Source organism: Schistocerca americana, chromosome 5 (genome assembly GCF_021461395.2).
Source record: "Schistocerca americana isolate TAMUIC-IGC-003095 chromosome 5, iqSchAmer2.1, whole genome shotgun sequence".
In the NCBI taxonomy this organism is placed as follows: Eukaryota; Metazoa; Arthropoda; class Insecta; order Orthoptera; family Acrididae; genus Schistocerca; species Schistocerca americana.
Genome location: NC_060123.1, coordinates 564,307,783 through 564,379,871, shown reverse-complemented (window position 1 = coordinate 564,379,871; position 72,089 = coordinate 564,307,783). Strand labels below are relative to the sequence as shown.

General features: G+C 41.0%; 2 protein-coding genes across 5 annotated transcripts; both read left to right on the top strand.

Annotated features, from left to right (window-relative positions):
* Positions 1–19,490: 19,490 nt before the first annotated feature.
* Positions 19,491–63,452, top strand: LOC124616099 (39S ribosomal protein L13, mitochondrial). 4 transcript variants are annotated; one of them, XM_047144358.1, is made up of 5 exons: positions 19,491–19,623; positions 23,972–24,163; positions 40,863–40,986; positions 55,993–56,147; positions 63,121–63,452. In XM_047144358.1, the coding sequence occupies exons 2-5, from the start codon at positions 24,140–24,142 to the stop codon at positions 63,352–63,354; spliced, it is 537 nt and encodes a 178-aa protein (XP_047000314.1). In that variant the 5' UTR covers positions 19,491–19,623; positions 23,972–24,139; the 3' UTR covers positions 63,355–63,452. The 4 variants fall into 4 exon arrangements, with proteins under 4 accessions (XP_047000314.1, XP_047000315.1, XP_047000313.1 ...); XM_047144359.1 differs by having other exon boundaries at positions 19,492–19,627; positions 23,990–24,163; XM_047144357.1 differs by having other exon boundaries at positions 19,494–19,627.
* A 2,344-nt stretch (positions 63,453–65,796) lies between these two features.
* LOC124616535 (putative nuclease HARBI1) lies at positions 65,797–67,160 on the top strand. Its single transcript, XM_047144852.1, has one exon. It carries the CDS (start codon positions 65,797–65,799, stop codon positions 66,709–66,711), a length of 915 nt encoding a protein of 304 aa, XP_047000808.1. The 3' UTR covers positions 66,712–67,160.
* Positions 67,161–72,089: the final 4,929 nt, after the last annotated feature.

Here is a 72,089-nt window from a genome sequence, read left to right as displayed (position 1 = left end):
AATACTGCATACTGGTGAACCGGACTAAAAACAACAGCAATATGACGAAAGACAGGAACATACCTCCGAAAATTAGAAACATGGAAGACAAAATGGCAAATAAAGCCAAATCCTACTAAAGCATAACAATCTTATTCAGACATAGAAACATGACAATAAAAAGAACACAGCTAAACGAAGACAAAATGGCTAATAAAGCCAAATCCTACTAAAGCATAACAATCTTATTCAGACATAGAAACATGACAATAAAAAGAACACAGCTAAACGAAGATATAACACTGTGGGACGCATCACTACGACTAAGTAGAACACCCGAATACCTAGCAGTACACCTGGACAAGTACATGAACTGGAGCACTCATTTGACTCACCTACTAAACGAATTAACAAACAGGCAAAACCTAATGAGACTAATCCAGGGACACTTCCACGAATGCGACAAAAAGACGGCAATACATAAGTACAAAACTTGCATTAGACTGTTAATTGAATATGTCACAACGACTCTAGGTGGCATCTGAAGACAAGTTGCAAACTGATTCTTCAGCACTGAAAGACGACTGCCTCGCAGTATACAAAGACTACCCCCACTAACCCCTTGCAATGGCGTATACTGCATCACAAAAATAGAGCCCCTACAGGCAAGACTTACCCGACTCACAGCAAATTTCGGCAAACACATCCTGCAAAAACGACCTGATATGAAAGAAATAATTACAACTACACCACTGACCAAAAGAATACCGCGACACAAATAAATAGTGCCAGCATGTACAGTGGCACATAATACATCGAAAATATTTTCAGCAACCGCCCCCACCATAAACCCACAACACAAGACTCAGCATAATGTCCAAACTTAGGCGAACAACCTGAACCATGAAACAGCACAGCAAGATACACACAAACATAGGCACACACATACATACACACACAATACACACAGGAACACAAGCATAAACAACCAAACTAAGCTAAATTACAACACTCATAACACACACACATGCACGCAACTAAGCCAATTGCCTGCACCTGCAAATACGCAAACATCTAACAAAGTAGTCCAGACTCACCCCACATATTGTAAACCACAACCAAAACCTATACAAAAACTGTATAAATGTACTCACATTGAGTTTCTTATATTAAGCTTTGTGAAATCAAAATAATTTCAATAAAATGTAATGTAAATATAATGACAATGCACTTTTGAAATGAACTGCAAAAATATGCAGAAGTTCATATGGCTGAAAAGGGCATATGCAAGCCTTCAAACAGCCCACTCTCCCCCACCAGGGGAGAGAATGAAAAGTGAAACAAAAAAAATTGGGCCAGACTGAGGTGTTTGTTTGTTTAGCGACACCATCTGCTCACCTCACAATTTTTCGTTTGTCCTCAAATTTTACAAGTGTGGCTTGTGCACTGACGTTTTCCTGTCAGGGGGAACGAATGTATACATTAATACTTTGTCCTCATCTTCTACTATCTCCTACCTGTCCAACATTCAATTTCCCTTCACCCTTCTCACTAGCTATGGTACAACAACAACTCCTTACCTGTCATATGGTTTAAAGTACAAAGTTCCAGATCATGCTAATCCTGTATTCCATTCTTCCACACCATCACAGGACCAGTTGCTTACAGCAAAGTCCCTGGAACGCCGACATATCACCTACCCTGCCGTGATGCCGGCTACATCAGGGATTGGCGTGCAGCAGGCTGCTATATTGATAAAAACCCACTTTAGTGCAATCATCTTACTGACTGAACCACGTTATTATGAGGGGGTTATGAAGTAACAAATAACACATGATTTGCATTGACAGACATTTTACTCACACTTGGGTAATGGTATATGAGGCATTACATCAACAACAAGCAACCACTAATTCATTTTTTACAGCATTTTTCCAATAACTCTTTATTTTTAACTCAATTAAATGTGTTTTGGAACTCCATCACCACACACCAGACACCATCTGCTACTGCTTCCATGCCAGTATTCAGGTGCTTTGATCCACTGCACAGTGCACAGGGAGCTACCTATATCTTCACATCCAAACTCTGTCCTTGCACCATCGCTGGAATGCTCCACTGTTCAATGTATGGTGCGTATGTTGGGATCCAGTACTGAACTACACCACGCTGTTTGAAACGTTGTATACACTTCTGCAAGTCAGGGAAACACGTTGTGTGTTTGCATCACCACATAAATTGATGAACAGTTAAGACAGTAACAGATCCTCGTTCTACTCCAGCATGCTGATCAGGTCTGCAGCTGCCGGAGGTTGTTGCAATCTCTGCTGGTCCCAACAGGAGGCAAGTAAAAATCGAGAATGGGGAAGAGTAGGGTTTGGAAGCCAGGTGGTTGTGGGGTCGAATCCCAGAGTGCCCCAGAATTTCCCTCCAATTATACCATTCCTAGTATGTACCAACAGGATGCAATGACAAAATCCTAGAGGGGGAGGTGTAGGGTTTGGACACAGAGCAGCTGTGTTATCAAATACAGCTCCAGAATTTCCTGGCAAATATACCAGTCGTAATATCTACCAATAGGATGCAAGGAAAAAATCTGGAAGGGGGGAAAGTAGGCTTCTGAATCAGGGCAGTTGCGGGATAGCATTCTGCACAGCCTCCACACAAAATGATAACGATTTAATTAATTAATCAATCGTTTTCATAGAGTGGGAGAGGGGCTATTCGAATAACACAAGCCTGGACCTGAAGCATATCATGTTCAGCATCAGAATACCAGAATGGCACAATAGGTTAAGAGGAGGTACATGAATCGAGCATATTTCCTGGAAATTTTTTTCGATTACTTTCATTAATTAGTGAATTAATTTGATATCAGAAGTGACACAGGCACACCCGGAGGAAGGAAGGCTGGGGATTTCCAAGAAGGGGAGGGTGATAATGAAATGTTTGCTTGTTCTGACATTCAAAAGTGCATGAAATTCAAAAAATTCGCTCATGTCGGCGTGGGGAGTGGTGGGGAGTTAGGGTGGGGTTGAGTGTGGTGCTGCATGGTGGAGTGAGGTGGGACGGGGAGGGGCAGGGCGTGGCAAGATGGGATGTGGCATGGCGGGGTGGGGCTGGGATTTCCAGAAAAGTACAGTTGTATTGACAGCCATATGCAGGGGCGAGAAACCCACATCATTGGGAGGATGGGGATAATTAATTAATTAATTAACTTGATATTATTTTATATCAAATGTGTGCTCTTGCCAACATTACCTTACCACTGACACCTGCAAATGCAGATCTGCACATGTGGGCTTACAGTAAACAAAATGGCTTATTCCACCATGGAAATCTTGACCTCTATGAGATCCTTCTGGAATTCAAGTATTAAGAATCTGGTGCAAGTACATTTAGCGGAAAATCATATTAATCATGACGTCGGCTTTCAGGGAATAAAGTGTGAGGCCCACTGATTTCTTTATCTCCTGAAAGAAAATATTTTATGGCTAATGACATGTATAATGAAAGTCGACTTTTTGCAATGATATTTCGGCTGAAAATCATTTAGGCATCTTCATGTGAGTCTCTTGCACTGGAGACTACTACTCCACATCTCTGACTTATATCAAAAATTGGTGCAGAGATGCATGCACAAAGACAACCACCACATGACAGACATTTGTTCGGTTTAACTTCCTCTTTGAATATTGTTCCATAGATGGAGTGCTATGAGTTCTCTGTTGATTGTAAATCAAACAGTTTATCGAACATACTTGGTTGATGATCCATTGAAAAGAATTGTAAGAGAAAGATTGGTAAGAAAATAAAAGATGCACATAACTGACAACACTATGTTTTTTTTGTATATTGAGAAAAAGTGCTCAAGACAGATTTTAAATTTAATGAACTTCTCAACAATCAAACAATACACTTTCTTATCTCTCAAATCTAACAACTTTCAGTACTATAACCAAGTTAATTCAATGGTGCAACAATAGCGAAAAAAAGTAACATCATTACTCTGTTTACCAGACATTCCATTAGATTTCTACCTTCACAAATCAGTTTCATAATAACGTCGATTGAACAAAATGATAAATTGCGACATTAAATTTGAATCGTAATATTGCCGTACCTTCCTCACTTTCCTAACTCTAACACAGCTGAACTTAAACAGCTCTCTCTACCAAAGCTAAACATTGTCTGCTTTACTGCACCCTCGCACAGCTCAGCGATACTCACTTAACTTCTGTGGTACAGCCTGCAACATCGCTGCTCGCTCACAATCGATTCAGATACCAAAAATTCATATACCGAAACTATACAGGACACCTATCATTACCCTGCGGCCCGGCAGACCAAACTTTCACAGGTGAGATTATGTCAGTGACATTTCTGAGACTGGGAAATTTTACTTTGCGAAAACAATATTCTGATAGAAAGATCTACAAAGGTGAATATAAACGTTTAAAGGTACAATACGAGTACACAGGTTATAATTAAACTATACATGACAGAAAATAAGTACAAATTATTGCTGGACATAAACAGTTGCATAACTGAAAATAAGTGCAAATCATTGCTGGACATAAACATATTGTTACAAGCATAGTATTTGCGAAATACTGGGGTACCCTCACTGTAGTGCGAACTGGATTACATGTGTAGGCTGTTAGTACAGAGAGACGACAGAATATATATATGCACTGCACACAGTAGTGTTCTAAGTGTGAAAATCTTTATCACCATCCTAGGTTGCGACAAAAAAAGTGTCTTCACAGCAGTAAAATTTATAAATAACTGGCAACCATTCATGCATAGGCAAACTATATGACACATTTAGGAAAAATCTTGCAGTCCCACAGCCAATGACAATATAAATATTATTTGAAAAACTCAGTGAGACAATCTTGCAGACCACTGGCACGTCATGAGTACTGCTCGGTAGAACCAACCAGTGCAGGACAATATTGCAGTCCTGCTGGCACCAACACCAGAAGTATTTGATGTTGGTCATAATGAAGTGGTAGCAAGCTCAGAATGTGCTAAAAAAAGATAGTCCATCCATTCTGTAGCAAGAACATAACAACTCATTACAAACATGTCTCCAGAAGACATCCGCAGTATGTATAGTCTTAAGTGCAGTACAGGCTAATCACAAACCAGTGTATAATCAAATAAAATATGAGAGCTAACGGTGACTCCCAATGAAAATATTTCGATATATGTGCAGAGTGCAAATAAAGTGCAAATGCTTCATATAACACAAGAGGGTATATTCAGGCAATGGTGAACTAGTATACATATTGTATAAAGAAACAAAATGAGAAAGATATTTCCTCAAAGGGAAAAAAATACCAAAATACAGTACATCTTAACACTGGCGAAATGTCTTGAAACTAAGGAAATAATCAGTTTTTTAAAGGTATTTACAAAGTCCACATGTCAGAATAATGTGCAAACTTAGTTGCTGTGTTAACAAGAATTGTTGACCTTAAAGAGCAAAAATATCAGCATACAGTAAAGAAGTGGCTTAAAACAAAGCAAATAATTGAGGTAGCAATATCAGCAAGAAAAGAGTATATATAAAGTCCAATTTATCTTAATAATGACAAATTGCATGGGAACACCCCATTATACAGGGTGGTCCCGAATTCATGGTACAAACTTTAATGGTAGGTGCAGGACATTGTAACAAGGATATATTGTATAGGAATGTATAGTCCCAGGTGACGCGGTGAGGCGTAAACAGGGGAAATAACGGCCGAAAGGAAAACGAAAGATTTTATTGAAATCGTTGTTGACAAGTGTCATGTTTACAGTAAGTGTTCAAAATTGCGTCCACCATGAGCGATACATGCTTGACAGCGTCGGTGCAGCGATTGGCGTACACGTTCAAAGATGCCTGGTATTTCACGCACACCTGCAGCAGCTACAGATATGCGAGCAACGAGATCCTCATCTGAGTCAACTGGAGTCTCATAAACAAGACTCTTAAGATGTCCCCATAAAAAGTAATCGAGGCAAGAGAAATCAGGAGATCGGGGTGGCCAAGGGACTGGTCCACCACGCCCAATCCATCTAGCACCAAACGTGGCATTCAGGTAATTCCGTACAGCAGTGCTGAAGTGTGCTGGCGCTCCATCGTGCTGAAACCACATGCGGTTACGAATGGCGAGCGGAACATCTTGCAGCAGTTCTGGTAACACTTCTTGCAGAAAAATAAGATAGCTTTCGCCACAGAGTCGCGTGGGTAGTAAGTATGGCCCAATCAAAAAGTCGTTCACAATACCAGCCCACACATTAATACCGAAACGTTGTTGATACGCATGTGGACGCGTTGCATGTGGATTATCTGTTGCCCACACATGGGAATTGTGCGCATTAAAGACACCCTCGCGTGAAAATGTCGCTTCATCTGTAAATAGCACATGACCTACGAAATCCGGCTGCAACGCACATTGCTGCAACAACCACTGGCAGAAGTTCACGCGAAGAGGATAATCTGCCGGATTCAATGCTTGTACTTTTTGAAAATGGAAGGGGTGTAAGCGATTTTCATTTAACACTCTGCATACAGTCTGATGACTCACATGTACGTCACGCGCAACAGTTCTTGTGCTTGACTCGGGTCTATCAGCCACTATGTTCAAGATGCGTTCTTCCAGTCTTGGAGTGCGTACAGCTCTTAATCGACCAGCGTCATGTCTGTTGACGTCGAACGTACCTGTTTCACAAAGTTGACGATGTAACCGTTGAAAAATTCTATGATCCGGCATTCGTCGATTAGGATACTCCGCGCGATACATTCGTAACGCAGCTCTGGCGTTACCATTTGCACGGCCGTACATGTAATGCATGTCTGCTTTTTCTGCATACGTAAAGTCACCCATCGTCTACGGCAGCACAATTGTGAATGGCGCTTGTCCCTACTGCGATACATCATGTTCATCTACTGCCCTCTACCGGCAGTGACACCAACCGATCACTCCATTTCTCTTTCCCCTGTTTACGCCTCACCGCGTCACCTGCGACTATACATTCCTATACAATAAATCCTTGTTACAATGTCCTGTACCTACCATTAAAGTTTGTACCATGAATTCGGGACCACCCTGTATTCACTTTAATGTGCAGACTTAGTTGCAGCATGACCAAAATCATTGGATACAAAGCTATAGTGGTGGCATGTGAAAAGAAGTTATCAAGAGCAAAGTATGTCACATTCGGTAACATGAGTAACACAGTTTTATAAAATAGTTGTATACATTCTGAGAAGTGTACAAACATAGTTGCTTTATGATAAGGCACTTTCCATGTGATTGCAACAACATCTCTATGTTAACATAAAAAATATTTATACTAATATCTAGGGTAGCTATCGCTGCAGAGTAAACACACACAAGGGAAAAATAGGATCTCTACTAACTACAGGAAGAAATAGAACATGAGGAGAAAAAGGAAGGTTTGCACAGTGCACTAGGCCTATTGTATCTGTGGAAAGAAGTAATTTAAAGTCATTCGTCATGTGTCAGTCAACATAGCAACAAGAAGAATTTGGCTAAAATAATGAATATATGTCAGATAAATATTATCACATAGCATAAAAAGAGTCAGGCAACATGTATTTAGTTATCCAACCACAAATCACGATAGAGAAAAAGGAATCAAGTCTAGCGAAGCAGTAAATCACTTAAAAGTAACCCCAATCTCACACCTTTTATACAAGGAAAAAAATATCATCATGAAATCTGATGAAAATATCATTATCTACACAAAGTCTCTCCGTAATATATTGTCTTCAAAAGAAATAGATCATAAAGACTCTTTGTCATACTAGAAATACGTACAGAATATCATAAAAATCATACAATTTGGTGACAAAGACAAAGGTTGACGTATTCTCAATCCAGTAAGACCTGTTACAAAAATAGATTAGTACAAACTCCGAAAATTCATCAGGTGTAAAACCATGATACATGGCCTGCCAAGGTGTCTGCCACATGGCCATTACATCAACGCTTACATTTAGTTTTGTATATACAAAGCTGACTGTGCTATCCTGCTGAAGTATATAGATCTCACTTCCTAACAAAATTATGGTAAGATGATGGCAAAAAATGGAAATATTTACAAGCACAAGATGGGTCTGTAACAGTTGCACAAGATTAAAATTTGTTAATGGTAAAAAAAATTGCAAGAATAAGGTTCACCATAAACATCAAAGAAAATCTATGCCATAGTCCATAATGTAACAACCTATAGGTAATAAACCAATTGGCAAAGCACTTAACAATCTATCCAAAATATAAGACAAATAAAGCATAGTATGACCTGCATACAACATTCTTGAAGCCGGCTGGAGTGGCCGAGCGGTTAAAGGCGCTACAGTCTGGAACCGCACGACCGCTACGGTCGCAGGTTCGAATCCTGCCTCGGGCATGGATGTGTGTGATGTCCTTAGGTTAGTTAGGTTTAAGTAGTTCTAAGTTCTATGGGACTTATGACCACAGCAGTTGAGTCCCATAGTGCTCAGAGCCATTTGAACCAACATTCTTGAAAACTCGAAGCATGAGTATGGAAAATAATGAGACACAAGTTATGTATAGTAGTATCAATGGTGTGAGTATGTTGTCTGTCAAGCTGTGTAAGTGTTAACTAATCATTCAGTACATATGAGAAAATCATAAGTCCCACAAGAACAAATAGTCAAGATAATGCAGTAGGTTATTATTAGGCAAGGAAAAAATCTCATAGTCTATCGTTTTAATTAGACCAGAAATGTATAGTGCTGTAAGGTGTTGTTGTGACTCGCCGTTCTTTCAAAGTGCCGCCGCGCAGTTACGCGCGTCCTCTACATGTGGCGCTGTCTGCCAGCCATGCAGCAGCAACGCCACCTAAGCGGCCAGCCAGCCAGCGGCCGCTAGTCTTGGACTCAGTTATGATTTGACTGTTAAAGTGTACACACGTCTTACTCTATTTACTTGATCTGTGACTTCGAAGTTATTACAATTGGCGACGATGTAGTGATTTTTCTTTTCCATAGTTGACCCACATGTTTCCATGGCTACTTTAGTGCAACTATTGCAAGGTCTCATAGAACAGCAAACGCTTCTCACAAATGCAATTCGTGATTTCGTCGTGGCATCAAATGCCTCTCGTCGTTGTCTCTACCTACTTTTCCTCCTTACGACGAGACGGCGGATGACTGGTCTGATTACGAAAAACGTCTTCTACAGCACTTCTTGGCATTTCATGTTGCGGACGAACAAACATGTAAGTCTCTGTTCCTTTCATGGATTTCACCTCAAATGTATCGGTTGTTGTCGCAATTGGCTACTTTGAAAGATCCTGCGTCTTTGTCCAGTGCTGAAATGTGCTCACTTCTGTCCGGTCCATCTATTTTCAAAAGCAAACGGATGTGGTAGCCTCTCGTGTTGCCTTTTATCGCTGTCAAAAACAACCGAATCAGTCCTATCGCGCTTGGGCTGCTGAACTTCACGGCTTCAGTAGAAAGTGTCAATTTGTTACTGTAGTTCACAAAGAATCCTACGCCGATTCCATGGTACGGGATGCTTTTATCCGATCGGCGCCCGACAAAGAAGTTAGGCAACGTGCCCTTCAGTTCGCAAATCCGACTCTAGATGAAGTCCTGTCCATCGCTCAGTCTTTTGAAATTTCTCGCGCCGCTGGAGCGCAAATAGAGGCATGGGGCGACGTCGGGGAAATACAACCTCTGTGCGATGTTGACGAAGCGTGTGGCGTGTCCCCGCCGGTCGACGTGGCCGCAGTACACTCCCAAGCGCAGCATCGGCCTAACCGTAAACAAACCTCTAAGAAACTGCAGCAAAACCCACGGCAACTTCCTTCGTGTCCGCCGTGTTTTACTAAACATTCACGAGAAGATTGTCTACAACGTTGGGTCGTGTGTCACAAATGCAAAAAAAAAGGGTCATGTGTCATCCGTTTGCAAATCCGACCGCATACATGATGTTCATGAACATGACGCTGATTCTGATTCTGTGTTGTCTGTCAATTGTACTTCTTCCCTTTCAGGGAAGTTATTCCTCACTGTCCAAATACTTGGTCGAGATGTTCGCATGCAGGTGGATACTGGTTCTACTGCCACTATCATCAAATCTCAGACGTATCTTCAGTTGGGTTCTCCAGTCCTGTCACCTGTCTCTAGGCAATTACGGACTTACAATAAACAGAAGATTTCTCTCTTGAGACAATTTGATGCTGAGGTATCTTACAAATCTGTCGTTCACACTGTTCCCATATTTGTGGTCGACCATAGTAATGCGGAGAATCTTTCTGGTTTCGATGCCTTTCGCGTTTTTGGGTTCTCCACAGATTACTCTGTCAATATCGTCTCTGATGCTATTCCTTATGCTCAATTGGATTCCTTGTCGACGACATTTTAGTCCTTTTTTTCTCCTGGGTTAGGCTGTGCCAACGACTTTGAAGCTCGTATCACGCTCAAACCCAGTGCTCGGCCTAAGTTTTTTCGGGCTCGGCCCATTCCTGTGGCCCTTCGTGATCGGGTCAAACGGGAGCTGGATCGTCTCACTGCTTCAGGGGTCTTGCTTCCTGTCACTACCAGTGAGTGATCCTCTCCTGTCGTTGTCGTTGCTAAACCAAATGGTGATATTCGTCTCTGTGGCGATTTCAAAGCCACTGTAAATGCTCAATGCCTTATCGACGCTTACCCTATGCCTCGACATGAAGAATTGTTCACTAAACTTGCTGGAGGCCAGTATTTTTCTAAACTTGACCTGTCAGAAGCCTATCATCAACTTCCTCTCGACGCTGCTTCCTGGCAGTTTCTGGCCCTTAACACGCCTTTCGGCCTCTATCAATACCAACGATTGCCATTCACGGTTGCCAGCGCCCCTGCTCTCTTTCGGCGATTCTTGGAACAATTATTGCTCACTGTCCCTGGGTGTATCAATTAACAGGACGACATTGTTGTCACTGGCTCCAGCACTGACAAAAGTCTTCAAAATCTCTGCACACTTTTTCATGTCTTACAGACTGCCGGTCTTAAGTGTAATTTTCAGAAATGAAAATTTTTCAGGCATCTTACAGAGTACCTGACGGCTCAACACAAAAGTTTTGTCTCAGGTACAGATAGTGTTGAGGATCAGTGGACAAAGTTCAAAACCATCGTACAATATGCGTTACATGAGTATGTGCCAAGCAAGATCGTAAGAGATGGAAAAGAGCCACCGTGGTACAACAACCGAGTTAGAAAAAATGGTTCAAATGGCTCTGAGCACTATGGGACTTAACAGCTATGGTCATCAGTCCCCTAGAACTTAGAACTACTTAAACCTAACTAACCTAAGGACAGCACACAACACCCAGTCACCACGAGGCAGAGAAAATCCCTGACCCCGCCGGGAATCGAACCCGGGAACCCGGGCGCGGGAATCGAGAACGCTACCGCACGACCACGAGCTGCGGACCCCGAGTTAGAAAACTGCTGCGGAAGCAAAGGGAACTTCACAGCAAACATAAACATAGCCAAAGCCTTGCAGACAAACAAAAATTACGCGAAGCGAAATGTAGTGTGAGGAGGGCTATGCGAGAGGCGTTCAATGAATTCGAAAGTAAAGTTCTATGTACTGACTTGGCAGAAAATTCTATAAATTTTGGTCTTATGTCAAAGCGGTAGGTGGATCAAAACAAAATGTCCAGACACTCTGTGACCAAAATGGTACTGAAACAGAGGATGACAGACTAAAGACCGAAATACTAAATGTCTTTTTCCAAAGCTGTTTCACAGAGGAAGACTGCACTGTAGTTCCTTCTCTAGATTGTCGCCCAGATGACAAAATGGTAGATATCGAAATAGACGACAGAGGGATAGAGAAACAATTAAAATCGGTCAAAAGAGGAAAGGCCGCTGGACCTGATGGGATACCAGTTCGATTTTACACAGAGTATGCGAAGGAACTTGCCTGCCTTCTCGCAGCGGTGTACTGTAGGTCTCTAGAAGAGCGTAGCGTTCCGAAGGATTGGAAAAGGGCACATGTCATCCCCGTTCTCAAGAAGGGACGTCGAACAGATGTGCGGAACTATAGACCTATATCTCTAACGTCGATCAGTTGTAGGATTTTGGAACACGTATTATGTTCGAGTATAATGACTTTTCTGGAGGCTAGAAATGTACTCTGTAGGAATCAGCATGGGTTTCGAAAAAGACGGTCGTGTGAAACCCAGGTCGCGCTATTCGTCCACGAGACTCAGAGGCCCATAGACACGGGTTCACAGGTAGATGCCATGTTTCTTGACTTCTGCAAGGTGTTCGATACAGTTCCCCACAGTCGTTTAATGAACAAAGTAAGAGCATATGGACTATCAGACCAATTGTGTGATTGGATTGAAGAGTTCCTAGACAACAGAACGCAGCATGTCATTCCCAATGGAGAGAAGTCTTCCGAAGTAAGAGTGATTTCAGGTGTGCCGCAGGGGAGTGTCGTAGGACCGTTGCTATTCGCAATATACATAAATGACCTTGTGGATGACATCGGAAGTTCACTGAGGCTTTTTGCAGATGATGCTGTGGTGTATCGAGAGGTTGTGACAATGGAAAATTGTACTGAAATGCAGGAGGATCTGCAGCGAATTGACGCATGGTGCAGGGAACGGCAATTCAATCTCAATGTAGACAAGTGTAATGTGCTGCGAATACGTAGAAAGATAGATCCCTTAACATTTAGCTACAAAATAGCAGGTTAGCAACTGGAAGCAGTTAATTCCATAAATTATCTGGGAGTACACATTAGGAGTGATTTAAAATGGAATGATCATATAAAGCTGATCGTCGGTAAAGCAGATGCCAGACTGAGATTCATTGGAAGAATCCTAAGGAAATGCAATCCGAAAACAAAGGAAGTAGGTTACAGTACGCTTGTTCGCCCAATGCTTGAACACTGTTCAGCAGTGTGGGATCCGTACCAGATACGGTTGATAGAAGAGATAGAGAAGATCCAACGGAGAGCAGCGCGCTTCGTTACAGGATCATTTAGTAATCGTGAAAGCGTTACGGAGGTGACAGATATACTCCAGTGGAAGACTCTGCAGGAGAGACGCTCAGTAGCTCGGTACGGGCTTTTATTAAAGTTTCGAGAACATACCTTCACCGAAGAGTCAAGCAGTATATTGCTCCCTCCTACGTATATCTCGCGAAGAGACCATGAGAATAAAATCAGAGAGATTAGAGCCCACACAGAAGCATACCGACAATCCTTCTTTCCACGAACAATACGAGACTAGAATAGAAGGGAGAACCGATAGAGGTACTCAGGGTACCCTCCGCCACACACCGTCAGGTGGCTTGCGGAGTATGGATGTAGATGTAGATGTAGATGTAGATCTATCACGTACTTGGTGTTTCAACTCTTCGGGATGGTATTCGTCCGCTTCAGCAAACTGTTGCTGCGATCGATGCCCTTCCTCGCCCTACATCTGTTAAGGAACTGCAGGCCTTCTTGAAGAAAATAGCATACTATCAGAAGTTTTTACCGTCTGCTGCTTTGGTGGCTCAACCATTGCATCGCCTGTTGTATAAAAACGTGCCTTTTAACTGGTCCGCATCATGCGATGCGGCTTTCCACAAATTGAAGACTATGCTGAAACAGGCCCCATGCCTGGCTACTTATCTACCTGACCAACATCTTGTTTTTGCCACGGGCGCCTCTCATTACGGGGTCGGTGCAGTCCTTGCACACAGTTTTTCTGATGGTTCTGAACAACCCATTGCTTATGCCTTCAAAACGCTCACGGGTGCCCAACAAAAGTATTCTCAAATTGAAAAAGAAGCTTTGGCCATTATTTATGCTCTTCATAAGTTTGGTGTTTTTCTCTATTAATCCAAATTTCATCTTGTTACGGATCACAAACCCCTTGTTTCCTTGTTTCATCCATCAACATCACTTCCCGACAATGCTGCCCACCGCCTCCAGCGTTGGGCTCTTTACTTGTCTCGTTTCACTTATGAGATTTATTTCCGGCCGACGGCTCAACATGCGAGTGCTGATGCACTGTCTCGCCTTCCCGTGGGTCCTGATCTGGCGATCGATAGGGACGAACTTTTGAGTTTATACCTGGATGTTGCCGAGCAGTGGGTTGTGGACGGGTTCCCCATCACCCGGGACTGGTTGGCGGCTGCTACAGGTTCTGACCATACCCTCTCCCGGGTTTTGTGCTGTATTTAGAAGGGTTGGCCAGATCGTCCATCTGCTAAGACTTCTGATCCGTTGCGGAACTACTACACTTTGCGTTACTGCCTCACGGCTAGGGATGGTGTTATCCTCCTTTCTACCGAAAATGCTTCGCCGCGTGTTGTGGTACCTGCGTCTTTGCGTGCTTCGGTCTTGCGCCTCCTTCAACAAGGGCACTGGGTTGTCTCTCGCACAAAATCTCTGGCGCGCTGTCATGTGTACTGGCCCGGCATCGACTCTGAAATCGCACACATGGTCGCTGCCTGCGGCCCTTGTGCGTCACAGGCTGCTGCCCTGAAGTCATCTTTGTCACCGTGGCCTTCGCCTGAGAAGCCCTGGGAGCATATGTTTACGTTATATTTTGGAGACTGCAGTTCTTCAATCTTAGAATCAGCACTGATAATTGTATCCAGCTTTTTATTCATTGATAGGTTATCTTCCGATATTTTATCACTGCCAACCACTCTGTACTATCGCAGTTCTTGGAGATACAACCAGAAGTACATCTTATGCCACAGCCGAGACAATATAGAGATATAGGAATCTAAAAGGAATGATAGCCATCGATTCATCTTACTTAAAGAACTAAATTACCTGTTTTCATACAAACAAATGGTTTCCTGGCAATTGTATCTACTACTCTAGCTGAAAACGAGTCACAGTTATACTCTGAAGAGGCATTTACAAATGTATCTCCTACGAAGTGTCTGACCAAGGTTAGATGTTACATTGCTATATTTGTCATTTATTTTTAAATTTTGATGTCTGAATAGTATCCCCTGCAAAGAGAAAGAGAGAGAGAGAGACGTCGGACTGGCTAGGGTACAGCTGTCAGTCGAACAGAGTTGGTTGATTTCGTTGACGGATTGCTCTGTAATGTAGCCTGAGTTATGGGTAAGTTTGAAAGGTTGTGAGTTGGTGAAGCCAGCGAATGTAAATGCCAAATAAAAGTTGTGGTAACAGATTGACCTGTATAGTAGCCTAAAGATGGGTTTGCGCACATAACACAAGAGTCTACACAGTTAGTGGCATACTGAAGTTGCATGTGTGAACTCTCAGTTTTCAGTGGCGCAACGTAAGAGATGCAAGAGACGCCACAGGAAGTTCAATTTGATTGTACTTTTTTACGCCACTTCCCTCCTTCCACTGCTCCCTGGTGGCTGTATTTCGAAGCATGAGCATTCTGAAGCAGTTATTGTGGAGTAACAGTTGCTGCATTCAATTCGATTTCTGTATGACAGGTATGTGTGTGTGTGTGTGTGTGTGTGTGTGTGTGTGTGTGTGTGTGCGTGTGTGTGTTTGTGTGTGTGTGTGTGTGTGTGTGTGTGTGTGTGTGGCACAACAGAACACAAAATATTTTCAAACCAACGATGTGGGACTATGCCACAATGTTGATGGGTTTTTGGATGAATAAATAAACAAATTTATTATGTTGCCCAAAAGCGAGTCGTACAATATAAACTTCATGATTTGTGGGACTAAGCACTGTATAAATTGTGGATTACTAACAGGAAATAGCCCCAAATGTTATGTGGCAGCTGTTGAACTAAATTTAATTACTCTAAATATCTAGATCGATGAATAAAATAAGATTCTAAAATCTTGGAAGAGTGGTGTGTCTGCCGATGACTTTTACGTGGCTGCTGTTGAAAGATTGCCATAACAGACAGCTATTGCATCTTCGAGTGTTATTTGTTTCCCATGTAGGGTTTACTAGTCCCCCATCGGGCGCCTCCCCAGGTGGGAGCCAGGGGAATGCCCTCTAGATATAGAGGGTACTGGGAAAAAATGGCTCTGAGCACTATGCGACTGAACTTCTGAGGTCATCAGTCGCCTAGAACTTAGAACTAATTAAACCTAACTAACCTAAGGACATCACACACATCCATGCCCGAGGCAGGATTCGAACCTGCGACCATAGCGGTCGCCCGGTGGTACCGGGAAAATAAAATAACCATGGTGAACCAAAACTAGCATGGGCATGGGAGGCTCGGTCAGCTGCAGTGAAGCCAACCCTCCTAGGCCCAAGTACCCGAAAATCAAGACTCCTGGTCCTCCAGGTTGGGGGTTGGTGTGTGGGGCTAAAAACCCCACCACCACCACAAAACAGCATATTGTTTAGCAACCAGTTCACAGAGACAACTGAACTGTTTCAAACTTACGACAACCAAGGCACATCAAACAGCAACGATTTTGGTATATCGGAATAGGGAATGTGAGAAGTATCTTCCAGGTGGGAGCCAGCAGGAAGCTCAAGAAGGAATTACTGAAGTACCGAAATGACGTTGTAGCATTGTAAGAGATAAGATGGAAACAAACAGAGATGGTCGATCTTCAGCATTATACCTTGATCAATAGTGGGAAGAAGAAAATAGATAAGGAACAGGTTTTATGGTAAAGAAGTAAATCAGTCACGCCATAATGGGATATGAAACAATAAATCCCAGATTATGTCGATTGAGGTTGAAGGGAAAATTCTCCAACTTGTCGCTGTTTAGTGTGCATGCACCAAAGGAGGATGCAGCAGAAGAGAGGAAAGAAGAATTTTATGAAAAATTGCAGCAAGTATATGATAAGCTGCCAATGTACGATGTCAAAATTATCCTGCGGGATTGTAATGGTAAGGTATGTAAAGAGAAAGGGAACCAACTGGTGGAAGGACTTCATAGTAAATAGCTGGAATCAAATAACAATGGTTGGAAAGTGACTGAATTTGCTTTTAGCAAAGGACTGGTAATTAAAAGTATGTGCTTCCCACACAAAGACATTCATGAGGAGACTTGGATATCATCAGATGGGCTGACAAGAAAACAATTAGATCATGTACTGATAGATGGACGGCATGCCTGAGATATTTTGGATGTGGTCAGCTCCGGAGGAGCGATTATTGACTCAGACCATGTTTTGGTAAGAATCAAAACTTTACACAGGATTGCTGTAAGAGCCATAAGGGTTGGTTGGAGAAGAGTAAAGTTTACAATATGGAGATGGTTAAAGACCAGAGGAAAGAGGAAGAGTATAGGAACAAAGTGCAAGACAAGCTGCAAAAGATCAGCGCGATGGAGGGACAGGATATCAACGTACTGTGGGAGGAAACTAAATTAGCATTAAATACAACAGCCCAGGAGGTACTCGGAGAAACAGGAAAACAGAAAAGAAACGGATGGTTTGATGAGGAGATGTCAAAGGCGCTGGTTGATAGAAATCAAGCTCGACAAAGAATCTTACAGAGACCACATGAACTAATTTGGCTATGTTTAAAGAGAAGAGAAGGATAGCTAGGAATTCAGCATGGACTGAAAAGAGAGTAGAGGAAAGGGAAAGGATGGATGAAATACAGAAGAACTTTGAAAATAAGCAGGGGCAGAAATTATTTTATGGTGTGGGACAAACAAAGAGAGGATACTAGCCAAGGGTGGACATGCTGGAAGATGAGACAGACAGTTTGGTAGTTGGAAAAGAGAAATTAATAGAAACATGAGCACAACATTTTGAAGTGTTACTGTCAAACAGACACATCGTAAGTGAAGAGAAAAATGAAATGTCTAGAAAAGAAACTGAAGGAGAACAAGATGTGGATGGAGATGATGATGTAGTAGACACAGAACCACCCTCGATAGAAGAGTTAAGAGAAATTATAAAGTAACTTAGGAATAACACAGTTCCTGGATCCAACCCCATAACAGCGGAAACGATAAAACACAGAGGTGAAATATTAGTAATGAGGATACATAAAATAATTACAATGGCCTAGGAAACAGAGAAAATGCCAGAGGACTGGACGTTAGTGACCATCTGCCCTATACATAAGAAAGGATCACGCATGCAGTGTAAGAACTACCGAGTAATATCTCTGCTGAGCATCGTCTACAAAATCCTTTCTACTGCTATAACAAAGATAGTAAGTAGAAGAGCAGAATGAATTCTAGGCGAGTACGAGGCAGGCTTCAGATCTAGGAGGTCTACAGCTGAGCATATCTTTACAGTACGTATGGTGCTGGAGAAGACCTACGAATATATTAGTGTATGATTAGAACATCTCTTTACAGATTTTAAGTAGGCCTAAGACAGAGTTAAAAGACCAGCACTGTGGGAAACAAGGCAGACATTCAAATTTCCTAAGAAGTTAATAAAATTAACTAAGATGACCCTGGAAAGCAGTAGAACCCAAGTTAAAGTTCAGCCATGTCTGTCGAGATCGTTTCTACTTTCTAATGAAAGAAGGCCTAAGACAGGGAAACCCATTATCCCCAGTACTATTCAATCTGGTATTAGAGAATGCAGTGAGATCAATAACCACAAACCCAGGAGGCAATATTTACAATAGGCTTCTTCAAATATTAGCCTATGCAGATGTGTCTTAATAAGTGCTAGAAGTAAGGACGCGCTTACATCAGCTTTCAAAGAGACTGAAGCTGCTGGCAAGAACCTTCGTCTAGAAATTACTGAGACAAAATCTAAGTATATTGTAACTGAGAGAGTTAGAAGAAACATAGACGATCTCCAGTGAGAAGGGTACAGTTTCGAAAGAGTAGAAAGTTTTATATACCTTGAGCATGGGTACTGACGGAGACTTTGGAGAAGAAATTAAATATCTGGGAAAGGAAAGTGCTGAGGAAGATTTTTGGTCCTGCAAAAGGAGACGTATGAAGAATTAGGACTAATGAAGAAATAAGGTCTCTGTACAAAGAAACTGATTTGGTAACTTCAGTAAAAATGGGAAGGCTGAGGTGGTTAGGATATGTCCAGCAGATGACAGAAGAATAGCTCCCGAAGAAGCTGATGATGGAACTTCCTGATGGTAGAAGAAAGAGGGAACGACCACGTGTGAGATGGCTGGAAGATGTGGAAGCCGAGAGCAGTACCAGCACGTGTGCTGAAGACCGAGACGACTGGAAATCTGTGATTGAGGAGGCCAAGGTCATCAGAGGACCGTAGTGCCATGGAGTAAGTAAGTGTTACTTCTCTTGTAAATGCGTTTGTGACCCCTGATTTATCCCTGTACGAAATATATTTTCGGTTCGAACATTTAGGTTTCATCTTCCTTATATTTAACTCTTGTCACACGTCTAGTGTCATAACCTGCACTAATACGTAAATGCAACCCATACGATATCAGTTCAAGCTATGTTGAAAGCTGTACTACTGCGCAGCAATTGTAGCGTCATGTGTGAACTCTAGGTCTCGGTACCAAAGCCACATGCTTTGACGTCTCAGTAAATGTGTGCATATGTTGCGTGTGTGAATCCGGCGTCAAGTTCGGCGCCATATTTAATCTGTCGATTTCAATCGAACGCCAGTTGTACCATACTCATTTTAGTTACGTCTCTCACTTGATCCATAGATAGTAAATTTAAAACAATCGAATAAATCGATGTTTGCAACTTGGAACTTGAGTTCGTGGGAAGCGTCTACCTGTGGCGTTGTTTGTAGGAGGATGCTAAGTTCACCCAACCTGGATATGATGTGATGTCATTATGACGTAACACGCTTTAGTCGATTAACACACCTATCGACTTTTACGAACGTTCGAGATTCTAAACTGTCGTCAGCTAGTGGTTTGTTTTGACACGTGCGATTCTGATAACAGCTCAGTGTGGCAGCGTATATGTATTTCGCAAAAATAAAACTAAAAGAGCTGGATATTAATAGAAATATTCCTGACCGTGGCCTTGAAAACACCACGGACAACACGTTTCGTAAAAAAGTGAAGTCTTCTTGTGTCCTGACCAGATTAGATTGTGTGATTGTTGTATTGAACGCTTACACCGAAAATAATATTTATTTATTATCAATATTTTAATATGGTTTCATACAATTGGTCTTGTCAGTACATATTAGATTGTAGCAGCATACTCTTGCTGACTTTTTTTCTTAATTTATATAGCTGAAAGAGAACTCGTGCAAGTTTGTTAGCTAAGTAATTTATATGTACAACCCAAGATAGTCTTTTATCAACCATAATTCCAAGTAATTTTACACTCGGACCGCAGAGACAGGTACCTTAGTGTCCAGTAATGACTGGTGTGTAGAATGATTGAATTTCGAACTTGAAAAGAAAAATATGAGGCATTGTTGAAGAAAAATCGTCGACCGGAGATGAAATACGAGGGGAAGTGGATTTCTCAATGTAATCTTGACGAAAGGTTAGTGTCTTGACGCATCTAAAGATTTTGGCTGCTGAGTGCTTCTTCTCTCCGAGTACAAATAACCGACGCACTTCAGCTGGGTCAGAAGTACATCAATTTCTGCTTGAGATTCACAATAACCACGCAATTGCCTGTCGTCATCGATGCTGAACTCTTTCATATTTTCTCTCGTTAGTCTCTCGAATGCTGAACACATAATTAGAGACGAGCAAACGAAAAACAACGCACAGGACATAAACACAGTACAATACACGATTTAAACGCAAGGAACGCAAAACACATGTCAACGAATGGTGCAGAGCACAGCACTACCCTAGGTTCGTATGAGCAGTTGCCAGCGGGCTCGTGCGCATGCGCAGAGCTGAATTCGCGTATGAGCAGTAGAGATGGGCAAAACTGTTCTTTTCAGAGATCGGATCAGAACTGTTCACTCCCTGAAATGAATTAGCTCTTTTTCATGACTCACCACTCATTTACAATAGAAAATAAATGGAAGGCACGTTGCCCTTTAAACTTGGATTATTCCACTACTATACCTGTATTTTGATCTTATTTGATCATATTTTGAAGTAACGCAGATAATGAGTAAGAATTTTGTATTGTTTATTGAAATTTCCACGATATGACAAAGTTTTTGATTATTGATTTATTTTGCACTATCGTTTTTTTTTGGGTGATCGGAAAATGTTGTAACTTCAGATTTACATTAACAATATATTTGGTTACAATGTATTAAAATTTCATTAACCTCATACAAATACATCGCAAGCCATATATTTTTAAAGTGAACGTACCAGAATAAGAAAAAAACTATAAATTTGACTGTAAAACGAAAGTGCTGCATATAGCCTTACGCAGAATAAAACAAGGAAAATATTGGTGTATCACATTTTGCGATACGTTTATCGGTTCGCTCGTAATTAAAGCGTTAATTCGAGTGTCCATAATAAAAATCCTATAGTAAGAGGAGTCGTCAGGAACCTAATCTAATCAGTTTAAACAAATAAAAATGAAATAAAAACAAATGATGTATACATAACATAATAATGTAATATACGTAGCGGTATTACTACGAAGAACAATATCCAGTAGAGACGAACTCCGATGCAGAGCCGCTGAGTCGAGCAGGTCGAGCCGCGAGCTGTATTACTGCGTGAGCCGAGACCGCAGAGACCAGAGTGACACCTGAGTCGCTTTGCTCAACGCTCTGGCTAGAGTCGAGACGGTGGAGTGAGCGTTGAGCGGGCGAGTTCCGAGGGTGGGGGGAGCGGTGAACTCACCCGCTCCGAGACAAATCGTCTGTTCTCTTGCGAGCAGGTTGTTGCAAGTAGTTCCTATGTTATCCGCTAGGTGGCTCTCTGTCCTGTTGCTCTCATCAACTGCCCAGAGGGCAGGACGTGCGACTGAAACGATCGCCGACAGAGTGCGATGCGAAGTCAAGCTGCGCCAGACACTGCGCGGGGCAGACGACGCACAGAGACGGCACGGCATATGTGAAACACAAAATCCAATGGGGCACTGCACAATGCAGGCAGCCAAGGTAGAAGCAGGGCAGAGGCCGGCGCTGGCTGTGTTGTGTGGCGTGCACTGTGCCGTGACCAGCAGAGGCGCCGCTGATATGCTCCGTCTCTCTCTCTCTCTCTCTCTCTCTCTCTCTCTCTGCCGTCGGAAACGTTTAGAGCTACCGTTCTTTTTTTCTGAATCACTGATTGTTCACTCCTTTGAAAGATTCAACTCTATGAATTAGTTCAAGAGTGCATCCCCCATCTCTAATGAGCAGTGCCTTCCTCCCGCTTCTGGCTACTTGGAGCGTGGCTGTTTGGTGTACGAGCAGTAGCAGCAAGTAGCCAGAAGCTACCCGGAAAAATTTTCCTGGCGCGCCCAAGCTGCCAGATTCGCGCATGCGCAGAGCAAGCTGAGTTATAGTGTGGGGTCCCTCCTCACGTGACCCGTGGCCGTGTCTTCGTTTACAGCTCCCACGTCAAATGAAAACAAAACATATTTCTGTGGCCGGGAGCCATCAAGTGAATTAATATACATTCTCATAACCATGAAAGACCAAAATAAGCTAGTAGTTTCAATTTTCTGATTTTATATTATTTCCAGGTTATTAGTAATCAACCATTAATGTCTTAATTAAGCTATTTCTGTCTGTTTTATAGAGAAATTTGCTTGAGTTAATTTTTTTTTTTCCGCTGAGGCAGTTAGTTTATTTGAAACGAAACGAAGTGTTCCATTCCGCGCTATTGGCTACTTTCAACCTCGTTCAATTTAAAGTGCAAATTTTCATTTTCTGGGATGAATGACGTTATACCATAATAAAGAACCAAATATGAGAATACAGTACTGGACCTCCAAGAAAATTTGTATCACGAGAACCACATGAAAAGCTGAATATCAGGAACTTCAGAGTCCATCTGGACATAGAAATGTGGAATTAGCGCGGAATGAAGCATTTAGTATGGTTTATGGAATTCCGATGCTGCTGGAGTAGTCTCTGATGTCCTGTTCCTTGTATGACACTGTAAGATCTCTTAATGCTATATACGTACGAACATACGTAATCATTGACTTGAAGCTAAGTAGGCAAATTTGGTCAGTGGTTTTCAACTAAATATTTTGTTTCAAATATAATGACAGCTGTAGCAGAATTTTATAGATCTGCCTTCTGTGAAAGTGTTTTTCGATCACAAGGCACTTGTCTCGTACTTCCTCTGGGCCTGAAGTTATTTCTTTATTTGTGTTTACGTCTTAAATTTATAGAATGCCATTCTATGCTAAATTTTAGACTGGCAGCATACCATGTTTTATCGTTTTAACTCCCCACATGGCTTCATATTTATTCCTAGAGTAGAATATAAACTGTCAGTTGTACAGTTTCTTTGCCTCATAGACAACCATGTTAATTTTTTCACATTTTGAAATAGTTATGAAATTTATTGTCCTTTATTCCGGTGTAAGCTACACAAGAAACTCTCTCCTTTTTTTGTTGCAAGTAATTTGTATTCCATCCTAGTAGCTTTTTGCAGTGCAGTGATGTGTAGATGTAAAAGTGTTGGAAATGCTACATAATAAAATTGCAGAGCACGAATTAAAAGAAAAAATCTGTCAAAAATTTTATGGTACTTCGAGCTGTGGAGTCTAATTTTGAAATGACTCAAAAGCCAAGAACTGCTTCCTTATTTGCATCCTTTATCTGTGTGGGATTTGATAAAACAATTGCTCTAAGTACAATTCAGTATATTCTCTCAACAACATGCCGCACGGGCGGCGCGGCTACACATGGTCACGTGATGCCCCACCAGAAATACGACGAAAAGCGTATGAGCAGAGCAAGCACCAAGCACGGGCTGCCTACGTCATCGTAGCTGCGCATGCGCAGTACAGCCTGTTGTCTGGCGCATTCCGGTCACAACCTCTCGAAAGTTCACAAAAGTCGAATAGTCGATATACGGTTTCTATCGTTTTCGATGTAGCGTGTATACGTCATAATGACGTCACATCGTATCCAAGTCCGGTGAACTTAGCATCCTCCTTGTTTGTAATGTTCAGTTTAAGTGAAAAATGATTTGTTTCTCATAGGGATTCTTGTGTTTTCAGCTTGTATTGTGTTTGTATTTTCAGCTACTATTGTGTCAATAGGTTGCCGACGTCGTGCTACGTATGAAGGTTATATTAAAAATATAGCATGTTTATGAATTTTCGTTTTGAACGTTTGTAGCTGCCAACTAGTGTACATCACTATTACAGTGGAGATTAGATGACTCTGCCTTTAAAATACAATTTGTAGATATGAGCGTGTATAAGAGAGTGCAGGTTAGTTGTTGTTTAACTGTTATTTCTATTGATATACTAAAAGATATTGTAGCACTAGTAGCCTTTCTATGTCAACTTCTCCGAAAACAAAATCTATATGTAGGTATGACAGATAGTTCCGGTGGAATTCATGGTTACCTCTTGCAACAAAAGCCGATATACAATGAGCCCTGAACCAAAACTATACGACAGATACACTACGTTACAGTAGTTTATAGTCAGTTGCTCTTATCTACACCAGTCATTTAATTTCTTCGCCCTATCCTCTGTTAAAAAGTTATCTGAGAATTCCACCGCTATATAGTTTACCTTATCGTCTGTAAATAACGTGTGTGTGCCATCTATGAAGTTGTCTGTCAACCTTTGTGAACAAGGGTGGTCTTGTTACAAGGCTCCAATGCTTAGTTGATGCTGAATCCCTTTCTGATGAGTTGACATTCTTCTCTTCACATACACGGTTGAATAATCTAACTCGAGCATGTAGTTCGCTAAATAAAAATTGAGAATGTGTTAAGCAGGCTTCCTTCGGTTCAGAAATTTGGGGACCAGCACGATTTTCCTTCCTTTTTTTTAATTAGCGTTTTGGACTTCGTGAATCAATAGAGATTTCCAGTTTTTTAAGTTGCCGCAAGTATTAGGTCTACTATTGACACCCAGGTGGATTAATCATGAGCAGGTGTTATCATTTGTGCATTGCAGTTTTCAACTGTACACTTCAGCATTGTTTTACCCTGTTTCCAGTTGCAATCATTTCGTTTCCTTGTAATGCCCAACAAGGATTGCATCATCCATGGACTACTTACTAGTGGCTGCAAGGCACATACATCTCTATTTCACTTTTATTGCTGTCAGGAACAAGTATTCCACTGCAGTCTGTTCATTGATCATGTCTGTATCGATAGATTCACTCCACCTACATAGCTGAAATTATGAAATGGCAATATTCACAGGTGTGAAAAAAACACAGACGTTGATATTTATACAGTCACTTAACTTAAATAGCTAAAATAAACACAACAAAGTTGTTAATATGAACATAGATATGTTAACTTCAATTTGCTTATGAAGCTTAAATGAAATCCACAATGCCCAGCAACACATATCGATTCACACGTTCAAAAATTAAAAAAAAAACTGATCTCATCTTAGGAATTCTGCTGTCACGTGTGTGACAGTTACACAGTATTTATTTGTTCATAAAACATTGTTATGTGTTACTGACTGTTAGAAGTATCAAAACAGTACTGCATATACAAAGTACAGAACATTTTCCCCCCCTGCGGGTTCGGGGGTTAGAATAGGCCCGCGGTATTCCTGCCTGTCGTAAGAGGCGACTAAAAGGAGTCTCAAACGTTTCGGCCGTATGTGATGGTCCCCTCTCGGGTTTGACCTCCATATCTCAAAATTTTTCCGAAGAGCGAGCCGATTGGGGAAGGGCGCCTTACTTGGTGCATTGTGTCCATGTTGTGTTGAGAACTTTCGCCATCTTATTCGTCGTTCAATGCAGTCCTGCCCGCTCTCCATCGCTTGGGCATGGATACGCTCCCGCGTACCCTTTCTGCCAAACACTGTGCAGGGCCATTTTCTGCACTGACGGCGACCATGGATCACATGTCACCTAACATCCAGCACGGTAGCCAGTCCGTTGTGGTGGGGCCGCCATGTACCCTCTTGGTTGTAGCCCCCTGACAACACAGAGATCGCTCTACTGATGCCTGCGCCGTTCACTCCCCACGTATGCCAAGGAGTCGATGCCCATCTCCCTGGGGCATCAGGACTCCCGGCAATGGCCATCCTGCCAGGTGGCTATTGCTGTGGCTGGGTGGCGCCCGTGGGGAGGGCCCTTGGTCGGAGTAGGTGGCATCAGGGCGGATGACCCGCAATGAAGCGTGGTACATCATCTATCGCTGGTGGGCCTCCACCAGCAGTCTCTAAGCGATCGAGGTCTAACCTCAACGGGAAGAAATTTGATCTGAGATCGTTTCCCTCCCTAGCTACTCCATGGGAGGAACGTCTTGCTAAAGAAGGCAGTGGAGAATATTCACCCCGGTACCTTGTGTGTATGCGGGTTGATGTAGAATCGTTCGTGTCGACCAAGCCCCAGTTTTTTGTGGAGCATTTAGAGGACAAGTTCGGGGAGGTGGAGGGCTTGTCCAAGATGCGCTCTGGTTCTGTGCTGATCAAAACGGCATCCTCTGCCCAGTCACGGAGGTTGCTCAATTGTGACAAGTTGGGGGATGTTTCAGTTACCATCACGCCGCATAAGAGTCTCAACAAGGTCCAGGGTATTATATTCCACAGGGATCTTCTTCTGCAGTCCGACGATGAATTACGCGCCAACCTCGAACGACGAGGTGTTCACTTCGTCCGGCGCGTCCATCGGGGTCCGAGGGATAATCAGGTGGCCACCGGTGCCTTCATCATGGCCTTTGAGGGTGATGTCTTACCCGAAAAGGTTAAGGTGATGGTTTACCGTTGTGATGTGAAACCGTATATCCCTCCTCCGATGCGGTGTTTTAAATGCTGGAAGTTCGGGCACATGTCATCTCGCTGTACTTCCAGCATCACGTGTCGGGATTGTGGACGTCCTTCGCATCCTGATACTCCATGTGCCCTGCCTCCTATCTGTGTTAACTGCGGAGAACACCATTCCCCCTGCTCGCCGGACTGTAGGATCTTCCTGAAAGAAAGGAAGATAATGGAATATAAGACTCTGGAATGCCTGACCTACACCGAGGCAAGGCGAAAATATGAGCGGCTACATCCCGTGCCCATGACGTCTACCTATGCCGCTGCTGCAACACCAGTTCGCTCTCAGCTCTGCCAGAATTCACCGGCCCCCTTGGTTGCGGGGGGCACTTCACTCCCTGTTGCTCCTGCTCCATCTACTTCAGGAGCAACACCACCCCAACCACCGGGGACATCTGTTCCCCCTTCACAGCCGGAGAAGCGTGTGCCTTCTTCGGCTCCTCTCGCCCGGAAGGGGTCCCTTGGGGCCCTCCCATCCCAGGCTTTGCCCACTGCCAAAGTGGACACCCGCAAGTTTGTAAAACAACCACCGGTCGCTGGTCGTAGGGCGTCACGGTCGTCTTCAGTCCCTGAGACTGACCCAGTGAGGCCCTCCCAGCCAGACCCACCTAAGGCACAGCGCGCAAAGCGTCGAAGAAAAAGGCTCCCAAGCATCCTGAAATTGCGGTGGCACCTGTCCTACCGCAACCTTCTCCCTCTGCATCCGAAGATGAGGTGGAGATTCTGGCGTCCGCTGAGGACATGGATCACGCCAGTCCCTCGGGTGCAATAGATAGCTGTTGTCCAGGTGGTGACTCAGTAGCAGCAGGGGCCCCGGAGGCGTAATCTGCCTCCCCAGTCCCTTCACGCCTTTCCCATCCATGGCTAATACCATCCTCCAGTGGAACTGCAGCGGTTTCTTCCACCATCTAGCTGAGCTCCGCCACCTTATCAGCCGTCATCCTTTCCTTTGCATTGCTCTGCAGGAAACTTGGTTTCCAGCAATGCGAACCCCCGCCCTCCGTGGCTATCGGGGTTATTTTAAGAACCGGGCGGCTTATGCAAGGGTGTCTGGTGGCGTCTGCATATATGTCCTGAACTCTCTTCACAGCGAGTTTGTACCTCTACAAACAGCTTTAGAGGCTGTCGCTGTTCGGGTGTGGACGCAACAGGCTATTACCGTCTGCAGTATTTACCTTCCACCTGATGGTGCTGTCACGCAGCATGTCCTGGCTGCTCTGATAGCCCAACTGCCGCCACCTTTTTTGCTGCTGGGCGATTTCAATGCCCACAACCCTCTATGGGGTGGGACTGTTTCCGATGAGCGCGGTCGGGCCGTGGAGCATGTGTTGGCTCAGCTCGACCTTAGCCTCTTGAACGCCGGTGCTCCCACACATTTCAGTGTGGCCCATGGCTCGTTCTCGGCCATCGATCTCTCTATTTGCAGCCCTGGACTTGTCCCATCCCTCCACTGGAGAGTGCATCCTGACCTGTGTGGTAGTGACCATTTTCCCATCTATTTGTCACTGCCCCAGTGTCATTCTTCTGGGCGCCTGCCCCGCTGGGCTCTCCACAGGGCTGACTGGCCGGGTTTTACTTCCGCGGCAACCATTGAGTCTCGCCCACAGGGTGACATTGACGAGGTGGTCCGTGTTTTAACCACGTCCATCATTTCAGCGGCCGAGGCTTCCATCCCCCGTTCTGGCCTCCCTCGGAGGAAGGCTGTCCCCTGGTGGTCGCCGGAGATTGCTGAGGCGGGCTCTCCAGCGTCATAGGCGGCACCCGTCTCTGGAGACCCTCATCGCCTTTAAGAGGCTCCGTGCCTGCGCCCGTCGTCTTATTGCACGGCGTAAGCAGGAGTGCTGGGAGCGGTATGTTTCCTCCTTGGGCTCCTGTGTCTCCCCCTCGCTCGTGTGGTCCCGGATACGGCGGATTTATGGACACCAGACCCCTACGGGTGTCCCTGGGATCTCTTTGGACGGCGCTGTGTGCACGGACGCTGCCGCCATTGCTGAACACCTTGCTGCGCACTTCGCTACGAGCTCTGCGACTGCAACTTATCCCCCCGCCTTTCGCTCTCTCAAGGAGCGGGCCGAGCAGACGCCATTATCGTTCCACATGCGTCGTTCTGCAACATACAATGCTCCTTTCAGCGAGAGGGAATTCCTCGCTGCCCTTGCCGATTGCCCTGATACAGCACCAGGACCGGACTGCATCCACGCGCAGATGCTGAAGCATCTCTCCCGGGACTGCCAGAGACACATTCTCGCGGTATTTAACCGCATTTGGAGCGAAGGCGTGTTCCCGGCGCAATGGCGAGAGGGTGTTATTGTCCCCATCTTGAAGCCCGGTGCGGACCCACTGGCGGTGGACAGCTATCGTCCCATTACCCTCACCAACGTTTTGTGCAAATTGCTCGAACGTATGGTGGGGCGGCTTTTGTGTTGGGTCCTTGAGTCGCGCGGTCTCCTCGCTCCATCCCAGGGTGGCTTCCGTCGGGGCCGGTCTGCCACGGACAATTTGGTGCGGCTGGAATCTGCTATTCGTACGGCCTTTAACCGACGTCAGCATCTCGTTGCTGTATTTTTTGATCTGCGGAAGGCGTATGACACCACATGGAGGCATCACATCCTCGCCACGTTGTATGAGTGGGGTCTTCGTGGTCGGCTCCCGGCTTTTCTTCAAACCTTTCTATTGCACCGCTCTTTCCGGCTGCAAGTCGGTGCCGCCTCTAGTTCTTCTTATACACAGGAAAATGGGGTCCCGCAGGGCTCGGTGTTGAGTGTGTCCTTATTTCTAGTGGCCATTAATGGTCTGGCTGCAGCCGTGGGGTCGTCGGTGTCTCCTTCTTTGTATGCCGACGACTTCTGCATCTCATTTAGCTCCACGACTACGGGAGTCGCCGAACGCAGGCTGCAGGTAGCCGTTCGGAAGGCAGCATCATGGGCTCTGACTCACGGTTTTCAGTTCTCTGCAGCCAAGACTCGAGTTATGCACTTCTGCAGGCGTCGGACGGTCCAACCTCATCCTGAACTTTACCTCGACGGCCACCTGCTTGAAGTGGTGGACACTTGCCGCTTCTTGGGACTCGTGTTTGATGCCCGGCTCACATGGGTTCCTCATATTACTCAGCTGAAGCAAAAATGCTGGCGGCACCTCAACGCCCTCCGCTGCCTTAGCCACACGTCTTGGGGTGCGGATCGCTGCACGCTGCTGCGATTCTACAGAGTCCTTGTGCAGTCTCGGCTTGATTATGTGAGCCTGGCCTATGGGTCTGCATCACCCTCAGTGTTGAAGTTGTTAGACCCCATACACCACTGTGGGGTCCGGCTTGCAACTGGCGCTTTTCGTACGAGCCCCGTGGATAGTCTGGTGGAGGCCGGGGTTCCCCCGCTGTGGATTCGCCGCCATCGACTGCTCGCCGACTATGCTGTCCACGTGCATTGCTCGCCAGGCCTGCCATGGTCCTCCATCTGCCCGAACGGCGACCTAGGTCTGGGCTTTCCGTCGCTGTCCGCGTTCAGTCCCTGCTGTCGGAATTGGGTTCATTCCCTCTTCCGCCTCCCTTCCGGGTCCGTGCACCTACGCCTCCCTGGTGTTTGTCCCGGCCGTCCGTCCGTCTGGACTTGGCACAGGGACCCAAGGACTCGGTTCCGCCTGTGGCCCTCCGTCGCCGTTTTCTTGCGCTCCTCGCCTCATTTTCGGACTGTGAGACTGTCTACACTGATGGTTCCCTGGTTGATGGTCGCACTGCCTACTCTTTTGCTCATGCTGCCCATGTTGAGCAGCGCTCCTTGCCGGCTGGCTGCAGTATTTTTACTGCAGAGCTGGTGGCCATATTGCGCGCTCTTGAGCATATGCGTTTCTGCTCAGGTAGGTCCATCGTGATCTGCAGTGACTCCCTGAGCAGCCTTCAGGCCATCGACCGCTGCTATCCCTCCTCTCCTCTGGTGTCCTCCATTCAGGAGTCTGTTTCCGCCATTGCCCGTTCTGGTCGTTCGGTGGTCTTGGTTTGGACGCCCGGTCATGTTGGCATCCCAGGGAACGAACGTGTAGACAGGCTGGCCAAAGGGGCGATCGACGCCCCGGCTTTGGAGATCGGCCTTACGGCTCGCGACCAGCAGCTGGTGTTGCGCCGTAAGCTGATTGGGATGTGGGCTGCTGAGTGGCGTGGCATGACAGCCCCGAATAAACTGCGGGCTGTCAAGGGGACGACCGATGTGTGGCGTTCCTCCCTGCGGGCTTCTCGCAGGGACTCAGTAGTCCTGTGTCGGCTGCGCATCAGCCAACATACCTGACGCACGGCCATCTGTTGTGTCAGGAGGATCCCCCCTTGTGTCGGTGTGGGTCCCGGCTGACGGTCGGCCACATTTTGCTGGAGTGTCCTCGACTGCGCACACTCCGGCAATCTTTTAATCTCCCGGGCACTTTGGCTTTGGTTTTATCCGACGATGCCTCCATGGCTGACAATGTTTTACATTTTATCCGTAGTAGTCCTTTTTATGGTTTGATTTAGGGAGGTCCTGCGCCTTTCCCTTTCTGTGTCTTTTGTCCTTGTGTCTGTTGCTGTTCTGGTGTGCCGTCAGATGGTTGACTCTTTCCCTTTTTTTTGTTCTCGTGGTCAGTCAACCCGTCTCCGGCCATCCTCCTTTCTTCTGTTTCTTTCTGTCTGGTGTTCCTCTGTCCTGTTCTTGTCTGTAGTGTTTGTTGCTGCATTTGTGTTCTTTTAGCGCCTGGGGGGACGTCTCCTCCCCCTTTGGTTTTTACCTGCTCCGTAGATTTTCCGCTCGCCTGATTTTGGAATGGGGGACTGATGACCTTCGCTGTTTAGTCCCCCTTAAACGTCCCAACAACCACCACCACCAGAACATTTTCCATTTTTCTTGCAATAAATTGCCAGCTTGTACTTTTACATAGTTTGAATAAATGCTCTGTATAGATGTCACATGCGGGACATTGCATGAAATACAAATTGCACATGTCAGGATTTAGTCAAAAATTCTGCTAATCCTGTAATACGACATGTTTTGCTGAGAATGTGGAGTGTTTCACATATAGACAAAGCACTGCTAAAATTTGTGAGTCCTGGAAATTAAAAAAAAAAAACAACTCTCACTTATGAGACAGAGGTCTCACATGCAGGACTGTGTGACAGGATCAGTTTAATGAAATTAATATTAATGACAAGCTCAGACAGGCAGGTACTGGAGATACTAAATAATGGTACTTTTTAAATTGTAGCCATGTATGGGTACCCATTGGGAAATTTTCATGTATTTTTGGAAAACTTTGATTCTTTGTTTGGTATCTGTCAGACAGAGGGAAGCAAATTATTGTTTATGGGGATTTCAGTGTAGACTGAAAGAGTCCCATAGAAAGTTTGACCTTGAAGTATTGTTTGGTTCTTTCAGTTTGATGGCAGTTATTGATTTTCCTACCTGGGTGGTACAGGAAAGCAGCACACTGATAGATAATGTTTGTACAGATCAAGATAAATTTAATCAAATAAATTATTTTCCTGTTATGAATGGTCTGTCTGATCGTGATCCACAGCTAGTTGCAGTATATGACATAGCTCCATACAATAATGCACAAAACAGTCCCCAAAAATAGTGAATTCAACTAACAATTGCAAATTTTAGGGAAAGGTTGCAACAGTTAGACTGGGATGAGGTGTATAGGGAACCTCATGCTAATTTAAAATTTAACCTATTTAATGATACCTTTGTGAGTATATCTGAAAACAGCTTTCCTAAGAAAACAGTGAAATATATTTGTGTGTGTGTGTGTGTGGGGGAAAAAAAAAAAAAAAAAAAAAAAAAAAAAAAAAAAAAAAAAAAAAAAAAAAACGTAAAAAGTCATGACATACTAAAGGCATAAAAATATCTTGTAGACAGAAAAGGGAAATGTCTCATAGCTAGGAGGAGTAATATCCAGAAACAGTGTAACATTATAAAAGTTACTGCACTGTATTAAGAAAAGTTGTTGAAAAGTCCAGAAGTATGTGCATTATGTTTGAGATTAGCACCTATGATGATAAAATGAAAACAATTTGGAATATTGCTAAAAGGGAAACAGGGTGGCTGAGAGCGCGGGAAGATTGAATTTCTATCAAACTCAGTGAAAGGTTTGTTAACAAGGAGTCAGAAGCAGAAAACATTTTTAATAGGCCTAGTCATTTTTTAAGTGTTGCAGAGAAAATAAGACCCAGAAATTTATTAGAAAATGTAAGGCAGTATATAGAAGAGGCAATACCTATGCAATTTGATAAAATTGAATTTCAACCCACCACTGCTACTGAATTTAGGAAAACAATCAATTCACTCAAAAGTAAAAGCTTGCATGGAATTGATGGCATTTCCAGCAGAGTACTAAAAACTTGTTCTCAACAAATAAGTCAGACTCTGCCACATATGTAGTAGCTCATTGAAACAGGGCATTTTCCCAGATAGACTGAAATATGTTATTGTTAACCTATTCCATAAAAAAAGGGAATAGGTCGATACTAACAACTACTGCCCAATTTCAATTCTGACAGCTTTATCCAAAATTCTTGAAAAAGCAATGTATTCAAGATTAGCTACACATATTTGTAAAAATGAAGTATTAAAAAAATATCAGTTTGGCTTTCAGAAAGGCTTAGGGACATCAAATATTAAATGCTCTGAATAACCTAACATCACCCATTGTGATATTTTGTGATCTGTCAAAGGCTTTTGACTGTGTGAATCACAAAATTCTTGTAGATAAGCTTAAGTATTGTGGTGTAATTGGGGCAGTGCACAAATGTTTTAATTCATATTTAACTAGAGGAATGTACAAGGGTGAAATTAATAGTAAAGATAATCTGCTAAAATCAGCAGTCCTCTAACTGGGAGGTATCAAGAATGGTGTCCCACAGGATTCACTCTTGGGTCCCTTTTTGTTCTTAATATATATTAATGATTTGCCACTCTGTATTCATGAAGATGCAAAGTGAGTTTCTTTTTGCTGGCAATATAAGTATAGTAATCACACCCAACGAACAAAAATCAGTGGAGGAAATTGTCAATGATGTATGTAGGAATATTAAGTGGTTCTCTGCAAATGGACTCTCACTAAATTTTGAGAAAACACAGTACATGCAATTCTGTACAGTAAATGGCATAACACTATTGATAAGTACAGACTCAGAGCAAAAGCCTGTTGCTAAGGCAGAATATTCAAAATTTCTGGGTGTGTGCATTGATGAAAAATTGAAGTGGAAAAAACACATTGATGATCTGCTGAAATGGCTAAGTTCAGCTACGTATGCAATTAGGATTATTGCTAATTTTGGTGATAAACGTATCAGTAAATTAGTTTAATATGCTTGTTGTCATTCACTGCTTTCTTATGGCATCATATTTTGGGGTAATTCATCATTAAGAGAAAAAGTATTCATTGCCTAAAAGTGTGTAGTCAGAATAAATGCTGTAGCCCACCCAAGATCACTTTGCAGACATTTATTTAAGGAACTTGGGATGTTCACAGTACCTTTGCAACACACAAATCCAATTATGAAATTTATTATTAATAACCCAACCTAATTCAAAAATAATAGTAAAGTGCTTAGTATAACACCAGAAGAAAGGATTGATGATGATGATGATGATGATGATGAAGTCCCATACTCCTTGACAGAGTGTAGGTGAACGATGCGGGAGACCCGCACGACCGTACTAGGCAAGGTCGTAGTGGAGGTGGTTTGCCATTGCCTTCCTCCGACCGTAATGGGGATGAATGATGATGATGAAGATGACACAACAACACCCAGTCATCTCGAGGCAGGTGAAAATCCCTGACCCCGCCGGGAAGCGAGAACGCTACCGCGAGCTTAAAGGATTATATTCACTATTATGGGTTACATCTGACTTCGGCACAGAAAGAGGCGAATTATGCTGCCACAAAAATCTTTGGTCATTTGCCAAATACCATTAAAAGTCTGAGTGATAGCCAACCAACATTTAAAAACAAATTAAAAGAATTTATGACTGACAACTCCTACTCGAAGGATGAATTTTTAGAGGTGAAGAAGTAACTGAAGAAAGGTATTTTGTAAAGAAAACTTACGTTAAACTGACACACACCACATCATTGCGAAATATCATATTCATGATCTAAGGAACAAGTATTAATGTTATGAAATGTTAACTGTATTTCAAGACTACATATGTATTGCTTATGCAACTTGTGTGTGATCTAGTGAGGAAGGAAGTTGTAGAATACAGTTTTGAAAACAATGTTGCCCGCATCTCGTGGTCGTGCGGTAGCGTTCTCGCTTCCCATGCCCAGGTTCCCGGGTTCGATTCCCGGCGGGGTCAGGGATTTTCTCTGCCTCGTGATGGCTGGGTGTTGTGTGCTGTCCTTAGGTTCGTTAGGTTTTATTAGTTCTAAGTTCTAGGGGACTGATGACCATAGATGTTAAGTCCCATAGTGCTCAGAGCCATTTTGAAAACAATGTCACTTGTCTTAACAGATTTATTTAATAAAGATTCCAACATAAACAGAAAGCTACATTTAAAAGTAAATTTTTTTAAGGATGTTAGGTTCAGTTTAATATGAAATGAAAGCAGATAATATAAAACAGTGGCAATTAAATGTATTCTGTAAAACAGTAATGTCCATGCTTGTTTACAATTTGTAGCATTGTAATCTTCTTCAGAATTTCAATATCATTGTAATAAATGCTGTCAGGGAGAACTGGCCATTTGAAGGTACCTGGGCCAGCTTTGTGCATAACTGTTATGTTGATCCCTCGGAGTCAGTTTTATGGATCTGTCCAGGATATTTTTGTCCATTTTATGACTCAGTTACCCAATCTCCAACAGACCAATTGTCATATTGATTGTGCATGGAAGGGAAACTTGCATCATCATCTAAGGTACTATTTGTACAAATTGTTACTACTTCATCTATTTCAGTCACATGAGACTGTGATATTCCTGGAATTTCAGGAATGTTTTTCCAAGGTTTCTCTTGTTCAGTGTTTAGCTTAACATATCCTGATCCATACAGAGTATGGTAGTATTTTTGAAAACTTCAGGTGCAAGTTTGTAGAAATTCTTGGCAGACTGAACAATGGTTGCTTACATTCCTTGGGCCATGCTCTTCTGGCGTACAAGATGCTTTGCATTTCCACCCACTCTATCTGCAACACCTTCGTACAAGATGCTTTCCATTGCTACCCACTCTATCTGCAACACCTTTTCCATGTGAAGTGGCAAAATATTTCCACGTAAATTTCTTGGAATGCTTTGCAAACAAAAAATCAAGAAGTGTAACTGTGAATCATTTTTTTTTAATTCTGAGGATGGGCCCCTCACTACCACCTCTTAAGAATCAGCTTCAAATTTATTTTGGCAAATTGTATCATACAGTTTATTCATAGAGACAAATATTGTTTCTTTGTCCTTCTGAGGAGTATTTGAAAATATGGTATCAAATAAGTTTTACATTTTCCCTTGTAGAATGTAACTGCAGTAATAAAAGAACATTTCTTCTAGATTACCGTGCACCTTGAATCTCATTTTGATACTCGCAAGAGTATGACATAGCAGAACCTACCTTCTCACTTTGTATTCTTTTATCCCTGTCAGAGTCTGTATGCTGAATGCCTTTAATGTTCACGTGATGCAGCATTTTAGAGAATTGTTCTATGAGCCATTCAGACAATTCTCCCAGATACCCTTCCTTACAGAGGACCTGAGACCTCTCAGTATCTTCTTTTCCCCGTTTTATTGCATTTCAGGCTCACTCGGCGCCACAAGTTTACTCCAGGAACTGCATGTGGAACATTTATTTTGCCAACAATTAGAACTTAAAGCAGTATCACTCAAGTGAAAATTCCAGGAGTCGTCACTGAAGTGATATTGCCAACTCTTCAACTTCAAAATGAAATTCTCAGGAATCTCACACTTGCATTGGCCTGGATGAATACACTTCAAAAGTTGAACATTTCTATGATACTAAGAAGCAAAACTTGAAAAGCCTATATGTAAATCTGTGCTATAGTCTGTCAGTAAACTGAAGAGCGAGAGAGCGAGTCCCCACTCTGCCTACCCTGCTACGTCACAGGACGCTTCTACAGGCTGTTTCACAACGTAGTACAGTCCCCGCCACGGCGCGCGCTTTAAATCTGTTGCGATGCCGTGTACAGATACATCCTGGCTGCGTTTATTTTTGGACAAATGCGTTAAGAGTATAAGGGAAACAAAAGACGATAGCTTCTTCAAAACAAAACATTATAGAGTAAGTAATTAACATAAGAATGGAAGTCAGGATTTTACTGCAAACATAGAACCGAATGCTTATTCATGTGAATGTATGTTCCTCTATTCGTAAGACGAACCAAATATAGTGCAATTAATCTGTAGAATTTAAGGCTTGTTCTTACTTTGTGTTTCTACTAAAAGGCAGAAGTTTTCTTTGAAGCGCTGCATTAAAACTTAAAAATTCTTGTAACACGAAGAGTGTTTAGAAAGTAACCAGAAATCTATAATTTCGTGTGTTGTATTAGTTCCATTCGCACTGTCTTTGTAAACATGTCTAAAAAGTATTTCCAGTTAAATCCCATTTCACGCAATGTCTTGTGTAAAACATCTTTCTGCCAATGTTTAATAGCGGGAAGTAATTTCCGTACTATGGGCACTATTTTTTGGTTTCCATCGTTTGTCAAATGACTGATTTTGTGAAACTGTCTATAACGATGGGTTTCCTCCCTAAATTATTAGTTTTTATTTGCGGCGATTCCAGTAAACCATGCATCTTGTTTTCGCGTTCCTCCCTTATGTGCCCTATTGTGGCGAGGCTGACGTTTGCATTAACTGCAGTCCTTTGATTGGGACTGGTAATATTAGCCAACAGTTCTTTGTGGGTCGCCTCTTTAACACACGCTGTAATAACGTTAGAGACGATCGAACGCTTGTTACTCTGCAAATACTTCCTCTTCTTCGTATTCTGCACATTTTCTTGCAATGCATGGCAATTGTCCATCACTTTCGGGTACTGAAATATATCAGTGAGTACACAAAGCCAACTGACTGACACTGGCAACTAAGATCCCATGAACAGAAATGACGTATGTCACTGCACGCCGAACTACACCACGAGACAGGTAATGGGCAACTGATTTTGGGTGGCCCTGTAGGCCAGTGGCAGGATTCTTCCGGGAAAGGACACTTCCCCCACCAGAAGCACTGCTCGCTCTTGAGTTTACAGACAGACTATACATTCTTCCATACAGATCTGGAGGGCCTCTCGTAAAAACATTCTCAGATAATATTCCTGCAAAATTTGTTTCTTTCCAATCACACATACAGTCTATCATCGCTGAACACGTGTATACAATATCATGCAGAAGAAGAACTTGGCAATTTGGAAATAATCTTTATTTTAATAAGTGGACATTTTCTTGTGCATTACATGTGCAAGAGCCTGGCCAGTTTTCTTTGCCAGTCCTTCAAGTAGAGCTATCTTTTTCTAAGGGCTGTGGAAAGTGCCCGGGTAGGTTTTGGTAAAGCCTTGGTGAATGTCTGAGGACATCGGTATTCTTTTTAATGTTTTTTAATTTAATGTATGCTTTTATTTTCTTTTTTCTAAATCTGTGGATTTTTTATTTGTTATGACTTCTCATTTTTCTCATCCTGGCTGCACTTGTGGACATTTGTTTTGGTTGATATGCTGTTTCTGTCAAAATATAAACCAAATTAGACCTATGAACATCTTAAATTAAATTATTTGCCTGTGGCTCAAGCTAAATATGGATAGAAAGTAGTAAATTCATACTCTTATAGCATTATTTAAGTAAAATTAGTATCCTTTCCATATGTTGATATGAATATGGTGTCACGTGTGGGACAAAAGTGAAATTAAGACGTATATAACTATAGTGAACACACAATTGAACCATAGCAGTCATATGTCAATAGTTCCACTCCTATCTTACGAAAGAGAGCAACCCTCATTTTGAACATTTTTCCCGGGGTGAAGTTTGAATCATAACATTATTTTTGTCAGTTGCAGGACAGCTGATTTTGTGTAATTGAACTCAAAATTATATGGTTATAAGCTATAAATGTGTTAATAAAATATGCATGCTGAGTATATTTATACTTGCTATTTTCAGAAACTAGAACCACTTTCTGTGTATCACACCACAGGTATGAAGTTGTACCACTTGAAGATTTACTAATTCAGCATACACAAATTAGCTGATGGGTAGCCATCTTTAACCTATTGCTGCCAACTGGTAAAATGGAAATTTCTGTGTAGGACACTGCTATTATATATTTCATTATGCTTTAACACAGTTTATAGCACGCAAATATTTTGTATAAAATAAACGTATGGTTACTGCTTTTCATGGAATCACCCATCTTAATAGTACTTAAAAAACTCGGTCATCAAAAAAAAAAAAAAAAAAAAAAAAAAAAAAAAAAAAAAAAAAAAAAAAAAAAACCCCTTGACTAGTGAAAAACAAAAAACAAAACAGGCAGTAGACAGACAGCAACATAAAAATTGAATTTCAGGCAGTGCCCAATATTCATTTTCCTACACCAAATACCAGGGGAAAAAAAAAAAAAAAAAAAAAAAAAAAAAAAAAAAAAAAAAAAATTAGAAACACTCCTTTCCAAATAAACCACACCCATTGGGAAATACTTAGAAATATAAAATGTCCCACTCTTCCATAGCCAACCAATCAAGATGACATTTGTTTCATGGGCACAAAACAACTCAGATGTGCAATAAGAAAGAGAATAGTCAAATAAACAACATTGCTAGTACACCTGCCCTTATTTTTTCGAAGCAGATTCCCTACCGAAATGATCTTTCCAAGTTGTCCTCTTAACAGCACCACATAAAACCATCACTGCTACGAGAAGGAGCCACTGTAGTTTTCGCATTTTTTACATTTAATATGTGCTGTCAATATACCACACTTTTCTTTGAAAGTTACTGTGCTTAGTGTATCACGCATCTAGCCTGTCAAAATAAGGCTCTTAAACTGTAGTACTGGATCCATCATACAACTAACACAAGCAGCAACTTTTTACAAATAACAACAAGCCCAGTAACTTTCCTGATCTTGATATTTACTGCAAGAGTGTGCAACCTCAAGTGACACATCCTTCAGAGTGCTCTATACTTGCATGTCAATTTTCAAACACATCTCCAATTTATGACGTCACACACCACATTGTTGTTATGTCACGGATTGAAGCATTGGTTGACCCCAAATGAAACAGTTTCTCAATACAGATCTCTTTGTGGAAGTGCAAGTCTAGCAACAGCTGTTTTTCATCAGCGTATATTTATTTGAAACAGTAACTCTTAAAAATGGGGGGAGTGGGGGGGGGGGGGGGGCAATTACCCAGATGATGAATACTGTGTATTGTGCTGATTAATTTGAGTTGGTTCAAAGAACGTTGTGTTATAGAAATATGACATGGCCTAACAAGTCAGAAGACTTTTACTTTCAGTAGTTATGTGATGTTGGTTATAGTACAGATGTTTTAATCTCCTTCTCAGCTCATAAATAAAAAGGCTTCAGAAATTTTTCCATTGACATGTGTATTCGCAGTAGTTGACATGGGTTATTCCTTTTCAGCCATGATGGGTTTTTTATGTACTTCACTGGTGTTCTAAGAATACTAATATTTGATTCTCTCCCTATAAATATTTGAGAAAGATGATGTGTACAGTTTTCTTCTAATTAGAAGCTGTATAACATAGTGTAATAGTAATGATAAAAGGTATTTGTATAATGCAAGCTTTCATGGACAATGTTCACTTCTTTGTTAACTTCTAGTTTTTCGGATTTTTAACCACAGTCATAGGTGTTAACTTCTAAATTTCCTTTCCTGCTCCAGTACACATAATAAAAAGCCAATTATTAATTACCATTAACAGATCTTTATAATACTAACTGTAAAATGTTCAAAGTACTTATATTTTTCCAAACAGTAAATGTGGAAAATTTTAAACACCTTTAAATGAGCACACTATATAAATATCTGCCACTCCAGAACACAGAACATTAGGCATAACATTATTTCTTGATAATACAACCTAAATTTTAAAAAGTCACCTAGGTAATGAAAACAGTACTTTTAAATACAGTCCAAATAGAAAATTAAAGGTGAATAAACTGGTTTTTTTCTTACATTTACAGCAGTGGGCCACATTTGCACGTGTGTGGCATGTTTTTGATGCTACATGGCAGAACCCATTTGAATCTGCCCAGATGATCAAAAAATATCTTTGTGGTCTGAATAAGCCAATATATCATCCTATGAGTAAGTAATTTTAGTGTTGTTTTGTAATGACAAGTCGTTATGTGGTACAGATATGTATACCAGAATGAAAGACCAAACTATGGGAATTTTGAACTACTGTTTTTGGTTTAATCTTTTATTTCATTGCTTGGACACTACTCTGGATTAACGTATTCATTCAGTCACACATCATGTTCTGTAAATATCATCATGAAAGAGTGCCTTCACAAGTGTGGAACAAGTGAAGTTATACATTAATCAGTTGAGGTAAAAGCTGCTGCTGAATCTCAGTCAAAATGTTTGTAAATGATATTGGGCTGTAATAGAGTTAAGTGTAAGTGATAGATATAAAAATAACCAGAAGAAGGAAGCTTCCAGTTTTGCCTACTTGCTGTTGGTGTGTTGGAATGTTTGATTCTTGTGGAAAGGAACACAATGAAGGCAGAGTACAACAGTGATTAAAAAAAGTTATGGTCAGAGCTTGAAGAGCCTGGAGAGACTTGAGGGAGAATGTAATCATAACGTATCAACAGTGTCTAACAAAGCAGTTAGTTCTGCTGGCTTCACATGGTTTAGGATCATGCAGATGTCAAGAACCACACAAATGTTATGTATTTTTGATGCACTATCAACTTATAACAAATTTGACTACGTCAAAACTGCTAAGAAATTTTGGTCCTCAGAGTCTGTCAGTGGATCAAAATAATGTACCAGTGAAGCAGAATATGACAGATAGAAGGCCAAAATAATGAATTTGATCTTCTGAAAGTTTCTCCAGGGAAGATGGTAGTAGGCTGCCTCCTTTCAATCATCTCACGAATGCCACAATGAAAGATATTGAGATTCAAATAAAAAAGCAACTAAAATCGCTTGATAGTCGAAAGACATGTGGAGCAGATATGTGCAGGATTCTACAGAGATCATGCAAAAGAACTTGGTTCCCTTCTAGCAGCAGTCTGTCATAGTTTCTGGAGCAACAGAGGGTGCCAAGTGGTTGGAGAGAAGTGTATGTCATTAACCATTTTGGAAAAGGCCATTGGACAGATGCACTTAATTATGCAGGGTGTTTCTGAAAGAGCATGCAAAAATTTAACAGAACATAGAAGATGTTCTACTGAACAGTTTGAGGTAGGAACCTGGGGTTAGAGAAGCCAGCTTAAGAAGATAATTGGAATAAAATCATATTACTGCGTACTTTTTTCTTTATATTAGTTACAGTTAAGTTCAAATAGCATCATTGACACAATGCACATACCATGTGTACTGTATCTTACAAAATGTGCTGAAATTGATGGCCATCAGCCTCAATGCAAGCATGACATCAGCAAACAAGATTCTGACGCACCCTGACAAATATCCCTGGTGTGTTTAAAATTGCTTCACAGGCAGCGACAATTCTGGCAACTAATTCCATCTCCGTATCCTCTGGGATCTTGTACACAAATGACTTAAGATATCCCTATAGGAAATAATTAAAAGGATTCAGGTCAGGTGACCCTGCAGGCCATGGAATAGGGCCTCCCCTTCCAATCTAATGACCAAGAAATACAGTATTGAGATGGGTGCGAACATCCACACTGAAGTGAGGCATTGCACTATCGTGTTGTATCCACATCGTCGCATGTACAGTGAAGGATACATTGTCCAACAACTCAGGTAGAACTCTTTTGCACAAACTTCAAGTACAGGTGGCCATTCAGATGGCCCAGTAGAAGATAAGGCCCAGTGAGATTGTTAACTACAATGCCAGCCCAGACGTTCACATCAAAATGTACTTGATGGTGTGGCTCTACTGCAGCATGAGGGTTTTCCTCATGCCAAACATAGCTATTCCTGCTGTTCGAAATACCACCACGATCAAATAAGACCTGATCAGTAAAGAGCACAATTTGGAGGAAATGTGGTCGATCAGTCCATTGTTGGAGCAACCACTGCCACAATGTGACCCATGGTGCGAAGTCAGTCACATTGCATCGACTCGTTGTGGGTGATATGGCTATAATTATTGTTCTTAGAATACTTGCCACAGGCTAGTATGTGCAGTGCCCATTTCACGTGCAATACAACGAGTACTGCACGTTCCAGCACCTCCTCTTCAAAGTCGAGTGTGGGTCAATCCATTTCAGATCACCCAATATAAATAAAATTTGTTGCTAACATTTTTTATTTTCCTGATTTTTTAGAAATCATGTGTACCGTATATGTAGACAATCACAAAACACTGCTTGAAAAACTTTATAAGCCGTAGTTTTTTCTGGCAGACATTTTAAGATGGAAAATGAGGTTTGCGGAAAGTTTAATTGCGAAGTTAATTTTGAAAGATATCAGAATAATTCAAAAACCAGTGTGTTGAGCATGAAATGAACTTCAGGCATACATTTTTCTAATTTTTCTATCATGTAAGAGAGTCAGGCAAACTCTTTCTGTAAAGAGTCGGAAAAAATTTATCAGTTCTTACTTTTCAAGACCATAAATTTTTTTACGAAGGAAGGGAGACTCACTAATAATACAATGTTTCTTTGTTGATTACTTACATAATACCTGCAGTACAAGTTTTAGTCCTGAGAATGCACTTCTGTTTTTTCTAGAGCTTTTCAGAAATGTCCAAAAACCTTTTAACGTCAATTTTCACAGCTCAGTTTCTAAAAAGGGACTGAATGAAAACAAGTGGAAATTTTACAGAATGTTCTTTAGACTAATAGGAAAATCTTGCAAAAACTTCTGTTCGAAGCACAATCAACTGGTTTTTAGCAGTTAAGGTGCAGTAAACATTAATGATAGGTTGTGTTAACCTGTCGATATGTTGTTGCTTGGTGATTAAACAGTTGTGGGAGAGGATAAGAAGAGGCAGAACAGTTTACGATATGTTTTTACAAAATTGTGTTGTGGAACAATGGCCACATCACCGAATACATCTGTCAACTTCCATTGTACACAAATGTCTTGCAATGGCGTGCTGAAAGTTTTAGATTTATATCATTATGGTCTACTTATGCAGTGTGTGAAATTTGGCTTGGATACTACTTGTCCCTATTGTGCTACCACCCTTCGAAAATCCATGTTTTTCAGGTAATTTTTGAATTTTTTTTATTTTTGTGTGCATGTAACTCTTGTTTGTGTAACTGATATGGGCATGATGAGTTCTGTGTGTGTTTAGGCCACATTAAGCTTACCACAAAAAAATTTATACCCTTTTTGAGTGAATTATATTTGGCGTAGAGGGCGCCTACGATATGTACCTTTTAACGTATTACATTTTTTAAATCACATTTTGGAATTTTTTATTTTCCCTCAGAATTATGTTGTTGGTGTTTTGATTCATGGAGTGTGTTCTCTAAATGGATGTTACTGGGTTGTAAAAATTTCACTGGACTGTGCAGAAAAGTTCCAAAGTTATTAAGACCTGAAGTTGGGTCTGAAGATAGATTGCCAGATGCGGGTTGCAATTTCCGGGTCACACCACCTTCTTTCACAAGTCATAATTCTGGAACTAATTGGCAGGGGAAACTAATACTGTGTACACGAGTGTTCCACACATGGTAGAATTAGTGTACTGAATTTCAGTCAAATCTGAGACTATGAGCTGGAGCCCCTGGTTGAACTGACATGGAATGACCCAACTGACCTGTGAAAATTCAAGTTAAAAGGTTTTCGGCCATTTTTGAAAAGACCTAGAAAAACAGGAGTGCATTCTTACGACTAAAACTTATACTGCAGCTAATTAAGTAAGTAATATACACAGAAATAACATATTATTAGTGATTCTCTCTTCCTTCATAAAAATTTATGGTCTTAAAAAGTAACAATTAATCATTTTTTGCGAATCTTTGCTGAAAGTGTTTGACTGATTCTCGTACAAGATAGAAATTTTTTTTAAAATGTGTACCTGAAATTCATTTCGTACCAAACCCACTGGTTTTTCAATTATTCTGATATCTTTTAAAATAACTTGGCAATTAAACTTTCTGCAAACTTCGTTTTCCATTAAAATTTGCCCAACTGCCAATTTAAAAATGTCTGACAGAAAAAAGTATCGCTTATGATTTTTTTTCCAGCAGTGTTTTGTGACAATCTATAGGAAACACATGATAAAAAATTTCAGAAAAATACAAAGTGTTGAGCCACATTGTCTGGGTGATTTGAAATGGATTGACCCAAGTGTAAACGGTCCTCATGTTGCCAGGTCCCTCTTTTCTTCTTTCCAATGAACCAGTCTCCCCATCGATCAAGAGAAATAAGCACTTATCAAGATGGATAATGCCTGTTAGGAAATCATATCCTGTATGGCCTTTCAGCGGCAAGAGCATTGCAACATAATTCCCCATGCGCAAGGTGCATGTCAGTGAGTTCTGTGAAACTGTACCGGTACTCCTCCATCGTATTGTATTGTAAGTTTTCTGTGAGTAGCAAAGAGTAATGAATGGGTCTGTCATTGAGTCATAGTTGTTCTGCATGGAACAACGTAAACACGATACAACGGAGATGGACAAGTAAAGTAAACAAAACATGGTTCATGATTTCCTAGTAATTAGGCTCATTCTCATTGTCTCCTTGTAGGAACTAAAGAATGTACATGCAAATAAACAGCACAGTAGATGTAAACTTGTATGCATGTTAGTTGTAAATAAGCTGGAAAACAGTAATGCTAGACAAAATGGTAGACAAGTTTCCTTCCATATCTCCCTAACATGGCTTCTCCAGTCCCACATTCCCTACCTTAAATTATTCAGCAGACCATTCTCTATATCCTGTTACATTATTGCATGCTCTTACCGAAATACCCTGTGTAGCTCTATGTGTCATAGCATTATGGAATATATTATGTGCTCTCACATTATGACATTTTTGACCAATGAGAAAATCTTCTCTTTAAAAATAAACATTAATCCAACAAACACAGGTCCTGGGAAACTCAGCTCAACAGATGTAAAGAATTTAGGGAATACCCAAAACAAGCATGATAGAGTTCTTTTGGTTTACAATATACAGGTTCTTTTACAGTTAATGTTACACACTTCTAAGAGGTTGCAGAGGGGACTTAATAAATCAAGTTTCACTTAGGAAACCATGTCTGGAAACAGTTAGTTTCCATGTTACAAGGAAAAAAAGATGTGTAGATTTCACTCCTATTCACTGTGATTCTACACCAGCTGTTCGATAGGACAACCGCCAGGTTCAGAGCGCACAGTGTATCTGCGCAATAAGTTCTCATAAACTCTGCCCAACATGCATAGTGTATGGTTAATCACTTCTGCCACAGCCATAATCTGTGCAACCAGTTCTTCCCCAGATTAGACAGGGGTCGCATAAACAAGACTCTTCATGTGACCTCACAAGAAAAAGTACCAAGGGATTAAATCTGGGAGTCCTGGTGGCCAAAGATGTGGTCCACCTCAGTCATTTCACCTGTCCCTGTAGACAATGTTCAGGTGGTTTTGGATGTGAACCGAAAAATGTACTGCCATGCCATCATGCTGGAACTACAGTTCATGCTGAAATGTCCAATAGAACATCTTCCAAAAATTCTGCGAGCACTTGTTGCAGGAATATCAAGTACATCACACTTGTTAAGTGGGGAGGAAGGATGTATGGCCCAGTCACATGACCATTGCAGATACCTGCCCAGACATTGATGCTGAAGGTGTGCCGAAATCTTCATATACATGTTGGTTTGGGTTTTTCTTAATCCCAAATGTGGCTATTTCGAGTGTTCTGAACACTTTCCCTGTTGAAATGTGCTTTATTGGTGTACAAACTTTGCCTTGGAAACTGAGGAAAATCCACACAGTGGTGTGAAAACCAAGTACAGAAATTGACATGTGGCACAAAATCCACTGGGAGCACGGCATGTACCTTGTGGAGATGATATGTGTGGAGTTGCTGTTCTTGCAAAACATGCCAGCAGATGATGAGACACATGCAAGTCACAAACAGTGGCTTAAGCGCTTGTTGATGGGTTCTCTTCCACTTGATGAAGCACTTCCTCTTCCATTACTACAATGCACCGCTTTCTTGGAGCACCACAGCTCTTCTGTCGCTTGTTAAATTTCCACTTTCCTGCAGCCATTGTTCTACTTTGGCTAACATGGGATGAGATGGAGTCATACAATTTGGATTGTACTCATGGTACAGATGAGCTTATATTCCATTGCAGCAAGCTTCACCATAAATTAACAACATATCAGAGTACTCTGCGAACATTTACTCAGGCATCCTGTTACTGCAGTGCAAGTCACCTAATGTCAGCTGAAACATCACCAGGAAGCATGAAAACAAGGCAGATGGAAAAAGTGGACATTGTGTCTTAATGCCATTTGTGAATGTGGGTATCCTATGATAACAGGCGAACTATGTAACAAACATCTAGTGTTTGATTCAGTAGCTCTTGTTTTTCTTGTATCATGGAAACGAACTGTCTCTGGACATGGGATTCTGTGTAAAATGAGCTACTAAGTCCCATCTCGAACATCTAGAAGTGTGTAACATGAATTGTGAAACACCCTGTATATACAGGGTGTTACAAAAAGGTACGGCCAAACTTTCAGGAAACATTCCTCACACACAAAGAAAGAAAAGATGTTATGTGGGCATGTGTCTGAAAACGCTTAATTTCCATGTTAGAGCTCATTTTAGTTTGTTCTTACATCTATGCTCAATGGAGCACGTTATCATGATTTCATACGGGATACTCTACCTGTGCTGCTAGAACATGTGCCTTTACAAGTACGACACAACATGTGGTTCATGCACAATGGAGCTCCTGCACATTTCAGTCGAAGTGTTCGTACGCTTCTCAACAACAGATTCGGTGACCGATGGATTGGTAGAGGCGGACCAATTCCATGGCCTCCACGCTCTCCTGACGTCAACCCTCTTGACTTTCATTTATGGGGGCATTTGAAAGCTCTTGTCTACGCAACCCCGGTACCAAATGTAGAGACTCTTCGTGCTCGTATTGTGGACGGCTGTGATACAATACGCCATTCTCCAGGGCTGCATCAGCGCATCAGGGATTCCATGCGACGGAGGGTGGATGCATGTATCCTTGCTAACGGAGGACATTTTGAACATTTCCTGTAACAAAGTGTTTGAAGTCACACTGGTACGTTCTCTTGCTGTGTGTTTCCATTCCATGATTAATGTGATTTGAAGAGAAGTAATAAAATGAGCTCTAACATGGAAAGTAAGCATTTCCGGACACATGTCCACATAACATATTTTCTTTCTTTGTGTGTGAGGAATGTTTCCTGAAAGTTTGGCTGTACCTTTTTGTAACACCCTTTATATGAATGAGTAAATAGATAACATTAGAAACTCCGTGACGCTAATCACAGACAGTGCAGGTGTCTGCAGGAAGGAAAAAATGCCAGTAGACTATAGTAAGTTACAGGAATACCTGCAGATGGTTGATGATTTTTACAGGGTGGCAGTTGACCCTGAACGTAAATGAAAATAACATGTTCAGCCTAAATAAGCAAAGAAATACAACTGTTGGTGACAAATCACTGAAAATAGTAACTGCTGTAAAGTATCTAGGAGTAACCTAAAATGGAATGACCACATCAGATTAATTTTAGGAAAAGCATACGCTTGGCTGAGATTGTTTGGAAGAATCTTGAGGAAATGTAATCCATCCAAAAAAGTGGTGGTTTACGACACACTTCTCTAATTGATTACTGAGTATAGCTCACCAGTCTGGGACCCTTACCAAGTTTTATTAATAGGAAGTGGGGAGAGAGAGAGAGAGAGAGAGAGAGAGAGAGAGAGAGAGAGAGAGAGAGAGAGAGAGAGCGCATATATCCACGAAGAGTGGTGTCTTTTGTCACAGTATTGTATAGTTTGGATGAGAATGTTATAGAAGCGCTCAATGACCTCTATTGATAGATGTTACGGGAGAAACTTAATGCACCATAAAGTCATTTACTGTTGAAATTTCAAGACCATATGTTCTGGGAAAAGTTGTGTTACACATTACTTTCTCCAACTTGCAGCTTGCAAAACGACCACAGTGATAAAATCAGAGATGGAGGTTTACTGACAATCATTCATTGGATTGCAGAGTATTGTATTCTTCCCTCTTGGAGATGCTAATAGCGTGACATGCTCTACAAGCACCTACTTTCTCGCTGAATTGTAATAAACCTTTTTCTTAAAGAAGACAGTTAACTTTCGAACCCCTCCTGCCTCGAATGTCTTGTTGACGTCCGGCTAAATGTGCAACCTGTGGTAGGGATGCGCACTAGGGTGATTGTCCGCTTCCTTCTCTGCACTGTATCAACTGCAATGCCGATGATGCTGCCACCTCTCGAGATTGTCCCGTGTATCTAGATGAGCAAACTGTCCAGGAGATCGGGGTAAAGGAAAAAGTTCCTTACATGGTCACTCACTAGTTATTGGCTAGTCACAAACCTTGCATTCTTCCATTTGCGCTTACAGTACTGTTCTTGCTATGTATTGCTCCATGAAGGGCACAGCCAAGCAGACGTGTGACCTCAAATTCAGCTCCAAGGTTGCGAAATTGTTCAGTGTCACAGTAGCATTGCCATCCCCTCGTCCAGCTGTGCAACAAGCCATCAAACTCTCGTCTCACGGTGTGAAGTCACCAGCTACACAACTGGCAGGCCAGAAAGGACAGAAGGAATACTCCCGTGAAGACTTCCTGCCTCCTTCCAGCCAACCAACACGTGAGTTTTCCTCTGCTAACCAGAAAGGCTCAGTGTCCAACAAAGGCAAACGGTCTCCTTCATAGACTCAAAGCTCCTCTTCGGTGGTGTTGCCATGTGATACCTTTGCCTGGCTGGCCTCCACGTCACCAGTGCGCACCACCGACCATTTTTCTCCGTTGGACTCTGCAGGCCAACTGCACAAGAAAGCCGATGCTTTTGTGGACCTCATGGAGCAGGATCCTCCTGCCTCTGTGCCCTGTAGCAGTGAGTCTTTGCCAGCTGGCTCTTGTCAGCTGCCGAGGTGACACCCCTTCATTTTTTCCTCATCATGACTCTCCTCCAATATAACGTTTGTGGCCTTCGATCCAACAAATAGGATTTATGGTTGGTTTTAGAATCACAGTGTCCGTTTGTACTGTACCTTCAGGAAACAAAATTGTGTCCTCATGAACAAAGTGGGCTTTTCCATTTCTTCCCGAACCATTTTGACCTTCCCCCCCAAGGTCGGCATTCCATCTCATGGGGGAGTCATGCTGCTCATACGGAATTACGTTCATAGTCAACCCACCTTCCTGACTACCCGTCTTGAAGCTGTTGCAGTTTGCATTTTCCTTCCCCACTTGACCTTTTCCCAATGTACCATTTGTATCTCCCCGTCATTTGATGTCACCAGGGTAGACTTCCTCCAGCTTACTAGGCAGCTACCTCCCCCATTTCTGCTGCTCATTGACTTTAATGTGCACCATACCCTTTGGGGTTCTACCAGAACCTGTCAGAACCTCTTGGTTGACTTCTTAATCAACTTAACCTGCTCTGCCTTAACATAGGAGCACTCACTTTCCTTTCCGACTCTTTGTACACCAATTTCCATTTGGACGTATCCTGCACTGCCCACCTTGCCCATCGTCTTGAGTGTTCCGTTCTTTCTGACACCTTCTCAAGTGACCATTTCCCGTGTGCTATCCTTTTGTTGACTCCTACCCCACCTGTGTCCACACCCAAATGTCAGCTTACTAAGGCCGACTGGCAGTTTCGCTCCTCTCCAGTTGTGATGACCAGGTGCAATATCAAACAAACGTTATCCTTACCGCTGCAGGACATTCTGTTCCTTGCACTTCCTCTTTACCACTCTGTATCCCATCGCTCGGCGGACTGAGGCATGCCGTGACGCAATTCGTGCACGGAGATGTGCTCTCTACATTTTTAACCGTCATCCTACAATGACAAACTGCTTTCATTATAAAAAGGTGCGTGCACCATGTCATCGTGTTCTTCGGGATAGCAAAAAAGTTAGCTGGATTTCATTCACTAGTTCTTTTAACAGTTCCACCCCCTCCTCTGTCATGTGGGCCAAGCTGTGACGGCTCACTGGGACCAAGCTCAATTTCCCGATTTCTGGCCTGACAGTAGCAAACGATGTCATTGTGGACCCTATTGCTATCCCCAACACCTTGGGCTGCCATGAAACATCCTGGCAGATTAAAACTGTGTGCCGGACCGAGACTCGAACTCGGGACTTTTGCCTTTCGCGGGCAAGTGCTCTACCAACTGAGCTACCGAAGCACGACTCACGCCCCGTCCTCACAGCTTTACTTCTGCCAGTAGGTAGGAGGCGAGGTACTGGCAGAAGTAAAGCTGTGAGGACGGGGCGTGAGTCGTGCTTGGGTAGCTCAGTTGGTAGAGCACTTGCCCGCGAACGGCAAAAGTCCCGAGTTCGAGTCTCGGTCCAGCACACAGTTTTAATCTGCCAGGAAGTTTCATATCAGCGCATACTCCGCTGCAGAGTGAAAATCTCATTCTGGACCTTGGACTGCCATTTTGCGGAAATTTTAAGCTCTTCCCTTTATCACCCTGTGTTTTACTTTTTATCCATTGTAGCAATATGGTGAAGGCCATTTAATTTTTATTTCTGGACCTCTGTTTCTCTATGGTGTATTTTATAGACCTTTCTGGACGTCCCTGTTTTTAGCTGTCTTCTCCTTCATCGATTGGCATTGACGTGTGGTCATTTTTAACTCCTCTCTGTCTTCATGCTCTATAGTTTTGATGTGGGTGCATATGACCCTAGTAGTTTTTGCACCCGAAAAAAAATCACTTTCATTGGTTGATGCTCAACAAGAAGTTGTTAATGTCTACATTACTTTTTTGTATGGATTTGTCATTTGCAAATAGAAATGGCCTTAAGAGGGTTTCTTGGATAGATACATGTTTCATAAATTCTGTTACTCAATTCAAGTGGAAGCCAGAATAATTCTTTCAAAATGGTATGGCCAAAATTGTACTCGTATTGAGCAAATTGAGCTTATTCTCTGTTTTTAAAGACCTTGTTGTTAACACTTAATGTTCTTGGACAAGATTTTCTGATTTGTTTTAAAGAAATTTAGTCATGATTAAGCCCCCCCATCCAGGCAGTTAAAGTTTCTCTGTCCAAAATGAGGTGTGTCCATGACAGAAGTTCTGCAGTCTGCAAATCTCATGTGAAATCCAAAAACAAACAATTTTCTTAATCTATAGGGTATTGTGCGCATAATAATAGCACACTTTTTAGAAATTTGACAAAATAAAATGTCAGAATTTGGAACAAAGATGTAGTTTTGTTGTGTTTTTTGTCTCTTTTGCAATAACTAAAAAATAAATTAAAATAAAAAATAGCTCATCACTGCTTGTGGATATGCCTGAGGAATAATTCAGCCAAAGTTCAGAAAGCTATCTTATTAGTGTGTCTGCAATCCATTCTATCAGCTTGAGATACAGCTTTTTTCAAGCTGACAGAATGGACTGCAGACACACTAATGAAGACAGCGTTGTGAAATTTGGCTGAATTACTCCTTAGGCATGTCCACAAGTAGTAATAGGCTATTTTATTAAAATTTTAATTTATTCATTAGTTATTACAAGAAAATGCCCAAAAAACACAACGAAACATCTTTATTTCAACATCCATTGTTTTAGTATTTTGTCAAATTACAAAGAACTGTGCAATACCCTATAGATTAAGAAAATTGATTGTTTTTTTTTATTTTTTTATTTCAGAATGGATTTGCAGATCACAGGACTTCCATCACGGACATGCGTCGCTCTGGATAGAGCAACTGTAACTCCTCAGATAGGGAGCTTAATGATGGAGGGAAACATTCCACGCGGGAAAAATATATTTGAATATCCATCGCCATTTGTTAAGTGGTGCTCCCCCACCACTTTGTGCACATTGCACCCAACTTTTAACCGTCCCCATTTCCTGAAGGAATGCCCATTCCACATCAAACGGTCCCTTCCCTACAGCCTAGGTCTTCGTGGCAAACGAATCTGCTCCAGTCCAGAATCCCTGAACCATTACACCAACAACCTGACAACAGCTTTCGCATCCCGCAACCACCCTCCCAACCTGGTACAGAAGCAAATAACCAGAGCCACTTCCGCATCCCCTCAAACCCAGAATCCCCCACAGAAGAACCACAAAAGTGCCCCACTTGTGACAGGATACTTTCCGGGACTGGACCAGACTCTGAATGTGGCTCTCCAGCAGGGATACGACTTCCTCAAATCCTGCCCTGAAATGAGATCCATCCTTCATGAAATCCTCCCCACTCCACCAAGAGTGTCTTTCCGCCGTCCACCTAACCTTCGTAACCTGTTAGTTCATCCCTATGAAATCCCCAAACCACCCTCCCTACCCTCTGGCTCCTATCCTTGTAACCGCCCCCGGTGTAAAACCTGTCCCATGCACCCTCCTACCACCACCTACTCCAGTCCTGTAACCCGGAAGGTGTACACGATCAAAGGCAGAGCCACATGTGAAAGCACCCACGTGATTTACCAACTGACCTGCCTACACTGTGATGCATTCTATGTGGGAATGACCAGCAACAAACTGTCCATTCGCATGAATGGACACAGGCAGACAGTGTTTGTTGGTAATGAGGATCACCCTGTGGCTAAACATGCCTTGGTGCACGGCCAGCACATCTTGGCACAGTGTTACACCGTCCGGGTTATCTGGATACTTCCCACCAACACCAACCTATCCGAACTCCGGAGATGGGAACTTGCTCTTCAATATATCCTCTCTTCCTGTTACCCACCAGGCCTCAATCTCCGCTAATTTCAAGTTGCCGCCACTCATACCTGTCATACAACAACATCTTTGCCTCTGCTCTTCCGCCTTGACTGACATCTCTGTCCAAACTCTTTGTCTTTAAATATGTCTGCTTGTGTCTGTATATGTGTGGATGGATATGTGTGTGTGTGCGAGTGCATACCTGTCCTCTTTTCCCCCTAAGGTAAGTCTTTCCGCTCCCGGGATTGGAATGACTCCTTACCCTCTCCCTTAAAACCCACTTCCTTTCGTCTTTCCCTCTCCTTCCCTCTTTCCTGATGAGGCAACAGTTTGTTGCGAAAGCTTGAATTTTGTGTGTTTGTTTGTGTGTCTTTCGACCTACCAGCGCTTTCGTTTGGTAAGTCACATCATCTTTGTTTTTTGATAAATTTTTCCCACGTGGAATGTTTCCCTTGATTGCTTCATTAGTTTTTTCCAAAAAAGATCACTTATATTATAGGCTGACTGAGGAGAACAGTCACATTTACACTTGAAACTTCCTGGCATGCAGAGTAAAAATTTAGTTCTGGATATTTACTCTTGATTGGGAAGTTATTGATTTTACCTAAATATTAGGAACAATTCAGAATTTTTAGGGATTCTTGTGTACCGCAAAGTTTGAATGTAGTAAAGTTTCCAGCAAATCTACATCACAAATTGGCTTCTGTTAATACTTACATGTGTGTGCTTATTGCTGTTCCATGGCCAAGAGAGCCACACTAATTAATGCACCCCAGGTAGCAAGAATACATTAGCTTCATTTATACTCAAAAACCAAATACAATAAAACAAGTCATTTGGACTTGCATGTGCACCACTAAGTTCTGATGCATCGATAGTCACTGATATTGTATTGTGAGAGGTCTTACAAAGGCGGTGTTGGTGTGACCGTATTTGTGGATAGTAGTATGGCTTGAGGATGGTCATGGAGAAGGTCCTAGTGAGGCGGAAGCTTGTAGCCGATCGGAGGCAGCACGGCTGCTGCGGACAGTCTGCAGGGGTGGCTCCCTCGGGCAGGCCGTGGACATGTTTGGCATAATCCGAGAGTGATGTGATTTGCACGCTTATGGGCCACAGGTGCGACTGGCTTTGGGTCCAGTGTGGAAAACTCAGATGAAAAATGGAGAGTGAAGACTTGGACATTTCGTGGAGTGACCCCAGATGCGAATCGGTTCTGATCGGCCGGGTGGCATCCTTTATAGCCACCCAGCGGAAGAGTTCTGCCACAATGATCAGTGGGCATATGACCTTTGGATGGATGATTGGTGTCCACAGTGGCAACACTAATTGCAGCAACTATCACACTGTTAGTAGTGAAGCTGGCACCCTGTGTTACCATGGTGGCTGCAGGAGGTGCGGTTGACAACATTGTGGTGTGCTTATGTTGTTATTGAATTGTTTGCCTGCATCTCCCGCATGATGTCACCGGTGGCCTGAAGAGGCAGCAGGCCACAATGAAACACCTGTCTTGCTTAACATAGGATCCCAGGCAGACATCAATGAACTGCAATGATTAGGTTAGCAATTTATTATGAAACTGTTTTGGAACCAAAACCTGCCACCTTATGACGAATGAAATGAGGTGGAAAAAGTTATGTAAATTGAAGAGATGATTTTTTTACCAGAAGCGGACAATTTACCTGAACTCTATAGAACCAAAAGCTGCTTTGGTGCAAGAACTTAATTAATGTAAAAATTTTAAGTTACGAAATAAAATTTTAATTAAATCCATTTCTGATCATGACAGAAACATTGAGTCAAATGAGAGCTTTAAAGCAATAGAATGTATCCACAAGCTGCAGTTGTATTCTAAATGTGGAATGGATTGAAGCTCTAGTTACCATGATCTCACGTTTCATGATTCTCATTTTTTAAAAGAAATTTAGTGTGACAATAATATGTCAGTATAGGAATTGAAGAGGGAGGATGGAAGAGGAAAAGAGGGCTTATGTAGACTATGTACATAAGAATAAGTCCTCAGTTTGCTTCACATAAATAATTATATCAGGGATACTATGCTATTATAATTTACAGTAACAAACTCTATATTTGTATCTTCCTTCCTGCGAAAAGAGGGAAAAGGAGTGGGCAGGTTGTGATGTTTACCCACTACACCCTCATTTGGTCAGTTTTATTATTAATAATTGTTCTGTATATAATTACAATTTTGTTGGAACTTTTAAAGTTGATATGTACATAAATTAGATTGCACCTTCCACAAACTTTTCATTGGAACAGAATTTATGCTTATGTCTTCCCTTTCAGATGACTGTGGTGATCATGTTGTTGTTATAAACAGCAAAGATATTGCACTGCCAGGAAATGAGTGGCAGAAGAGAGCTTATTTTCATCATACAGGGTATCCAGGTGGAGCTTCATGGACATTGGCATGGGAACTTCATAACAAGGATCCAACGATGGTAATTAATTATGTGCTTTGTTTTTAGTTGATACATAATTGAAATTATGGGACTGGAAGAATGTGGCCTATAGCTCTTCACGGTCCCTTTTGTTACTTTCTTGAATACGGAAAGAAGGTTTCCGGGTTTTTCATCAGCATTTACAAACATAAAGTACAGAAGTTTACAAGTGTAAGACTGTCATCTGTGCACTAGTTTCGAATGTTTTGACATTAAAGTTGTCTACTTATGTGTTATTATCCAGAAGTATGACACTTTGCATTATGTACCAGTTTTTGTGATGTGAAAAGTTACTTAGTTTTAGAATCCAAAGGTTGATGCCTGGGTCAGTGGTGCTTTTAGGATAGTTTCTGTCTCTTATTGTGGCTTGCACTTTAGCCTTTGGCAGTGCTTCAGGGACTGAGAAAATTAGAGGTGTGTTGTGATTTGGATTGTAGGTTGCATTGGTTGTCATCTTACAATTAGCTGGCTGAACTGCTTCTCAGATCAGAGGGAGGCAGTGACATACCAGCTATTATAGGACAAAAGAACAAATTGCTTGATCGTTAATGAAGAGGCATACATTTTTTAAAAAATTTTTTTTAACACCCAGGGTAGAAAATGGAATTATGCTTCAATGAAGAGGCAGTAGGTACATACAAAAATGAAAGGTAACAAATGTTGGCTTTCAAAATCATGCTCTCCTTTATCCAGCAAAAGAGATGGGAAGATACAAGTAAGTGTGACTACTGAGGGATTAAGGAGTGAAGCTCCCTAGGATCAAGAACATGGGGTCATTGTTAAGATGAGAGAAAGTAAACAGAATATTGTAAACAGTGTTTTGAAAAGAGTAACATTTTTATTATTTTTATTATTAGATTGCAAAGCCAGACTAAAAAAAAAAAGTTAAGTTTATAAAACCGAACTGATCTTTAAAATCCCTGAAAATCACAATCCAAACTTTCTTCTTCTTCCTCTTCCTTTTCCTCGCCACTGTTGTCCTCTTCATATATGAGATGGTCTTCAGTGCCACCTAGAGCATTGCTTGTGCTGCACTTCTTGAAAGATTTAACAACAATGTCTTCTCTCACTCTAGACCATGACTGTTTTATCCACTGACACACTTGATTGATTGTAGGTCGTTTTAAAGCTCCCTTCAGAGTGAATTCATCACCCATTTGTTCCATTCCTCTCTCATATACACTTTAAATGATTTATTTATCGAGACATCAAGAGGTTGCAGTTGTGAAGTAAGTCCTCCCGGAATAACAGCAAGATCTATATTTCTCTGTTTCAGTTTCTCTTTTACAGGTTTTTTCAAATGACTACTAAACTGATCTAGCAGAAGAAGAGAACTCTTCTTCAGTGAAGCACCTTCCCTTCTTTCCCACACTCTATTAATCCATACCTTCATAAGTCTCGTCCATCCAACCCTTGTCATGTATGTGAACGACGACACTTGGCAGTATTTCAGAAGGTTTTGTCATTGTTTTGCGCTTGAAAATGAACATTGGATTAAGTTTAGTGCCATCAGCACAACATGAAATGACAACAGTGTAGTGCATTTTTTCATGTCCACTTGTTTTTATAGGTACAGTTTTAGCATCTTTCATGAGAACAGTTATGTTACTCAACACATCAAATGTCAAATGAGTTGCATCCATATTAGCGATTCGGTTTAGTTCCACACTGATTTTGTTTCGATGTTGAATAATAAAGCGATGGAAAGATAATATTTTCTCTTCATACTCTTGTGGCATTTTCTGAGATATTTTAATTTTGGTTTGCATTCTCCGTCCATGGCAATAAAAAAAACTATAGCACCAACCAATCTCACCCTTAAAGTCTGTTATGTTCCACTGTAGTGCTGTTTTGAATAATTTTGAATCCATTTCAGTACTTCATCTTCTAGTTTTAGCCATTTTGCATTCAGTCCTCTATTAGTTAGTTATGTGTCCCCTTGATCAATCTCACGGTAACCATTATGATGTGGAACGTGGTGAGTACAGAAGAAATGCACAAATGAAAGAAGGGTTCTTCTTCTTCTTCTTCTTCTTATTCTCCTCCTCCTCCTCATTCGTTTTTTTTAAAACGGAGCCCTTAAATGGCACAAAATACATGTATTATACCTATAGATTTATTTAGTCCTATTCAAGAATTCATCTATGGTACAGAAGGAGTTGTCAAGGAAGTATGTGATTTCAATTTATTTTTAAAACTGTTACTGCTGGCTACCAGACATTTTATTTCATCTGGTAATTTATCGAAAAGTTTTACAGCAGCATATTTTACTCTTTTCTGTGCCAAAGATAGGTTAAGTAGAGGATAGTGTAAGTCTTTCTTTCTTCTGGTGCTATAATCATGAATGTCGCTGTTGTTTTTAAACTGATCCATGTTGTTGAGAACAAAATTTCGTTATTGAGTAAATGTACTTTGAGGCTGTTGTAAGAATTCCTAACCTTTTAAAGAGATGCCTACAAGACGTGCGACTATGAGCCCCACACATTATTCTAACCACTTTCTTTTGAGCAGTGAATACTTTTTGCCCAAATGTTGAGTTACCCCAAAATATTATTCCGTATGACTTCAGAGAATGAAAGTATGCAAAGTAAGTTTGCTTGCTAATTTCTATACCCTCAAAATTAGCAGTTATTCTGATGGCAAAATTTGCTGAACAAAGTCACTTCAGGAGGCCCAAAATATGAATTTTCCATTTAAGATTATCATCTATATGTACACCCAAAAACTCGGTATTGTCTATCCTGGCTACTGACTTCTGTTGATATATTTATTGAAGGAACTGTACTCCTTGCAGTAGAAAATTGGATGTACTGAGTATTTTCAAAGTTCAGAGCAAGCCCATTCGCCCCTATTTGCACATTTAGTCTTCCTCATTTTATTCAGTTCTTTTTTACTAGCCAATTGTTAACATTTTTTTCCCCCTGTTGGTGGAGGGTTGAAATGCCAAGCAACTGCTTTGTTTCCATGTTCTTCTGCATATGCTGTTACTTCCAATTTATAGCCCGCATCGTATGAATATCGTTTATTTTTTTTTGTATTACAAAACTAGCTACTAACAAGAATATTGTACGGTTACCAATAACATAAATCACTTTCAAATCAAGTTCACTGGCACCGTAGAATGCAATGATGAAACATAGGCTAGACAGTGTTCCGGGTTTTGGTGGCTGGGTGGGAGGGAGACATGTTAGCAAGCTTGTGAATCCCTGCAAGTTATGTTAGTCGCATCGATGCACTGCTGCTGCCAGTTGAAGCCATTGTTGCCAGTTAGGTTTGCCACGGCATTGAAAATATGACTATTTTTTAAGACTGGCAGGAATTTTAAATCAAACACAGGACTTTTTATATTAATTTCGAATACAAGATGCACTTGAATTTTGAAGACAATTTTTCGAAGAAAAAAGTACATCTTAATAGTCCATAAAATAGGGTAATTATGGTTCTCAGAATTATTCTGTATATGGATTTGCACCTTTGCACGTGTAGGAGACATGCATTTGTAAAATAAGATAGGGTATGTGATTTAAGTGAAGTTAGTGCTTCATAAATTAATATGTAATGTCTTGCAAGGGAGTGTGTATTATAGGATTTCTTGAAAACATGATTAAGCCATTGAACCATTTGGTTGTGGTTATGGTGGCAGGTGCCAACTTTAGGATTGTCTCACAGCTGCACCACTGGGCTGCCATTATGGCATGATGGAAGCATTCACTTTAAGGTAATAAAGCGCGTATAATTCAACAATGCTGAAGCTAGGATTATGTGGATACATTTTAGAGCACGTGACGAAATACACTAGATGTCATAACATGTTGGAGCACCTTGTCACGGGCCAGTGGGGCACTAGTGTGGCAGCCTGACCAGAATCGTTGCTATTGGGTCCAAAACTGTTGTATTTTGTGGTTTTGAAAGCTAACATTTGCCTTATCTCATGTTTGTGCCTGTATTCATTGCTGCCAGGTAACTCTTCCTGTTATTTCATTGCAGTTGTAGGAAACTTAATTATTAAGTGAGCAGTATTACCACAGATCTGATTAAATTACTTGTATCTTCCAATAAATTTCTTAAACATTGGATATTTGGTTATGATTTTTGGTATTTGTTGAAGGGTCTGCTTTTGTTTGACTTATTCAACAATTATAACTTCCTTTTAATTTAAAGAAAGTTCAAATGAGAACTATAAATGTTATGTTCACATAATTCACTGATGGTGATGGTGATTTTGAAATATGCAATACTGAAGGAGAAAGAGTGAGTTAGAACAAAATTCAATGGCCAAAGAGTTCATAACTGCCCAAAAATTAAGCTGTTTTGTTGTGCATTGCAACAGCACTTCAACAGGAGGATTGAGTAACACCAATAGTTTCTATTACATTTAATGTATTAAACACCAGTGTTGCATACAGTGAGCTTCATATTTCCTGGTCTCGTTTCTTTCTTTTGACTGTCTGGAGGAAGATGTTTCGTGTATCACACTGGAATGGAGATTAAATATGAGGAAGATATTATAAAAATAATTTGGGACTGCAGTGTTTGCAAAGGATATGGGAATAAAACTTCAAATAGTAGTAATGCGGTGTATGAAATAGTAATAAAATACTAAATATAGCTTGATGTTTATTTTTCCTTTGTAGATTCACACAAAATATATGTATATGCAGGGCGTAAAGCCTTTATACTATTAATTCTTGGGTATGTTTGTAAGGATTTCTTCTTCAATAAATTGCTATAATGGTGTCCTTCGACCTTTTGCTTAAGATTGGAACAGAACTCACATTATATGCTCGCTGTCAACTGACTGTGGCTAATTCATACATCTTCCCCTACAGGGAGGTGAGAAACATGAGAAAGTAGGCAGAGATGTACAGTCTACCTTATCTATAATTTACTATTATCACAGGCCATTATTTGCTGAATTACTACATTGACCATTTATTAAATACTTTACAAATGTACAAGAATGTGCTGAAAGTAATGCCTCCATTTTCTTTTTAAACTCTTAAACCTTTTTAAATAATACAAATTTTATTAATGTTGTAAATCTTTATTCTTCCTGTCTGTGTATTTGCAACTGTCTGTCACTAGAGGGCTCCAAATCATAGCATGTAACATGGTGGTGTGTAATGTAACTATGTTGATGTGTGAGAAACAGCATGCTGTAATTGAGTTTCGAATGTAGAAAGTTCCTCCACACATAGAGCGTCATATCCTTCAGCATGAGAACATGAAACACTCCTGATTAAATTTCATTGATTGTTAATAACTGAATAGTGGCCTAACTTTTAATTTTGATGTGACAGTGACTTAATAGATAAATGTTACCATTTATCTATTAAGTCACTGTCACATCAAAATTAATCATTTATCTATTAAGTCACTGTCACATCAAAATTAAAAGTTAGGCCACTATTCAGTTATTAACAATCAATGAAATTTAATGAGGAGTGTTTCATGTTCTCATGCTGAAGGATACGACGCTCTGTGTGTGGAGGAACTTTCTACATTCGAAACATTGAGAGTCATTTCTAATCAGAATACGGGTGCTCAATGATGTTAAATTCATTGTAGAGGGGTTTTTGCAAGAATCAGTGTCAACTTTGCTCTGTTTGATCAATGTATTCTGTTAGACACAATTTGAGGCAGACACTAGTTTTGTCCTACAGTAGCAATTACAGTTAATCTCAACACAGGTCAATACTTAGACATTTTGTCCCACACTGTAACACTAATTAGCGCATAGAATGCTCACTGCAATCCGATGTGTGGTTAACTTGAAAATAGGTTTACAGCACTCCATAAACCTTTTGAACGGTTGTCAGTAATATGACTTGTAACTATTCAGTATAATATTTCCCTGCAGCAGTGGGGATACTCTCAGCCGGTACTAAATCACGAGTTGCTCATGGCTTCACCCAGACTATTATCACATGCACTCACCTAGCACTTGAGGGCTTGACAATTGATTCTGCCTACTGTTGACCTGTGTGATGACAAACTGTGTTTTGTCTCTGAGTGAGGTTTGTGGACCCCTTACAAATGTCAGACCACAAATTGGTGCTGTGACATTTGCTACAATACAATGCCTTGGTTCACTGTCATTGATCATCATCCATACAGTGATGACTTGGTCACATTAGATTTTCACACGTTTCCAGAACTTAAAAAACACCTTTGAGAACTTGACTTTGTTAGTGATAAAGTGATGCAAACAGAAATGCGGTTGTGGCTCCATCAACAGTCAAACATTCTACAGTGACAGTATCAACAAACTGGTCCTTTGTTGGGAGAAATGTTTTTGTCGCAAGGATGACAATTGAGAAATAAATTTGTAGACATGATGAAGATATTTATTAATAATGCTGATTTTATTTAAAAATCTTTTAAGAGTTCTCACAATAATAATTCTGAGTCGATTACTTTTCAGCACACCCACGAAGGAAGGTGGAAAGCATACAGGATTTTCCTGCCATGCACAAGTTTACCATGGGTTTTAGGTTGAGTACAAGGTCAGATATTGTAAATTGGTTATATGGAATCAAAATAATCATATGGACTATGTGACTGTACAACAATATTTAAATTTATCTCTCAGTAACATAGTCCTAACTTTATCTGGTGACAGTTTGAACAGAAATGTGAAGAAATCATTTGAGCCTGTTAGTCCAAACATCTTTAGTTTTGATTGCTATTCTTAGGTCCATGTTGGAATAGTCACACCTACATTGCTACACAAAGTCAGTTACTAAGATTGAAACATGATTATAGTCATCTACAAATAATATAATGTAGAAAAAAATATGTTTTGAGGTTTGTTAAGTTCCCCATTGAGCAGTGTGTGTTGAATATGCAAGACAAATATATAAGCCATGTTTGTGAATTGTAATGCTTATCTCTGTTTCCTTAATTTCAGAATTGTTATCTACAATATTCAAATAGATTTATTGCTTATTTAATGGCATTTGGTCTTTTTCAGATAATGCGTAAGGCTGTCTATCATAGTATGAGGGGAAACCTTCAGCGAAGATATACAATGCAGCGTTTACACATATTCCCAGATGACAATGTCCCAGATGAAATAATGGGAAATGTTACCAACCAGATCAGACAGATAAGGCCTGTACCAAAGCGTTTGGACAAGTATTCTGAAGAGGAAGTGCAGCAATTTCCAAAAGTAATGGACTGGCCAGAAGATTATGTTTTGAGATAACAAAGGCTACAGTTAATTAGTGCTATGTAATGTTTATATTTGGCAATGTGTGCATTATTGTACCAAAAGTTATAATACATACATTTTGTCACAGAAAATCTGTGTCATAATACTACTAATGCCCTTTGCTGCAAAGGCTTTTTCCGACAGTTAGGATTTTCTTTTTAGTGCAAGAGAATATTAGTTTCTTACAAGTGACTATACAAGAGTGCTGTCACAGCAGGTGGATTTTTTTCATATCTGAAACTTTTGTGTTATACTGTAGTATAGAGCAGGTGCCAGCTATTTATATATATTTCAAGTATTTTAAAATTTAACAATGGAAAGTGCAGAATGAGATAACAACAATATTACAAAGAGAATATATTGCTACTCAGCATAGAGAGAAGATGATGAGTCGTAAACATGCACAATGGAAAGATTGCTATAAATTTAAGCTATCGACCAAAAGCCCTTCTTCTGAAATAAAACAAAGACAGACACACACACACACACACACACACACACAGAGAGAGAGAGAGAGAGAGAGAGAGAGAGAGAGAGAGAGAGAGAGAGGGGGGGGGGGGGGGGGCGGCATACACATGTGTGCCCACTATTGCTGGCTGTATGTGGGAGGTGGTAGATGACTGGAGGGACAAGGCATGGGAGGTCTATTTCTGTACAAGGTTTGTTATTTTATTTATTTGCACATCAAATTACATAGTACCAAATTGAGGAGCAAATCTCCAAGGTCATGGAACATGTCAGTACATGAAATTACAACATAAAAGTAATGAGGGATAAAAATAAAATGTTTATGAACCCAAAAAGGTCAAGCTATACGTTAAAGTAAATGCAATCAACAATACAAGAAGAATAAGCTTAATTTTTCAAGGAACTCCTCGATAGAATGGAAGGAATGACCCATGAGGAAACTCTTCAGTTTCGATTTGAAAGCATGTGGATTGCTGCTAAGATTTTTGAATTTGAGGTGGTAGCTTATTGAAGATGGCTGCAGCAGTATACTGCACAGCTTTCTGCCCAAGAGTTAAGGAAGTCCGATCCAAGTGCAGGTTTGATTCCTGCCGAGTATTAACTGAGTGAAAGCTGCTTATTCATGGGAATAAGCTAATATTGCTAACAAGAAATGGCAGTAAATATAGAGGGAAACATTCCACGTGGGAAAAATATATCTAAAAACAAATATGATGTGACTTACCAAACGAAAGCGCTGGCAGGTCGATAGACACACAAACATACACACAAAATTCAAGCTTTCGCAACAAACTGTTGCCTCATCAGGAAAGAGGGAAGGAGAGGGACAGACGAAAGGATGTGGGTTTTAAGGGAGAGGGTAAGGAGTCATTCCAATCCCGGGAGCGGAAAGACTTACCTTAAAGGACGGGTATACACTCGCGCACACACACACATATCCATCCACACATCTACAGACACAAGCAGACATATTAATATGTCTGCTTGTGTCTGTATATATATGTGTGTGTGTGTGTGTGTGTGTGTGTGTGTGTGTGTGTGTGTGTGGGCGCGAGTGTATACCTGTCCTTTTTTCCCCCTAAGGTAAGTCTTTCCACTCCCGGGATTGTAATGACTCCTTACCCTCTCCCTTAAAACCCACATCCTTTCGTCTTTCCCTCTCCTTCCTTCTTTCCTGATGAGGCAACAGTTTGTTGTGATATATATAGCTTCATCAGGAAAGAGGGAAGGAGAGGGAAAGACAAAAGGATGTGGGTTTTAAGGGAGAGGGTAAGGAGTCATTCCAATCCCGAGAGCGGAAAGACTTACCTTAGGGGGAAAAAAGGACAGGTATACACTTGCGCGCACACACACACAGGATGGATATCCTTTTACAATGGGAAGAGTTACCCCAAAATATAATATCATACAACATAAGTGAATGAAAATAAGCAAAGTAGACTAATTTTCGTGTTGAACAATCACTCACTTTAGACACTATTCGAATAGTAAAAATTGCACCATTAATGGCCGAGTGCACCAATCTCGATTAACAGTTAACCGCGGTTAAGTCGATATATAATCCTGTTCAGCGCAGTATTCTGGTGCACCAACATCGATCAAAGTTAAACAAGGGAATCGACCGCGGTTATATTTAACCGGGGCTCTTTCCCGGTTTTCTCGACATAACCACGGTTTTGGAAGCATACGCTATTAAGAGAGCGGCGCGTTTTGATGTTATGGATGGCACTGAGGAAGATTTGTTATACCTTGACCATTTAAATCGTGACCGAAATCGTGTTGGAGTGATTGTGGAAAGGGGAAACCCTTTTGAAGATTATGGTGACAGGAAGTTTGAAGAGAGATTTCGTCTGTCAAAAGAAACAGTGTGGTGGTTATTAAATCAAATTAATGATAGGTTAGAATTTCCTACTGATCGGAATAACCCTGTTTCTCCGATAAACAGACTTTTGATTACTTTAAGGGCATATGCAACAGGTGCATTCAACATTCTTATTGGGGACAACAGTAAGACTTTTGATTACTTTAAGGGCATATGCAACAGGTGCATTCAACATTCTTATTGGGGACAACAGTAATACACATCGTACAACAGCACAACGAATCATCAGTGATGTATCAGACATCATAGCATCACTGTCTCCTCGCTTTATAAAATTTCCAACGAGAGAAGTAGTGCGCTCTGTGATGTATGGTTTTAGTCAATTGGACCGATTTCCTGGCGTTCTTGGTACCTTGGATTGTACCCATATAAGAATTCAGTCTCCTGGAGGACATAATGCTGATCTTTTCCGCAATAGGAAATCATATTTTTCCTTTAACTGTCAAACCATTAGTGATCACAATTTGTTAGTAAGGGATATTTTCGCTCGATGGCCGGGCTCTGTGCACGACAGTACCATATTTCTCAACTGCGCTCGCAGAGCTCAATTTGAAAACGGAGAAATGCCACAAGGTCACTTATTGGGAGATAGTGGTTATGCATGTAAATCCTACTTGTTAACTCCACTTCTAAATCCGCAAAATGAAGCAGAGCATCGGTGTAACAGGTCTCATATTAAAACTAGAAACACTGTTGAGAGAAAATACGGCATGTGGAAGAGAAGATTTCCCATATTATCTGTAGGAATAAGATGTAATCCACAGGAAGCAATGTCAATCATTGTGGGTACAGCTGTCTTGCATAATATTGCGAGGAGTGCAAGCAGTGATGAACCACCAGAAGATCCTGAAATTTCTCGACTTTTAAATCAGTTACGTGATGAGAGAGGCCCCAACATTGAAGACAATGAAGAAGTGCTACCTGGACAGCAGATGTATCGTGATGATACATTACCTGGAAGAGCAGTTCGGCGTGCTATAATTAATGAACATTTCCGATAATCTAACATAAATCCAGACATTGTTTGTAATGAAAAATTATGATTATAGTTATGGGATTTCGCCGTATTTTCAATTTTTCAGATTATTTCAGCATGTAATCTATTTTGTTTCTGCTGTCCAGCGAACATAAAAGTACTCACTGAACTGGGTGTGTGATGCGAAATTTGAGGTTTTGTTATGCCAGGGACAGGATGTGCTGCCTACAGACAATTACCCAGCTGCTGCTTTTCTGAGATATTTTTTTAGTGTGGAACTGTTGCTAATTCATTATTAAAGATATATTTCTTGCATCACATTGGTTGTGAAAGCAATGCTGTACTCTGTTATTTATATACATGTTCAGTTTCTGGGTATGTACTTAAATTTGAGAACAAATGACCCCATTACATTTAGAGAGTGTGAGAGTAAAAGCGAGTGGAATAAAATATCCATTATATTTCTGTATGATGTTCACTATAGATCCTAAACATCTCTTAAATTTTCTACTGTAACAACAAATATGTGAATGTCCAACAGTTTTGCAATATTAAAAGAGCACATTCTTTATTATTAGAACCTTACAGTTTAGAGATTATTTTACTGCACTTCTCCTCATTAGTAATGCAGTCTTATCACCTAGATAAGCTTAAAATTGTGAATATGCAGTACACACATGGGCACAAAATAATCATTTGTGTAATAACATAAAGTGTCAGATTGGGATTGTTTATTTGTTAAATTGTTTCCATATTAATCACTACTCTTTATTTACAATATGATTTTCTTCAAACATAAGTGTGTGTGGCTATAAGGTTGTGCAAAGAATTGAATTACACTGTTAAATCTAGTCAGTCATGCGTGTAGCAGCACTTTACACAATATTATGCACAACTGTACCCCCCTATGGCATTTAAAAAAAAAAACAACATGAAATTGAAGACTAATTTGTGTTTAGAAATTGCCACCAAAAACAAGTTCTCATTGCTACAAAAGGCAATGGAATGTTGTCAGCAATGTCTAATACTTTGGGGATCAGTGCAAGAGCAATAATTAGTTAAGGAGTGTGCTACTTCGGAAGATATGAAAGCAGAACTGTAATGCTGTGAGTTGACAGTACAAAGTGTCATATTTTAAGTTATTACTGAAAACTCCCTCCCTCACCCTGTCACTGATATTGATGCAGTTTTTTCACATATTTAATGCTCACCTGTAGACAAGGGAATTCCTTGTCATTGCATAGTGCCACAGAAAAATGCCTCACTACAAATACAGTTGTGGCAGAAGTTCTGGGTTGCCATCATAAACATTAGCAGGTGCAGAATATTGCTAAGAAAGCCACACATGCTATGACTACTATAGCAGAAACCAGTGACCCATCATAGGAATGCATTTCTGAAAATATCGTGCTACCAATTTTGCTGTGATAAAAGTTATGGGCTGACATTGTAAACATTAACAGGTGCAGAATATTGCTAGAGAAGCCACACAATTCTAATCTCACTACTGTCCATATTAGCAATGTATTATTCAATAATGCCTCTCTACAAATACTGTTATGATAAATGTTACAGGTTTCCACCACACACATTACCAAGTGGTGTGGCTAGGAAAGCCATATATGCTATGCTTACTTTTGCAGGAAAGGGAACCCACCACAGCAATGTATTTCTCAACATGCCTCACTTCAAATTATATTGTCATAAAAGATATAGGTTCCCATTATAAAAATTACCTGGTGCAGATTATTGCACGGAAAATGGCACACACAAAATTATGATTTGGAGCACTTTCCCTCATAATTTAATATGTTGGGATATTCTGGTACAAACAATGCAAAACATGATAACATTGGGCCTCATGTATATAAATTTTACAGCACATATGTTCATTCCAAAGGTAGAATAACAAGGATGCTTTATTACTATTATTTTGTTTCATTAACAGTCTACCTCATTGTTAAGTCATTTAAGTAGAAATTGGCACCTGACGCTATGGCTGCAGGCCTGCAACTGACATGTAGCTTATTTGTGTAAACTGTAGTGTTGCTAATCTGTTTTTATACATGACGTAATTGTAATTTTAAGTGATTGGATGAAACTTAGTCCAGACCATATAAGCTGTAAGCAGATATTAGACAGACAACAACTAGGATAGTAGCAGTATCACTAACAGGACAAACACAGAGAAACAATTTGAACTGTGAGACAACTTTAATACATTAGATAGAATACAACACTGCACAAAAAGTTTACAATATGATATTCTTCAAACATACGTGTGTGTGGCTATAAGGTTGTGCAAAGAATTGAATTACACTGTTAAATCTAGTCAGTCATGCGTGTAGCAGCACTTTACACAATATTATGCACAACTGCATGGCATTAAAAAAAAACATGAAATTGTGTTTAGAAATTGCCACCAAAAACAAGTTCTCATTGCTACAAAAGGCAATGGAATGTTGTCAGCAATGTCTGATACTTTGGGGATCAGTGCAAGAGCAATAATTAGTTAAGGAGTGTGCTACTTTGGAAGATATGAAAGCAGAACTGTAATGCTGTGAGTTGACAGTACAAAGTGTCATATTTTAAGTTATTACTGAAAACTCCCTCCCTCACCCTGTCACTGATATTGATGCAGTTTTTTCACATATTTAATGCTCACCTGTACAGAAGGGAATTCCTTGTCATTGCATAGTGCCACAGAAAAATGCCTCACTACAAATACAGTTGTGGCAGAAGTTATGGGTTGCCATTACAAACATTGGCAGGTGAAGAATATTGCTAAGAAAGCCACACATGCTATGACTACTATAGCAGAAACCAGTGACCCATCATTGGAATGCATTTCTGAAAATATCTTGCTACAAATTTTGTGTGGTAAAAGTTATGGGCTGACATTGTGAACATTAACAGGTGCAGAGTATTGCTAGAGAAGCCACACAATGCTAATCTCACTACTGTCCATATTAGCAATGCATTATTCAATAATGCCTCTCTACAAATACTGTTATGATAAATGTTACAGGTTTCCACCACACACATTACCAAGTGGTGTGGTTAGGAAAGCCACATATGCTATGCTTACTTTTGCAGAAAAGAGATCCCACCACAGCAATGTATTTCTCAACATGCCTCACTTCAAATTGTATTGTCATAAAAGATATAGGTTCCCATTATAAACATTACCTGGTGCAGAGTATTGCACGGAAAATGGCACACACAAAATTATGATTTGGAGCACTTTCCCTCATATTCTGGTACAAACAATGCAAAACATGATAACATTGGGCCTCATGTATATAACTGTTACAGCACGTATGTTCATTCCAAAGTTTGAGTAACAAGGATGCTTTATTACTATTATTTTGTTTCATTAACAGTCTACCTCATTGTTAAGTCATTTAAGTAGAAATTGGCACCTGACGCTATGGCTGCAGGCCTGCAACTGACATGTATCTTACTTGTGTAAACTGCAGTGTTGCTAATCTGTTTTTATATATGAAGTAATTCTAATTTTAAGTGATTGGATGAAACTTAGTCCAGACCAAATAAGCTGTAAGCAGATATTAGACAGACAACAACTAGGATAGAAGCAGTATCACTAACAGGACAAACACAGAGAAACAATTTGAACTGAGAGACAACTTTAATACATTAGACAAAATACAACATAGCACAAAAAATTCACTGTCACAGGAAGAAAAAGTCACGTGTCACTGGCATTTTTCTTCTTTCAGTACTTCAGTTTTTCTTTCAGGGCCAGAATCTTTAAATTTTTTATCCTCAGCTCCCTTTGGTGCTCTGCCTTCATCATGAGTAATTGGGCCTCCAGTAGTTCCACTCTCTTCTTGCACACATTGTCAATCACTGTTCCCGAACCTGATGGCCTTGGTTTTGCAGACATCCTGCGATGATTCCATGTATTTTTTGGCGTGCAAATGTTTTTATTCGGTTGATCAGGAGACTGTGAAACAGATTGCAACTGGGTGACATCCGCCAGAACATTATTTGGTGTCTCTTTACTTAATAATACGACAGGTGTGTGGGAAGTGCTAGGTTGTGTGCACTCTGCTAACTCGACAACTGAAGTAGGTGGCGTATTCTCACTGCACTGCACTTCACTGCTCTCCATGTTGACAACATCCACAATCATGCTGAACTGTGCATCGGAATCATATGCATTTGTTAACAGTTTCATTGAGGAACCAACAATTTCTAATAGTTTAGCCCGATCATGGATCGTGGTTTTTTTGGGTAGGCTTCCCCCCACCTGTTTTATACAATTCCACCTTTTATTCTGCAAGGTCTTTTCGAAGTCTTCTTTTCATATTTTCATAACAGGTTTTCAGCCTGTCACAGGATCTTTTTGTCACACCTGAAATAAAATAAATGTAGTTTGTAGTACCATAAATTAATTCTTATATCAAAAATGGCTCTGAGCACTATGGGACTTAACATCTGTGGTCATCAGTCCCCTAGAACTTAGAACTACTTAAACCTAACTAACCTAAGCACGTCACACACATCCGTGCCCAAGGCAGGATTCGAACCTGCGACCGTAGCAGTCTCGCGGTTCCGGACTGAGCGCCTAGAATCGCTAGACCACCGCGGCCGGCAATTCTTATATCATTTGCATTCATAAGTCCATTTTGCATTCTGAGGCTCTTAACTTATAACTGCAATAAACATCTAAGATCTGTATATGGATTTTGTTTACATATAAGTTCATTAAAAAGAAAATGGTATAGGCATATATGAAGAATACGGCACAGGTCTAAGTGAGAAACGTATGTTCACAATTTTCAACATAAAAGCTTCCGTTAGTCACATAATATTTAGTTAACAGTAGCACGGCATTGGAATTTAAATTTAAAACTAACAAAACAATTCCAACCGTAAATGTGCATAGTCCTATCACGTATTTCAGTGGTACGCCAATAACAGTTTTAAATTTCAAACTAAAAGCCAGTGTGTCCCATATCCTACGCTTACGATGAACCTAGAAAAGTTATATATTTATGAGTAAACTTACCAGGAGTAGAATTAAATTGCGCCTCCACATGGGACCACATTGCCTGTTTTTCTTTTAAGCTGCAGCCGTCTGTTTTCTTATTTTCAAGAACGGATGCATTTGCACCCACCAGTTCAAGAAGTACATCTATCTCGTACTTCGAGAAATTCGGTGTTCTTCTTTTATTCTCCATTATTCTCCAAAAAAGAAACCAACAGATCAGAAATAGGTACCGAGGTACGTAAACACACTTCTGCTTGTCGACGGAAAAAACAGCAATGATAGAACGTGGCACCAGCGATTATCTGTGCAATTTCTTGCTTACTAACAACTTTGCGTTGCCAGGGCACGTTCCATTGCAATGTAGAGAGTTAACCGCGGTCAAATGC

Excerpts from the sequence above, each read along its gene's own strand:
- LOC124616099 (XM_047144358.1), top strand. The coding sequence starts at position 24,140 with ATGAGCGTGTATAAGAGAGTGCAG. Across the intron at positions 24,164-40,862 it reads GCGTGTATAAGAGAGTGCAG|CAGTGGGCCACATTTGCACG; the intron begins GTTAGTTGTTGT and ends TTACATTTACAG. Across the intron at positions 56,148-63,120 it reads ATAACAAGGATCCAACGATG|ATAATGCGTAAGGCTGTCTA; the intron begins GTAATTAATTAT and ends GGTCTTTTTCAG.
- LOC124616535 (XM_047144852.1), top strand. The coding sequence starts at position 65,797 with ATGCAACAGGTGCATTCAACATTCTTATTGGGGACAACAGTAAGACTT.